Below are 72089 nucleotides of genomic sequence, written 5' to 3' on the forward strand. Positions count from 1 at the left end.
CACACACACACACACACACACACACACACACACACACACACACACACACACACACACACACACACACACACACACACACACACACACACACACACACACACACACACACGTCTTATATTATGGTTATATTCAATGGTACTATATTGTGCAAACAGATAATAACTACGATATATGGAGCTCACACACTAGTCGGATACTAAATGATTGTAGTAAGCATTTACATAAAATACATAGATTTTGGTTGATTCTTGTGAGTGCAACATAATGTTGATAATGTGCTAATTTTTTGGTTGCTTATATCTAAACGAAAAACAAGTTATTAAAGCTAGGATCATTCTTCATAAAATAAGATTTACAAAATACCACACCAATTGCACAATGAGTGAATCTCCATAACTCATTTCCTTGAAAATTATAGTGTGGACTAGAGCAAACAATATGTTTAGAATGGACACATGCATGGACTAGTCTTTAGATACTTCATATTGTATGTAGCATATGTTTATTAAAATAGACTTTCATACTTGAGAGAGAGAGAGAGAGAGAGAGAGAGAGAGAGAGAGAGAGAGAGAGAGAGAGAGAGAGAGAGAGAGAGAGAGAGAGAGAGAGAGAGAGAGAGAGAGAGAGAGAGGTTGCTCATCCTCGTTAGATAGGCAACTTAACACTAATACTTATACTAGTTTAGCACAAATATGTAATTATTGACAAGGATGATAGTATCACGAGATGACAATCTTATGTTAAATACTTAGAGGATATAGGATAACCATGTTTCTTTAAGTAGAAGTAAGTAATAATCAAGATGACAATGCCATAACAAGTGCATCTTAACTAAATAGTTACTTATTTTCAGCAAATGTAAACATTGTGTGTGTGTGTGTAAAAGGGTTATACATGCATGCATACACACATTAACCATGAGTGTCTACCTTAGAGAGAGAGAGAGAGAGAGAGAGAGAGAGAGAGAGAGAGAGAGAGAGAGAGAGAGAGAGAGAGAGAGAGAGAGAGAGAGAGAGAGAGAGAGAGAGAGAGAGAGATCTTTCAATATGAATGATTTGTTATTATAGTATGTAACATTAAATATTATAGATTAGCATTAGCTACTAAAGGATATATATAGGTGGGGTTGTATTTACGCATTTGACCCTATATGATGCATTGTTTGAAGGTTTTATGAAAATGAAGATATAGGAAGTATGATTTGTTTAATTGACATAAAATTTGCATCTAATATATGAGAATGTGCACCATAAATTCAAGTAGCTTTAAAAATGCATCATCATGTATAGAGTGCATCATTTCGTACACCTTAAGAATGCTATTTGTTTGTTTGTTTGCTTAATTTCTTTTGGCTCACAAAAAGGCACCTTGCAAACTTCACAATGATGCCAACTATATGGAACACGTTAGCAGGTCTAGTTGATAATGTGAGGCAAGCTAGCTAGTTAGTATTATAAACAAATCTTTTAAAAAAGAAGACGAGAAGGTTTCATGTATCCAACTTGGGGGGTGGGGGGTTTCACACTCATTCAAACAAGTGGAGCATCCAAGGGGCTTTACAATCTTCCATTCCTTACTCTCCTAGACTTGTAATCATCTAAAGCCTACTTTCAATTTTCTTAGTTCTATCAGTTCTCTAATATATACTGATGTTCTGTATTCACTGTCTCCTTGGAAGCATACTATGTGCATTGTTTTGTAGTTGTGTACACTTCATGCCGTGCACTTTGTGATTGGTATCAAAGTAGATTTAAACACTGACCAATGAGAGAAGAAAGGTTGTGAGTGACATTGTGAGGTTCTGCTCTTTCTAAGGCATTTTGGTTATGTGTTGCCGTGTTTTGCCATTTTGAGCATTTTCCTTAGTCATCCAGTAAATCCTCAATGGCTTCTCAAGTTTGGCCATAGTGTTTTCGATTCTACATTCAAGACACTGTCTAAGAGGTACAAGTCATTAGGCAATTCCACAATCATTGTTGATGAGGCTCATCCCAGTTCCAAATGGATTTTACCAAAGATAGGTGCGTCATAAGTCTATGGAGAACAATAGTTGTTCAAGTTCAAGGCTTCAACCTTATACATTGAGGATCAATGCATATTAACGGTAGGAGATACCATGTCTAAAGATCAACATGTAAATTTCCTTTCTGTAGTCTTACCCAAAATCCAAAAGCACCAAACTAAAGAAGACTATCCTTATTTGCATCTTGCCTATATAGCAATAGACATCATTCCTCTATTTAGATGTGGCTTAAATATTTATTGTATGGCTGCCATATTAGATACTCGTCATGGAGAACTTATGGATATGATTGTAGGAATTGCAGTTTCTCCCTTCTCTAATGGACCTATTTTCTTCGAGCTTAGACCAAACTATGTTATAGCTATGGATGACCCCTATTGGCATGAGTTACTCATGTTACACATCCACACAATGGGTTTGCAAATGAAAGCCTCCTCAACTCACCTTGCTATTCAATATCACATGGTGTTTTGCAGTATGTCTTTGGCTATTCCTAGGGTTGTCGAAGGAATGAATTCCTCCAAAGACAGAGGGCTGACTATTTTTAAAGATCTACAACATATCTACTATCCATCTCTTGCTTCGTGTGTTAAATGATGCAGGTCCCAGTACTAGCCAGTCACCAAACTTATTTCAGTCCCCCTCTACAGTCAGGTGACTCAGCCCTTGACCTTTCTGAATATTTAGAATTGATGTTTCCAGAGTGTTCAAAAAAATACTATCATATTGCTTTTGATTATGTTGATGAATGTATGTTGGATTAAATTAGGTGCCAAAAGGAAGCCAACTGATTTTGGATCAAATGCCTCTTTGTCTAGATCCATCCAATACGTCTAAGGATGAGAGAACATGATATGTAGAAAATCATGTCAATTCTAGAGCAATGGGTGAAAGTATTAAGCATACACCACTAAATGGTCCCTTTGATAGTCTACTTGCTTTGTACTTTCGGGATCAAGCTGCCTTTCAACATTTTGCATCTTACACCTTGGCCTCTTCTTATGAAGATGGAGATAATGTAGTAGATAATGATTTTGTTCCCGTTAATCCACATCTATTACTTATTGCTAATCAAGGTAATATTCTCCATGAAACACTAAATGCCCATACTACAGATCTTACTCCTCTTTCTTCTGCCACACATCATCATGATGCCGCTTAACCACAATGTAGTACTGTTAATGCTTCTGCTACTTCTTCCTCTTGAGCTACTCCCTCATACACCAATTTCTACAAAAAGATCGGAGTGTCTAAAAAGGTTGGTTCATTCCCCATTTGGTCTATTGATGGCAAGTCTCTAGAAGAAATTAAATTGTTGATATATATGATGTATGCATATGTTGGACAAAAGATGACAAAAGATGGTTGACAAACCCCAAACTAGTTGCATTGACATCCTCAATGCTATGACACATGGGTTTGTAGGAGGATTGAAACAATGCTGGATTTCCATTCACCCACATGTGAAACTAGCCATTGTTTAACATGTAGATCTAGTTCAGCTATTCTTTGAACTTCTTTTAGGAGAACTGGTTGGTAATAAATTAGATGATGTGTTAGAAGCTTGTGAAGCATTTTTCAAATCAAAGCTCTGTGATCCTAGACAATACAAAGAATACTTGATTTACATGAAAGATCTACTTATATGAAGGCCTTGGAGCCCAAAATAATAGCATGAAAGAACACTTACTCTATTCTTTCCTTGAATCCATTCCGTTTTATTGCAAGCAGAAAATGAAACAAGAAAACATAGATTTTTTAGATAGTGTTGGCCAAATAATCCAATCTATAGAACAAACCATCAAAGAAGTTTGCCACCAATAGAATATGACTGCTTTAAATCAAACATTTCCCACAATTGTTTGTAAAACTAGTGCTGCTAAGAACAAAGCTGACTTTGGATGTCAAGAGTGTTCATGTTCACCCTATCATGGATATCATAGAAGAATTTCCAAACATCGCTCCTCTAGGAGTCAACATGGGTACATACGTAACACTCCATACGGGGATGACAATCACATGCATAAATCTCATGGATATCATCACAAGCATTCTTCAAGAAAGATTTCATTCAGGTCAAAACATATAGATAAAGCTAAATCACAGAATTTGAAATGTTTTCTTTGTGGAAGTTCATCACACCTTGCCAACAAATGCCCTTCAAAAAAGAAAACTCCAACAAAAGAAGATGCCAAAGTAAATATGCATTATTTGAGTGATTCATCTAACAATGAGTATGATAGTGAATATACATCTGTGACTCTGATTCTTATGAGTTTGGCTTTACTTCAAAAAGTGATGATGAAGGGTCTTGGTATGAAACATCTACTTCAGATATAGCTATATGAGACATTTCTACAGAGGATGATATACCTATGACTTTGATTCTTATGAGTTTGGCTCTACTTCAAAAAGTGATGATGAAGGGTCTTGGTATGAAACATCTACTTTAGATATAGCTATATCAGACATTTCTACACAGGATGATACACCAACAGAGCATACTTCTTTTACTGATGATACTTTGTATACAAAATCTAGTATAGATACAATACATACTTTTGCTTCTTCTTCTCTTGATTCACCTATTGATCCAGAGAACTTTATATGAGTAAATGCACACTCAGCATAGTTTTTTGAAAGAAAGCATAAGGTATTTCTAGGAGCATCCACTTCTAGATAGAAACAAAAGGTAAACACCTTCTCTCAGAGTCTGACACTTCTCCCACCTCAACAACTAAAGAATCGTTTGATAAGAAGGCTAAGGATAAATTGAGGCAAGATTTCTTTCATAACCCATATGACTTACAAAAATGAGGTATGTTCAGTACTGACACAAAAACCAAAGCTAATATGTTTGTGCCTCATGTATTTGAGCAAATGCATCACCCTCGCACAACTACTCAAGTCTTACAATGTCTTGATCAAGTAAATATTTCAACTCAGCATGAAGGGAATGAGATGTTGCATGCTTTTACTTAGATACAACAAGCATTACACACTTTATGTAAAGTGTTCAAAATAATTCTGAAAGGACAAAAACTTATAGCTTAGAATACTATAAAAATCCTAGCAGAATTGCAAGCTCAAGCAATCCCTCCTAACAATCCCCTGAAACTTGTTAATCAAATTTGGCTATCTTCAAAATAGGTTACTCACAAAGTGAATGCTCTCAACTCTGGAGGACCAATCCCTATGATTTGTGTCTACTTAAAGAACATGCCATAGTTTTCTCTACATGTGGATACTCTTCTTGACATTGGCTCAAGCCTTATTATTGCACCATATGAACTTCCCCCCCCCCCCCCCCCCCCCCCATTGTAATAAAGTTACAAGCCCTATTATAGTAGAACTCTCCAGTAATAAGAAGGTTACTTTGATACATGTAACACAAGCATATCTCCACCTCAGTCATATCAAAGTCCCTATTGAAATTTAACTGATGAAGCAAATGAGATATGATCTTTTGCTTAGGATAGACATTCTTCAACATTTGGTACCTTACACTTTTTGGGTTGACCATTTCACTTCTACTTATCAAGGTTAATAGAGCTGCCCTCTTTATAAAAAATGCTTGCTATAGAACAATGGATTCAAGCTAAACTAAAGAAATATGACTTTGATATTGATCACGTCTTCGTACATTCATGCATGAAGACCCTATGATGTTTAGAGAAAAAAGAAGTACTTATGCTATACCACTGCCTCTCAAACCAAATGTTGATACCAACAAAGGCTGTTCATTTAGGTATGAAAGATGAAGATCTTGCATTATGCAAGCAAGAGATTCAAACCCTACTAGAAAGAGGTCTGATAGAACCTACCAATTCACCATGGGCATGCCAAGCATTCTATGTAAATCAACACTCAGAACAAAAAAGAGGACATAGAAGAATGGTGATCGATTACAAATATGTGAATGCTTACCTAATTGGCCATGGAGATTCTATCCCTCCGAAGGACATTTTGATTAAGAAATTAAAAGAGGCCAACATCTTTAGTAAATTTGACTTAAAATTAGGTTTCTGGCAACTTCTCTTGAAAGAAGAAGACTAATACAAAATTGGATTTTGTGTTCCACAATGACACTACCAGTGGATAGTTCTCCCTTTTGGGATTAAAACTGCCCCAACCTATTTTCAAGGATGGACATACTCGGTTTTTCTAAATTCCCTTTTGTATTGTGTATATAGATGATATCTTGGTCTTTTTAGAAACTATCAAGGATCACATCCACCATCTCTACTAGTTTGCTCAAGCAGTGGAGGATGAAGGAATGGTTCTCTCTTCCACCAAATCAATCTTGTTTACTACCTCGGCCGAATTCTTGGGGTTACAAGTTCATTATGGCACAATCAAACTTCAAGATCATGTGTTAGCAAAGGTACTTGAATTCCCTGTAGAAATAACTTCTATCAAATAGTCACAACAACTTTTGGGATGCCTTAATTGGCTAAATTTTGCCACTCCCAGTTTGGCCCTTTATACCAGAGACCTTTGTCCTCTACTTCACAAAGGTCATTTTGAATGGGAAACAATTCACACCCCTACTTTACAAAACATTAAAGATCTTATAAAGACTCTTCCTCCATTACATCTCCCAACAAGCCTCTCTTTAATCCTTTACATGGATGCATCTGATCATGGGACTGGGGAGCCATTCTCTGTGAAGAAGACAATATAACCTTACCACCATCATTACACATTTACCGCTACGCTTCAGGAATATTTAACAAAACCCAACAAAATTGTCCTTCCTATGAAAGAGAAATCCTAGCCATGATAAAAGCAATCAAGGCATTTCACGTCTTTGTTGAATTTTTCCCTTTCACCTGATAAGGACAAATCTTCAACATGTCCCTATCTACTTGACCAAAAGGCTCCAAAGGAAATTGGAAACAAAAGGCTTCTCCGGTGGTCACTTTTCTTTGATGCATTGGACATCCCTTTCCAACATATTCCAGTTGTGCAAAATACTTTAGCATACCTTTTATCACATTGACCACCTTAATCTTATCCTCCTCTACCTTTTGTAAAGTTATTCCATGCACACTCAACTCTCTTTTTGCACATGCGCTAGCTCACAGATGCCCATTTAATTTGTAATAATTTCTCCCATTATGTTGAGGCTATAAAACCAAGCCTTGTATACCCAGACCAACACAAGTTTTGGAGAGCTTTACAATCTTCCAGCCCTTACTCTCCTAGCCTTGTAATCATCTGAAGCTTGCTTTTAGTTCTCTCTACCATAAAGACGCGAAAGGCTTTGATTGCTTTTATCATGGCTAGGATTTCTCTTTGATAGAAAGGATAGTTTTGTTGGGTTTTGTTAAATATTCCTGAAGCATAGTGATAAATGTGTAATGATGCTGGTAATGTACTATTGTCTTCTTCACATAGAATAGCTCCCCAACCATAATCATATGCATCTGTGTAAAGGATTAAAGGGAGGCTTGTTGGGAGATGTAGTGGAGGAAGAGTCTTTATAGGATTTTTAATGTTGTGTAAAGTAAGGGTGTGAATTGTTTCCCATTTAAAATGACATTTGCGAAGCAGAGGATAAAGGTCTCTGGTATAAAAGGCCAAACTAGGAGTGGTAGAATTTAGCCAATTAAGGCATCCCAAAAGTTGTTGTAGCTATCTGACAGAAGTTAACTCTGTAGGGAATTCAAATATCTTTGCTAACGCATGATCTTGAAGTTTGATTGTGCCATAATGAATTTGTAACCCCAAGAATTCAGCCGAGGTAGTAAACAAGATTGATTTGGTGGGAGAGAGAACCATTCCTACATCCTCCACTGCTTGAGCAAACTGGTAGAGATGGTGGATGTGATCCTTGATAGTTTCTAAAAAGACAAAGATATCATCTATATACACAATACAAAAAGGGAATTTAGAAAAGACAGAGTCTGTCCGTCCTTGAAAATAAGTTGGGACAATTTTAATCCCAAAAGGGAGAAATGTCCACTGGTAGTGTCCTTGTGGAGCACATAAACCGGTTTTATATCGATCATCTTCTTTTAAGGGAAGTTGCCAGAAACCTAATTTTAAGTCAAATTTACTAATGGAGTCTTGGACCAAGTTTGGTGGTAGGAAGGCTAAAGTTAGCAACTCGTGGGTCATTTTTGGCCAATTTTGAAGGTATTTTCTTAAGAGATAGTGGTAAATGGAGTAGAAGAGGGGACAGTTCTGGTTACTTTTCAGGAACAACCTTTCTCTCTCTTTCTTTTAGCATTTCTCTCAAGCTTTCATGGAGGAGATCAGCCCATTCTCTCCATGTGCCACCATCTGCAATAGACAAACCTCCATTTGATAAGAAGAATCATCCTTCATCAATAGAAGAAGAGGAAGGAGAACACAAGGAGCTGTTGCCAGAAAGGTCTCTCTCCCTCTTTGTGCTTCTTCTGTTGCTGTTGTTGTGCCCGCAAGAAGCTCTCTCATCTCCCAGAAGACTCAAAAGAGCAATCCTTACAGGACTTAGTGTGGGTGAATGGAAATCCACCATTGTTTCAATCCTCCTACAAGCCCATATGTCATTGCATTGAGGATGTCGATGTGATTAGTTTAGGGTTTGTCGACCATCTTTTGTCCAACATATGCATACATCATATATATCAACAATTTAATTTATTGAGGAGACTTTCCATCAATAGACCAAATGGGGAATGAACCAACCTTTTCAGGCACTCTAATCTTTTTGTAGAAATTGGTGTATCAAGGAGTAGCTCATGTTGAGAATCAAGCTCACAATCAGTATCACCGACATGATTAATCTTATCTAGACAATTATAGTCTTAGTTGTCACTCTTAATGTGCGTTGTAATAACTGAGTTGATCAGACTGAACCACTATTAGTGGTACGATCAGTTAGTGACCTAGTGTGTTTTTAGTTATGTGTCATTAGGCTTTAGTAAGCATTATGGAATAATGAGAAGAAGAGATCAAGAGAGTACACTACTCTCTGTTACAACTCCATGTCTTTGTCTCTCTCTCCCTCTGAATTTTGAACATGGTATCAGAGCATAAAGCCTAAAGGCTTGTCGGTGGCATTAGTATCGGCATTGCAAGAGCTGGAACCTGAAGTTAGGAGCTGCACTATGACTTGCAAAATTTCATGTGTTGGCAGCCATTGGATCCATTTTGGAAGGTTTTTTTTCTTGTGGTTGATTAGTTCACAACCTGTTGAGGCTTCCTAAAGGGGTTCTTTGCCACTTGAATGAGCTATGTTGTATGAGCATCGAGGAAAAAAAAACTTTAGCAAGGTAAAAAACATGACACGTACAGATTGCACCAATTTGTTGGTCATCTTCTGCTGCTCCAACTCAAACATTGATAGCCATAAACACACTCTACTATTGATGAACAACTTGTCAGGGATTGAAGAAAGCTTCACAGCATTGGTATCTTGGTTCTTATCTCATTTGTGGGATGTTTGAATCAAACATTGGCTGGAAAACATAGTAGCTCTACTGTTAATTATACATGGATAGCATACATCTACTTCGTTGTAGTTCATTGGGAGCTATATTGACCGCTACTGATGTCTATTGACACTTGGCAATGTATATGCATTCACTCTCATGAATTGTGGCATGGCTTTGAAGAGTTCAACACTCAGATTTAAATGGTAATAGTAGGCTTAAATCTGTCCAGAATGCGGGTTGAAATCTATCTTGAACATATGACAGCTTACACATAAAGTTTTGGAGCATCTTGACACCTATTCGGTACTCGTAAATGCTTGGATGTTGGTTCATGAATATAAGATGTTTTGTGGATGTAAATGAGTAGTAAATGCTCAGATTTGGGCTGAAATGCTACTAGTTATAGCAGTGGACTGGCTGTAAACAACCTATGGGAAGAGTATTTGGCATCGCTACTTGCACATTGTACAAACATTGATGCTTATTTGGCCATGTACTGAATCCCCAGTGTACTAGGACATGTTTATGGTGGTTTAAGGATATTTTTGAGCTGAGAATACCTTGGTTATTATTGCAGAGTTTATGATACTAGTCATAACAGGCTGCTTGCTTGTCATAACTTGTGGGAAAGTCCAGTGAATGTCAACATCAGTTATATTCATCTATTGATGTTTGTATGGACATAGTTTGTTGCTGGGATGTTTTGCCACTACCATAGAATGTTTTGAATTGATTTGAGCTTAGTTTATGCTCAGTTGACTATGTTTTTTCACTGCTAAAATACAATTTACAACAAGCATGTTGTCAGAAAACTGTACCTGAATGGCAGGAAATTGGTCTCGAACTGCAAGAAGACTATTCCTAACTTGCAGGAAGTCATTGCAGGAATTTGTTCCTGAAGTGCAGAAAGGCTATTCCTGAATTGCAAGAAGTTTATTCTTGCACTGCAAGGAGTTTGACACTTACAGATTGCATAAAGCATTGAATACCTTAGTTTTAAATATGGCAAATGCTCAAGGCACTGACAATATCACTCAAATTGTGGGAGAGAAGATTGATAACAAAAACTTTGCTCTATGAAAGTTTAGGATGCAAAATTTCTTGATTGGGAGAGGCTACTAGGATTTACATATGGGAGCTAAAGCAGAACCCGAACTGCCTGAACAGAATCCGACTCATGATCATAGTGAAGAGCTCACCGACAGGTCAAAAAGAGCAAGCAAAGTGTTACATTGGTTCTCTTTATGCATTTCTAATGTGATGGCTATGCAAATTACCAGTTGTCAGTTCCCAAAGGATGCTTGGGATATTCTCATGAAAAATTATGGTAATGTTTCTCATGCCAGAAAGATGCAGTTGAAGCAACAATTTAATAATATGTCTAGAAATGGTAGGAGCATTCAAGCTTATACGACATAGATAAAAACCATAGCAGATCAGCTTGCTACTATTGGTTCTAAAGTCTCAGAGGATGACATGATTGCAGTTACATTGAATGGACTAGGCAAGGAGTATAAAGCTTTTGATACTTCGATTTTTGTGAGAGCAGATCTCCCTAGTTGGGATGAATTACTTGCATTGTTGCTACATGAGGAAGTCAAACTTGGTGTCAATATAGGTTCAAGTACCTCTCAGAGCAGCAAAGATACTGTCTTTTACTTTAGTCAACAAGCTAGAGGTGGTAGAGCTCGTGGAGACACTCGAAAAAAATACGTGTGCAGAGCAACAATGGAATGCATGGCAAAGCTCGAATGTGCAAGGACAACAATGGTTTGGAGCCTTTAGAGGTAGGGGGAGATCACCTAGAGGTAGAGATGGCTCTTGACAGTCGCATGAGCAGTCTAATAGAGATAAAGGCTATCATTATTGTGGAAGATATGGAGACATAGCAAAGGACTATCACAAAAATCAAGTAGATATGAAGGCAAAAGACAGACAACATGAAAATTATGCATCTTCCAGTGGTACATAGGATGATCAGGGAGATAGGTTGCTTGCTATGAAACATGTTCCTAAGAATACATCTAAGCAAGGCAAGGATGAAAAATGGTATATAGACTCAGGAGCATCCAATCATATGACTTTGAGAATAGATGAGAGATTCGATGGGAATGCACAACAGAAGGTGGTTGAGACATGGATATGGAAGCTCAAGATTTCTTCATACTCTTCTTCTTTTTCTTCTCGTCCTATCTTCTCTCCAATCTACTTTCCAACACTCCCCCTCAAGCTCAGAATGAGTTTGCAAAGGTAATACTCCAAGTGCACTCCTGAAATACTCAAACTTATCTTTACCTAATGCTTTGGTAAAGATATCAGCAACTTGGTCATTTGTTTTGACATGGACCAAGTCAACCTCTCCATCAATGAACTCTCTAATGAAGTGATAGTGCACTTCTATGTGTTTTGCCTTGGCATGGTAGACCAGGTTCTTTGCCAGCATAATGCTACTAATGTTGTCACAATATATGATGACTCCACCATCAATTTCAATCCCCATGTCACATAAAACCAATCTTAGCCATGTCTACTCACATGCTGCCAATGCAATACTTCGATACTCAGCTTCTGTACTTGATAAAGCAATTGTAGGTTGCTTTTTGCTACTGCAACTTACCATGGATGATCCAAATGAAAATGCATAAACACTGGTGAATCTCCTATCCATAAGATTACTTGCTAGTCTGCATTAGTATACCCAAACAAGGTAGGCTTTATTCCCTTCTCATAGAATAATCTAAATCCAATTGTCTTTTTCGTATACCTTAGAACTCTCCTCATTGCATCCAAATGTGATTTACATGGTCTTTGCATAAATTGGCTAATCAATCCAATAACATAGCTCAAAATTGGCCTTGTAATGGTTAAGTAGACAAGACTACCAACCATCTTTCTAAACATAGTCTGTTCTTCCACATATTGCCCATAATCAATCATTTTGATGTTCTGATCCAAGGGAGATCTTGTCATGCCATACTTTTCCAACATCTCCAAAGAATACTGTCTTTGTACCAACCAAATACCATGAGGTGTATCAATGACCTCAATGCCCAAAAAATATCTCAACAAACCAAGTTCATTTATGTCAAATTCTTTATGAAGACCATGCTTAACTTCAGCAATGTCTCTCTCAAATGTACTTGTAATAATGAGGTCATTAGCATAGATGACAACTACAACCATGCCATTCTCCGTATGTCTCACATAGAGTGAGTAATCAGCCATACTCTACTGAAATCCCATGCTACGCAAGAATTTGCTAATCCTCTCACACCAAGCTCTTGGTGCATGCTTCAGTCCATATAATGCCTTGTTCAACTTGCATACATAATGCATGTATTTAGGATTCGCATACCCTTTAGGATGATGATCCATGTACACTTCCTCTTCTAAACTCCCATTCAAGAATGCATTTTTCACATCCATTTGATACAATTTCGAGCCATATATAGAATTGATCTCACTGTAGTCATCTTTGCCACTAGATGGAATGTCTCCTCATAATCAGATCCATATGTTTATGCATGACTCTTTGCAACTAGCCTTGCTTTATACCTTTCTAAAGAACCATCCAATTTGCACTTGACTTTGTACACCTGTTTGTAATCGATTGACTTCTTTCCATGAAGTAACTGCGCTAAATCCCATGTATTATTTTTCTTCAATGCATCCATCTCCTCATCCATAGCTTGTCTCCATTCTTTGCTTTCCATTGCTTCCTCAAAGCAAGTAGGTTCCATGTGTTGTACATAAGAAACCATATAAGCATAATGCATCTTCATGAACCCATTATATGTCAATCTATCAACATGATATCTAACCCTTTCTGATCTCCTCAACTAAGGTGCACTACTTGGTGTCTCAGCTGCTCTTACCATGTGGTGCCAAATATTTTCTTGCACTTCTAGTACCTGAAATTTTTACAAGGAATACCATACTCATCATTGATAGATTCATCCTCTAAACTTTCAGCCATAGGCCTCTTGCCTTTTGCAATTTCCGCACTCTTTTTTGAACTTCTCAACCTGCCACATTGCTTTCTGCATTCTCTTGAGGTTTAGACATATCTTCTAAGTGCTGATTTCCAAGCTTACCATTTGCTGAAATTTTCTTCCCATGAGAATCATCATCACTACTCTCATAGGAATCTAAGTCCACTGCAATCTTGGGCTTGTAAGGTGATTCATACTCACTGAATCTGACATCCTTGCTAATGTAAACTTCCTTAGTCATTGGATCACAACATTTGTAACCCTTCTTCTCATTAGGGTATCCAAGAAAGATGCAATTTATAGTGTTTGGCTCCATCTTCTTCCTCAAATCATCAGGAACATGAACATAACAAACACATCAAAAAACCCTGAAGTAAGTAACAGTGGGTGTCCTGCCATTCATCTTTTCGTATGGTGATACATGATGAGCACAAGATAACACTACTTTGAAAAGAAGAAAGTGTTCAAGGCATGTAGAGAGACAGCGGACCAACCTGAGTGTGGGCTGTAGGTGTCATATTCATGATATGTACTACAATATGCACTGCCTCTGCCCAATATGTCAATGGCATATTCATTTGGTTCATCACTGCCCTAGCAATCTCTGCAATGATACGGTTCTTCCTTTCTACCACACCGTTCTGCTGAGGTGTGTACTTGCATGTCACATGTCTTTTGATTCCATGATCTCTCAAAAAATCTGAAAATTCATATGACATGTACTCTCCTCCATTATTAGACCTCAAGCATTTTATATAACAACAAAACTATTTTTCAACCATAGCTTTAAACTCCAAAAATCTTTCAAAGGCTTCACTTTTATGCTGTATGAAATACACGCAAGTCATTTTGCTAAAGTCATCAATAAAGGTGATATAGAACTTGCATCTTCCACTCGATGAAACATTTTGACATGGACCCCAAATATCAAAATGCACCATTTCCAAAGGATAATTGTGCTGATCCTCCCCCTCTTTGAAAATGGTAATCTAGCTTGCTTGCCAAAGTGACAAGCCTCACATACATTATCATAATTAACATAACTAAACTACCATGATGAGTAATTTTATGCAAAGTGTCATCCCCAATAGCCACATATTCGTTTTGTGTCAAACCATTCGACATGATGAGTCATGTGATTTGTAGCCTCTAAGTCCAAAAACCAATCATCCTCACTGGGAGGGTGTGTCATGCTCCCTCATACATGTTCCAGGGCAAATAAATGGCCTCTAGTAGAGCCACCTCTAGGTCCATAACTTGCACCTCCATAGCCACCTGCATAATGGTTATATTGTGTCCTTCTTCGACCCCTAGGCATAGCATTTTGCTTGTGATAACATTCCCTTTCAAAATGTCCATACTACCCACAATGATTACATGCACCATCTCTATGTGGAGGAGTAGATTGTCCTCTACCTCTAGAGTAAGCTCTCCCCTTGCCTCTAGGCATGAAACCACAGTGACCAAAGGTACCTTGACTACGTGCAAAGTTATCACCTCCATGGCCATAAGATGAGCCTCTAGTCTAGATGGGCTACCATGCCCTCTCTGATGATAAATGACACTATCTCCACTTGTATTCTTGTTGCTGCTAGATGCATTCAAACACAACTTTATTTCTTTTGTGAGTAGCAAAGCAATCAATTCTTAAAAGTCTAGCATAGAGCCTCCTCTAACTGAAATGGAGGTATCCAAAGATTTATATGCTAGGTCAAGTCCATTAAGAGTGACTGAAACCAAGTCATCATCTTCTGTAACCTATTTGATTTCTGTAAAATAGTCACTGATAGTGCTATTTCCTTTCCGTGCTCCATGCAATCTTTGCTTAAGTTGTGTCTTCCTTGCCTCTATACATGTCCCATACATTTTCTCAATGATCTCCCATGCCTCTTTACAAGTATTTGCCTTTTTAATATGATGAATCAAATTCTCTAATATGCATATAGAGATCCAATGCAAAACCTTCTTATTCTTTCCAGTCCAATCCTTGTATGCCTTCTTTTGCTCTTCCGTGGGCTCCTCAAGAAGCTCTAGACATGCATCATTATATGTAATGAGGTCCCAAAGACCTCTCCCCATCAGAAAGTTCTCCATCTTGTATGACCAAACACTATAGTTGTCCTTAGTCAGTTGATCTCCAACAATCTGAGTAAATTGAGCTGTGTCTGACATTTTTATAGCTGCAATTTCAGAAAAACTAGCAATATGTGTTGTCCCAACAATGAAGCATTCAGCAACATGAACCAATCCACTACCTCAAATGGTCAACCCAAGACAGAAAATGCACCAAAATACCCCTAAATTTTATGTGAATTCCCTTCCAAGAGAATGGCTACTATACATAAGCTCATACCTCATACATTGGCTATCCAACAAGAACCATCCAAACCGAAGCTCAAACAGTGCTCATATGACCCAAAAAGTATCAAAATACAAGCTTAAAAACATTCATTTTCCTTACTATTTTTCTACATTTTTTGTACCAGGAATGAAGTCCCAGTCAAGCTAAAGCTACATAAATTTTTATGCAAATTTTTGGCATCCAAAACAGTACCCATAAGTGACATAGAAACTCGCCTTTTTGACCTTCAAACATCCAGTTCAACTCTGCAACAGTGTGAAATCTCTATCTGTGAACCAGTTCAAAGAATAACCAGTTCATGGATACTCCAATGTGAAAGTAGCTCCTAAAGATAACCAGTTTTGAATGTCCAATGTGAACACAAGGCAATTGTTAATTGTAAACCTTAGTGTTTAAGGCTTAATAAGCCTCATCCAGAAGAAAAAAGAAATTAGCGTGAGCTAACGACGACCGTTTATGCTGTCGATTTTCTAACTCAATCCACGGCATGCACTCATGCTAATCGATTTGGGCAAACACGTTGCACGATGGAATCACAGTAGCACCATCCCAGCATAGTTGGACACCCTTTAACACCAACTGATTAGTGGAGCCCTTATCATCAGGCCAATCGGATACATTGTCACATCTCTTGATTCAAGCCCTAGGCTATGGCACCCCCCTTCTTCTACAATGCTCCTACTTGGATGGAGTTTGTCTCACAACACACTCATCACCCCCCTCCAATGACCCTCCCTTGAAGGAATATGGTCAAGCTGTGCTTCCTCCCTCCTTAGTTTCCAAAGTACTATAATGAAGGAGATCATAGTGTTGATAAACACGGATCTAGAGCTAGTTAACTATGGTGGGTGTAAATCGAACACACGATACATTATCAAGAATGAGAGATTGTAACTCAAGTGAATTAGGTTCCAAGATAGATTAGCTTGGACTCGTAAACACAATCTTGAGTGAATCAAATTGATAGTGCCATTACATTGAAATGATTGTCAAGTACATGCTTATATAGCCTTTTTGGATAGTACCACTCTTCCTCTCTGTGCTTATGGGATTTTGGACTTCTCTTCTGGAGCATACAACTTTTGTCATCTCTCTTATACAAAGCCTCTTCTAGGCATACATCATTTGATTTCTCAACACCCCCCCTCAAATGATGAGTCCCTACACTTGCTGGCTTTTGCCCCCCCTTCATGATGACATGGCCCGGAAGACTAGCTCATAGGCAGCCTAGTCAAGTTAAAGCTTGAGACTTTACATCTTGGCAAGGGTTATATAAATCAAATTCACTAACATATGAGAGATACAATGAAAGTTCTTCAAAACAATCTGTCAGAGTTGTTGATGGTAGTGGAAGCATATTCTTCTTCTTCTTTTTCCTCCATGTATTGGTTCTGGTGATGATCACTTTGCAATTGTTGGGCTCTCTTCTTGTGGAAACATTCACTGGCTACATGGCCAGTCTTACCACAATAGTGACATGTAATCCGATCCTTGTTATTGTTGTTGATGAATCCTCGACCTCTTCCTTTAGGTCCAGCAGCTCCTTTGGTGTACAAAAGATTTTCCCTAGATGATGAGACATTATCTTTTGCATTCTTGGTTTTTACTTTGCCTTCTTCGTCAAGTAGTGAGTGCTCAATATCTTTAAGTGTGAGGCTTGGAACATTACTCAAAGTGGACACAAGATTTTCATATGGATCCTTGTTTACACTTGCAAGCAGTATGGCTATTGCTTCATCTTCCTCAATATTATTTTTAAGAGATGCAAGTTGAGTTTTTAAACTCTTAAACTTATTAATGTGTATGGTCATAGAAGCACTGTCTTTGATATCCAGTTTATAAAACTGCATGAGAAGTTTTACCTTTGAATTCTTTGCTTGAGTACCAAACATTTTATCAAGTTCCTCCCAGGCGGTTTTAGCATTTCTAATGCCAGATATATGATGTAGCACGTCATCACTTAATCCCCAAGCAATGATGCCTAGTGCCTTATTATTCATCTTCTTCCATTCTTTGGATTTGAACTGGTCTTCTTCAACGAACCCGTCTTCATCATCTTCCTTCTTGTTATCTGCATCATCTTCAAACAAGTCCCATAAGTCTTTCCGCATAAGATGGTACATGGTCTTCTCCTTCCAGGCATGGAAGCCTTCACCATTAAATTTTGCTATATGTTCCACTTCAGTCATTTTTAGTAGGAGGTCTTACCACGAGAACTCTCGGGCAGTGTCTATCCTTTTTACAAGAAGATAAGGGATTCGATAATTGTGCAAGCAAATAATTTTATGCGGGAAGGTCTTACCAATTGGCAATCTTGCTCAATGGCAGTGTCTAATCCCGTACAAGTGCTTCGGATTTTGAAGAAATGGCACCAAATTCTAGTGTCTAAAAAAACTTGATGGAGTGGAAAATCGATATGATCACCGTGAATAGCTTCGAGTGTGAGAGTGTGAACAAGGGTATTTTAAAACAACTTATTGAGGCCTTAGAGATAAGGCTCTTTGAAGCCTTTAAGGATTTAATCGTGAGTTGCTGGAAGTCCACCCAGCATGGCTGCCTCTCAAATTTCGTGCGCTTGCTTCGCACACAGGAGGAGTATCAGGCTCAGCAGAGCCCTGCTCCACAGAGCCTCTCCCACAATAGCGGCCTTACTCAGAACCGTGTCCCTCCTCCCATTCAATACAGGAGTCCGCCTGGCACTTGTGCCTGTTGTCCAGCCCGTGCGTGCCTTCTGCGCAACAGACGCATCCTCCAGCCAGTCTTCGTCCTCCTCTGGCCTGCTCCCCTGGCGGCTGCCGCCCCTCTGTCCGACGAGCTCACGTGTTTCCACTAATCCATCCACACTTCATCCTCTTGCCTCATTGATCTCCCTCCAACCACGTTCGCGCGCTTCTTCAATTACTTGTAATTTCAGAGAAGCAAGGCTCAAATCATTGCCAAGCTTTAGAGCTTAAAGCTCTATCACTTCTTCTCTATCTCTTCCTGTTACAGCTTCTAGTTCCGCCTCATAACAAGGTCAACGTTTTGGAAAAAAACAGACCAAAAAACCACTTTAAACAGTAGCAGACAATCTTCTTCTTGAGGTGGGGGCGCACGCTAATGAGACAAAGAAGAGTGCTAAAGGGAAGGCCTCTAAGAATTTTTGAAGCTTGAGGTATTTGAGATGGGAAGTAGGCTTGTACAAGGAGAAGAATGAGCTGATTTAGAATATTCAAGAAAGAAGAAAATGTTAAGAAGTTATACCCACTAGCTATCTAGCTCAGCCATGGCTCTGATACCATGTTGATAAACACGGATCTAGAGCTAGTTAACTATGGTGGGTGTAAATCGAACACACGATACATTATCAAGAATGAGAGATTGTAACTCAAGTGAATTAGGTTCCAAGATAGATTAGCTTGGACTCGTAAACACAATCTTGAGTGAATCAAATTGATAGTGCCATTACATTGAAATGATTGTCAAGTACATGCTTATATAGCCTTTTTGGATAGTACCACTCTTCCTCTCTGTGCTTATGGGATTTTGGACATCTCTTCTGGAGCATACAACTTTTGTCGTCTCTCTTATACAAAGCCTCTTCTAGGCATACATCATTTGATTTCTCAACACATAGTTGCAGCATACAGTTAACAATAACTGCAAAGTAGTGTAATGAAGAAGACCATAGTTGCAGAGTAACAGTTAACAATGGTGACAGACTTAAGAGCATGTGCTTGAACTCATCTCAAAAGCTTCTAGCACGCTCTAGAGGCACCTAGAAGGTTCATCCTTCCCTCGCAATTTGTCAACACTCTCTCGAACACATAGTTATAGTGCACATTTGAATTGCCAATATCAGTTGTTGATGCTACTGCCAAACCTTGACTTCTGCAACTTCTTTTATCACCTTATCAATGTCTTGTTGTCATACCTCATTTTCAGCCTCATTTGACTTACCAAATGCATCCAACCTCATTTGACTTACCAATTGCATCCAATGTGGGCTTCACTTGCCCCCAAATCTGAGCTTTAGTAGCTCATCCAATCCATAGACATGTTGCGGGTAATTTAGATAAGGATTTGTACCTGATTTTAATGGTGGATAGCAAGCATTCAAGCCGATGTAGACCTTGATTCAACAAGCTTCTCACTCCAATCTTTTACTCCCATGCTTCTGCTCTAATACCAACTGAGAATACATGAGAGATTCAATGAGAATGCACAATGGAAGGTGGTTGAGACGTGGATATGGAAGCTTAAGCTTTCTTCATACTCTTCTTCTTTTTCTTCTCATTCTATCTTCTCTCTAGTCTACTTTTCCAAGTCTCTCACAAAGAGATAGACCCTTTGACCTTTAGGGTACTTTACACAGCCTCTCACACACTTACTTAATACAAGCATAGGATAAGGGCTTAGGCTATGCCTTATTTATCAATAGACACACAATATGATATTCAGCATACAAGTGTGGTTTTGTTAATCATGCCTGATGGTGGCAAAAAGAAGAGTCTATATGATGTACTACATGTGCCTTCCATTATTAAGAATTTATTGTCGGTTGGACAAATAGCATAACAAAATATGCAAGTTACATTCAACAGAGATGGTTGCTTTATTGAGGAATATGGAAATGGCTACAAATTGATTGCTAAAAGCAAGAGAGATGGCATAATGTTTACTTTGGATGCATCTATACCTGAGTTGAAAGAAACCATGTTTGCCCATGATAATGGAGTAGTTAGAAATGTAGAAATTTGGCACAAATGCATTGGTCATGTAAATATTTAGAGGCTAAAAAATATGCAGCAAAAGAGGTTGTACTTGGCTTGCCAAAGTTCAAGTATATTGTTCTTGGACATGTTTGCTCTGCTTGTCAGTTTGGGAAACAAGCAAGGTTTCCATTCATGAGACATGTTAGAAATAGTTCGAGACCTTTGCAATTGATACATTCGGATGTATGGGGTCTTGCCCATAATGCATCTTTTGGTGATGCCAGGTATTGTATGTCATTTATAGATGATTTTAGTAGGTATATATGGTTGTATAGTTTAAAGCAAAAGGATGAAGTACTTGATGTATTCAAGTATTTTAAGACAGATATACTGAAAATGAGTTTGAATGTTATATCTCATGTCTAAGATGTGATGGAGGTGGAGAATATGTCTCTAGAGAGTTTGACAAGTACTTTGCAAATTATGGCATAAAAAGGTAGCTAACATGCCATTACACACCACAACAAAATGGTGTGGCAATGAGAAAGAATCGTGTACTTAATGGAAGTTGCCAAAGCTCTAAATGAAAATAACTTGCCAAATGCTTATTGGACTGAAGCACTTATCAATGCTCAGTTTATGTATTGAACAGAACACCTACAACTAGAATTCATGATTTGATACCATATGAGAAGTTATATGGTTACAAGCCCAACATCAGTCACTTCAAAGTGTTTGGTTGTATTGCTTACATACATGTACATGATGAAAAGAGGAGGAAATTAGATCCAAAAGCTATAAAAAGTGTTTTTCTTGGCTATGCATAGGATAGAAAGGCCTACAAGTGTTATAATTCGTCTACTCGGAGACCTTGATTAATAGGGATGTAGTGTTTGATGAGCTGGCATCATGGTATGATGGTCCAAATGTAGTAGTTTCTGATGGACGAGCCAGTATTGCTCATGCTAAAAATTATCCTTCAGCTGGTATTACCATGAGTGGACCTACAAGTGATGGTACTTCTACTATGAGTCCTTTGATAGGACGACTACACAGTTGCATTTCTGCATCCACTAACACGGATATGTCAGTGAGGGGGAGATTAGATAAAGGTAAAGAGAAGGTGTTAAGATGATGTAATTGGCCTGCTTACAGCTGGATACGAGTCACATGGAACTGACAGTCTTGACAGTGAATTGGGCATATCGTCAATTATGATGCATATGTGCCGCCTCATGAGAGGAAATCACATAGTGAAACACAATTGAGAAGGTCTGAAAGGGTTAGGAAACTAGTTGATAGACTAATATACAGTAGGTATTCAGCCCGACATTATGCATACATGACAAAAGTGATGGGATACAAATAACCTACTAAGTTTAGTGAGGCAATTGCACATACAAATTGGTGTGCTGCCATGGATGAAGCATACACAACACTGGTTGAAAATGAAACATGGGATTTGGTTAGTTTGCCTGAAGGAAAAACACTGATTGGTTGTAAATGGGTTTATAAAGTGAAATACAAGGCAAATGGTTCATTGGAAAGGTATAAAGCTCGGCTAGTTGCAAATGAATATGCACAACAGTATGGCTTAGACTATGAGGAAACTTTCAGCCTGATTGCAAAGATGGCAACCCTAAGAACAATCATTGCATTAGCAACTTCTAAGGAATAAAAGTTACGGTAGATGGATGTCAAAAATGCATTCTTGAACGGTGACTTGATTGAGGAGGTATATATGGAACAACCTGAGGGCTATGTACACCTTGACTATCCAACACATGTATGTAGGTTGAAAAAGGCATTGCATGGGTTGAAACAGGCATTGAGAGCATGGAATGCTCATATTAGTACTTATTTACAGCAACTTGGTTTTCAAATGGGTCATGTAGACCATAGCTTGTTTACAAAGAAGATAGAGAATAGTTATGTTTTCTTGGTAATTTATGTTGATGATTTGATCATCACTGGAGATGATGATAATGGGATTGTTGAAATTAAGTCATGGTTACAGGTTGAATTCAAAGTGAAGGATCTTGGAGAGTTGAAATATTTCCTTGGGAATGAGGTTATGTCTACACCTCAAAGTATATGGCTGTTGCAAAAACAGACACTCATGATATGTTGTTGAAATATGACATGATGGAGTGTAAAGCCATGGAAACACCACTGGATTAGAATGTCAAACTTGCAGTTGATGTTGGGAATGAAATAAAGAATGTCACTGTGTATAGAAAATGGTGGGTAGCCTGATTTATCTCACTATCACTCGTCCTGACCTCAGTTATGCAGTGGGACTAATTAGTCAGTTTATGCAAAAGCCTTGTAAGCCACATCTAGATGCAATCAGGAGGATTATGTGGTATGTAAAGGGTACTGTTGATTATGGGATGTTTAATGAACATGGAAAGTCATTTGACTTGACAGGTTATACGGATGCTAATTGGGCCGATTGTGCCTATGACAGAAGGTCAATCGGTGGTTATGCCTTCAGCTTGGGTAGTAGTATGATCAATTGGAGTAGTAAGAAGCAACTGACTGTTGCTTTATCTAGTATAGAGACAGAATACAGGGGTGCAACCTTAGCGGCATATGCAAAGCAATTTGGCTTGTGAAATTACTACATGACTTGGGTATACAATTAAACAGGAAGGTCACCTTGCATTGTGATATACACATAGAAGTTCATTACCATGACATCAAGGAGATGGTACTTGCGGGAAAGATTGATCTACTCCATGTGAAGATAGAAGATTGGGTAGCATATATATTTACCAAATCACTTGGTAAAGAGAAGTTTGTGCATTTCAGGGAGTTACTTGGAGTACAATGGTGCTTGAGGGGGAGTGTTGAGAATCAAGCTCGTGATCAATATCACTCACATGTCCGATCTCATTTAGACAGCTGTAGTCTTAGCTGTCACTCTTCATGTGTGTTGTAATAATAATTGAGTCGGTGTTAGACTCAACCACAATTAGCGGTATGGTCAATTAGTGACCTAGTGTGTTTTTAATTGTGTGTGACTAGGCTTTAGTAAGCATTATGGAATAATGAGAAGAAGAGAACAAGAGAGTATACTACTTTTTGTTAAAGCTCCATGTCTTTGTCTCTCTCTCTTTCTCTCTCCCCCTTTGAATCTTGAATAGCTCAAGAGGAAGAATCAGCAGTAGCATTAACAATACCCAATTGTGGTTTAGCAGCATTATGATGATATGTGGCAAAAGAAGAGGAGTAAGATTTGTAGTATGGGCATTTAGTGTTTCATGGGAAATAATACCCCTAATTGTAGAGGGGGTTGAAATAAGTTTGGTGACTAGCTAGTACTGGGACCTACTTCATTTAACACAGAAGGAAGAGACGACAAACAATAGATTTGTTGTAGATCTTTAAAAATACCATAAGGATCTATAGGATCCTCTTCAAATTCTTCAGAAATTACTTGCTTTCCTTTGTCTCGTGAAATTTCCATATGCATATTTAAGGAACCAGGAGAGGGAGAAGAGAAATGAGAACTCCATCCCTTTTGCAATCTTTTTGTAGAAAAACTATTCCAGTCAATTGTAGGTGTAGCTACTACTATTGTGGAGAAGAGCCAGAGATGCTTGAGTTTTCACCATTTGTTGACAAAGCTGCAATGTAGATTCACAAACTGTCACAAGTTGATCCATCTTGTCCATAATTCCTAATAATGTTAAATGAGTCCAATTTGAAGCTTGAAGTTCTGCAGTCTAGGAAGAAGCATCTTGTGGATGAAGATAAGGGGCAGCCTTGTATGTATGATTCTCATATTCAAACTCTTGTAAAGCATTTACAACAGAGGAGGAAGAAGCCTGTTCTATCAAATTTTTACAATGCTGACATATACCATTGAGGATAATAGTGTGAGAGCATGGTTGAGTATGAAACTTTAACTGAGTACTTAGCGCTAAATGCTGGGAATAGTAGTGTTGAGAGCATGGTTGAGTATGAAAAAGACTATCATATTGCTTTTGATTATGTTGATGAATGTATGCTAGATAAAATTCGGCGCCAAAGAAGAACTATCAAAGTTGTTAGTGGAAAGAACATTTAGGTGGCCTGCCCACTCCCAAGTCTCGAAATTTGCCAAAATTGTGATCAAATGTATTTTAAACAATACCCTATGCTTTTTGACCCGCTTTGTCTTGTAATGAGCCAACCCCCTTATGACATTTGTAAAGGTTGTTCCACTTTTAATAAATAGTGTCCACCAGCATGTGCAAAACCAAAGATGACCATTGTCTCTTTTAAATTTACACTAGGCGCTCCGCGCCTAGACTCGTGCGGGCGCGATTTTCGCGGCGAGGGCGGGTGCTGGATGCGTGGCACCCGCCCCCGCGTTTCTTTGTGGGGAGGTGGCACCCACCCCCACCTCCCCTTAACTAATAGTAAAGATTCGTGCAGACTAGTATGAATCCAGCCTTATGTGGCTTACTGGCTTTGGGAGGGAAATAAAACTGAAATTATATTGGTATTAAAATTAATTAAAGAAAGTACACAATAATATTCGCGCGCAAAAAACAAAATTTCTTAAAAAATAGACATTTGTCGGGCGGCTAGCAACGTGGATAGTATAAAAGCGCGCGCTCTTGCCAGCGTGGAATATTGATCCACACACACTCTCTCTCTGTGTCTGTCTGTCTGTCTCTCTCTCTCACATTCATCATATTTATGCATCGAGCTTCCCTGCCATATCTCGCGTCTCTCTGTCCAGCCTCCATCGATATCACACAAGAAAAATCACAGGCACGATGCTCCTGAGGCGTCTCCACCGCAAACATGCGGTCCTGGCTTTGCTTCAGCAAAAAAAATCATCATCATCGTCGTCGTCGTCTTCGTCATCACCACCATTAGCAGCAGCAGTAGCATCATCGTCGTCGCCTTCGCGACAGCGGCTATTGCTGTGTCCATCGCGGTCACCTGCCCGCTGGAAGATCGGAATTTCCAACAAACAGAACGCAGATGGAATATATTCTCACAAGAACCGGACCGCTTGGCGCTTCTCGCATTCAGAGACATCTTCCTGCATCTCGCACCCGGAGAATGTGCCTAAGGCTCTCCTCAGCAAGATTCTTATTGCCAACAGGGGCGAAATTGCATGCCGCATCATCAGAACTGCACGGAGACTAGGGATTCAGAGTGTGGCTGTCTACAGTGAGGCTGACAAGGATTCCCTTCATGTACAAATGGCAGATGAGGCTGTGTGCATCGGACCTGCGCCTGTTACATCTAGCTACCTTAATGCTGCTGCTATCGTGGATGCTGCGAAGCGGGTTGGAGCCCATGTAATGTCCCTTTTATTTTATCCACATTCTTGTTATACTTGAATAGAGCGGAATGTTTTTGGGACAATTAAGTAGGGTAAATTATGCGGATTTATTTGTCATTGCAATCTAAGAAATACATTATAACTTCCACAAATATGTTAGATAAAAGAGATGCACTGTGACCAATCGGCCTAACCAATTTAATTGTTGGCTAGTATAGTTAAATTTTTGAGCAAGAATTAATAATTAAATACTCTGAAAATTAAATTAATTGGGTTGAAAATTGCTATTAGAAGTTGCCACTTGGTAAAACCTTCCCATGCAAGTGAGGGAAAGGGTATATGAGGCTGGTGGAGCTTCATTTCAATCATTGGTAGTCATTGGTGATCAGCCAGGAGTCCATTGGAGGTAGTTGCAGCCCTTGTAGGTAGTCTGCAGACAGAGAGCAATTTTGTAGTCTTCATTGAGCAGGCCGTCTTTGTTAAGGATTGAAACCAACCTTTCCTCTTAGATAGGGTGATAATAAATTTGATAACCAGTAATTACAGCAAGCAATACATTCACAAAATTGAAATTAACACTTTCTACTTAATTTGGAGACAATTGACACCCAAATGTCCCCCAAACTAGCGCCTTTTGCAGTATTTCTTTAACTTGTATTCCATGAAACTTGTAGTACACGGAGATATTGACCAATCTCTCTACAAGTTTGGGAACAATGAGTTGTCACAAATGACCAATAGCATCAAGACCCAAATCGTCCCTTGGTTTGATAAATAAGTCGTCATTGATCATGCCAAGAACACTTGTACACAAGCTTTCTAATTGAAGATGGGCAAAACCACTTCAAATCTGCTGTAAATTTTGGAAAGTACAACAACTTCAATATGGAGGCATGCTTCATGAGATGGCAGAGAGATCCTAAATTCAGCAAAAGTTAGGGTTTTTGAAAGCAAATTCAATGCTATCCGCTTTAGATCTGCTAAGATAAGATGTGAACTTGATAGAGGACAGAGAGAGAATGACACCAAAGGCTAGAGAAGTGCCCCAAGTTGCTGTTGCTCGCAAATTGGAGTCCATACCAGTTGTCATCTGTTGTATTCAGCCTCTAGATTAGGTCACTTGCTGCCCCAAATCTTGCTGATGCTGTTTCCTATTGCTTGGGGGTCTCTTGGTGTGATCAACTAGAGGTTGGAGGAGTATCCCAAGCTGTTGTTGCTTGCAAATTCGAGTCCATACTAGTTGTCTGTCGTCAAAAGATGACGTACTAACGAGACAGTAGGGTTTGCAAGGAGGAACATGAAGAGAAGAGAGAAGAAACTTTGATGAATGGAATGATGAAGTTTTGAATCATGGAGTGAATGTGATACAAGGTAACAAGGGTGCCATAGCACAAGGAAGATGATGAAGATAGCCACGAACCACGAACCATAGTGTCCCCTTAAAAGGGGTGTGAGGGTACTGGAGAGGTTGGAGAGAAGAGGTGACGGATTGAATGAATTAGCCGTAAAACATAAGTGAGAGAGTGGCCTATAAATAGGCATAGTTAGTCTAGGGTGGCGCTCCTTTTGGGGCTGCAAACCTTGAACGCAAACCACAAATGCAAAACAGAGAAATGCAAAAAACGCAAACTGTGGGTGAAGGGTTTCTTAACACCCCCTCTTAGGCCCAAAAAAGGGGAACACGAGGAGTGTGAGGTAGAGATGTAATACTACATGTTGAAAAATGCTCATGCAGCAGGTGCCACTTGGATAGTGTCCCTCGTGGGAAAATTATTCACTTGCCCAAGCGCCCTATTACAAAGATGATGAAAACATGCAATGCATAGGAGGAATGTCGGACTTTGTGTGGTGTTGAGAACCATAAGGATATGCTTGTACTCGGTCTCGGGAGTTGGCTCCATGCTGACCAAGTGACCAAGGCAAGAAGAAGAGGAGGAAGATGTAGAGGATCCCTAAGATCCAAGGTTTCCACTTGAAAGGTAACCTGCAATAAAGAATAATAGATAGAGTGAACTAGAGAATCCGAAACTCAACCTTGGGAGAGAATGTGAGTGTGTGCAACGGAAGAAGAAACACGAACACAGAGGAAGAGAGAGAGAGAGAAAGCAAAAAAACGAAGGAAGAAAATCTGCATTGATTGAAATGAATGCTAAATATAAAACTGTGGCTGATCAGTCCCTGCACACAACCCGGAGCCCTCAGTGAGGGCACCAGATTAGGCTGGAAACAATGGCAGCACCAATGCCGGAGTGGGAAGGGAGGGAGAGTGTGCTGAAATTTGCAAGATAAAATGTATGGGACTAATGGGGGGGCTACTATATATAGGGGGGGCTACTATATATAGCCCCCCAGCCTCAAAATTGGCCGACTGGCCTAAAATTGGCCAACCTGTCCATAAAATGGGCTGACTACCTACATTAGGAGAGCTGACCAACTGGCCAAGACAAGCTAACTGTAACCGGCCTGTTCACTGGGAAGGGCAGTAGTGTACAACCAAAATAAATAAATGCTTTCACCCAATTTAACAGTCGCCCACTTTACCTGAACTTAAAGACATAGTATCAAGAAGAAAAACAGGAAGCTAAAATGCTCCCGTTGCAACACAGACACCCTGTTGGTCCCTAAGTTAGGTGCCCCTTGCGGTGTTTCTTTATTTTTAAAAAGAGAGAGAGTACAATGGGCTGTCTTTCACCTATTCTGGGTGAAATTTGGCAGCATAACAGTACAATTACTGACCCAAAACAAGTTGACCAGGAGGGGAAACTCTGCCCAAGTCTGAAACTTCTGGTTGGAGTGTAGATTTGACCATTTCAGTCTGCTGTAATTACTGGTTCAGACCTGTTTTGAGACCTGTTTACAACACATATTGTTCCCTGCATTGTTCTGCCCACTGTAATTACTGGTTCAGACCTGTTCTGACACCTGTTTTCAGCTCATATTGTTCCCTGCACTGTCCTGCATCATTTGGGCCAAGTACCCCTTGATTCTGACATCAATTGGGCTCTGAATTAACCTCTGGACAGTCCAAAAACAGTACTGATTCAGTGCTGTTTCAGACACTTGCTTGGTGAGGTTACCACCCTCACCTTTCCCTGCTGGGACAACATACAACTGCTCCTGTTCCTGGAGAAAGGAGGCTCTTGCCTCATGCAAAAACAGCATATTCCCACACAGCTGTACTTGAATCAGAAGAAAGGCCCTTGATTCTGCAGTATAACTATACTGTCAGGGAGAGAGAGAGAGAATAGGAAGCAAGCCCAGTCCTCTGTGCATCATAGACAAGGTAGGCCAGCTCTCAAGAGCCCTCCATCTGCAGCAATCCATCTCCCTTTCACAAAATGAGCCCCCCATGCATTGAAACTCGTTTTTGTGCTGCCCTCTCTCTCTCTTTTGGGAATTTATGCCCAAATTGTGACACATGGCATACATGTAACAATTTTCCTGTTTAAACATTTCGGTCTAAAATTCTCCATCCTCGGTTCAAAATTTAACCTGGGCACAAACTAGAGGATTAATCCTCATACAAAAACGAAGATAATGACGCGAACAGATTCTGGGGTCCAAAAATAGTAACTCCCTAAAATTTAGGAGTTGCTTCCATTGCATCCCCACTAGTCTTCTGACCATCTTTGCAGACTATGGCTACATCCAAATCTATAATGTAGCTCAACTGAAAGTGAATTTCCACTGATGACCCCACATGGACTAATCTCTTGAAGATTTGTCCATCTTCACTTTGAACTAGTCTCTTCCAGGCTAGTTCTTCAACACACTTGTCCATATACACTTTCACAAGTCTCTTCCAGGCTTGTCAATCTACAGTCCCATCAGTCTCTTCCAGACTTATACTGGACCTTAACTGTCCAGTCTTGACTTACTAGACATTCCTGTCCGTTTCACAAACTGGCCATGCAACTTAGGCGTTTAGATTTCAAGAGGGATCCTTCCAAAAAGAAAAACCAAATAAAATATGTAATAAAGAAATCAGTAAAAAGGTAATAGTTGTCACAGTCTTGTGAACTAACACCCCCTCTCAGATCTTGGGAGAGTTTGAAGGTCTAACATCCGCATGCGATGAAGCAAAGAAGCCCGAGGCAAAGGCTTCGTGAAGAGATCAGCCGCATTGTCCGCCGTGGGACAGTAGGTCACCGCCAGCTCCGAAGCCACGATCTGCTCTCGAACATAGTGGTACTGAACCTCAACGTGCTTCGTGCGAGCATGAAACACTGGGTTCTTCGCCAGAGCAAGAGTACTCTGGTAGTCCACACGCAGCTCCGTAGGTCCTGTTTGTGAGAAGCCAATCTCCGCCATCATACGACGGAGCCAAACTGCATCCATAGCGGTCGAACATAAGGCCTGATACTAAGCCTCTGTAGAAGAAAGTGCCGCAGTAGGCTGCTTCTTGCTGCTCCAAGAGATAGCACTGGATCCAAGGGTGAAAGCATAATCTGTAGTGGATCGTCTCAAATCCACATCACCTGCCTAATTAGAATCACTCCATCCAGAAAGAGTGGTCCCATCTCCATATATGATTTTGAAGAATCGAGTTCCGTGTAAATACCAAAGGACACATAAAGCTGCTTGCCGATGATCTTGTGCAAAACCCTTGGCAACAAGCCCAGCTTTATGCTTGTCCAAGGAACCATCAGTAAGATACTTGGTCTTAAAAACCCATTTCATGTCTACCACCTTCCGTTTCATGGGACGCGGTACAAGCTCCCAAGTTTGATTTTACTCGAGGGAATTGAGCTCTGCTTGCATAGCTTGTCTTCAAACATCCTGTGCAAGAGCCTTCTCAATTGTGGAAGGCTCAGAAGCCTGAAGAATCTGACATAAGAGCATAGGTCACACAAAGTGAACTATCCCACTGCGCCTGTAATCGGGCTGATCTGCGTGGACTTGTAGAAGAAGCAAGAAAGTGAGTAACATTTGAATCTTGCATAAGCCGGCAATACCACAAAGGAATCCTAAGAGACTCCCCCTACTACGAGGGAGACCGAGTAGCCTCTGGAACTTGCAAAGCACTTGTCTAAGAAAGGGACTCCCCCTCACCAGGGGAAGGTAGATTCTCCTCATTTGAAGAAGGCTCCCTTTCGGACGGTGGTGGATCCCTTGAAGACTCTTGAAGGGAGGCGGAAGGGTTAGAAGTACTCGATGAAGGAGTAATATCCGCCATAGGGGGAGGCAAAGCCGAAGTAGGAGGGGTGCGAAGAGGCATCTTGGAAGGAAGAGAAGGGAGAGAAGGTGGGGGAGGGTCCGTTGATGACGAAGAAGCACCTGTAAGAGAACCATCAATCGGATCCTTGGAGGTTGAATCCTCATCGAAGATCACCTCCCTGCTCACCTCAATCTTTTGTGTCGTCAGGTTGTAGAGCCGATATCCCTTCGTGGTCGTGCTATAGTATACGAAGATAAGCTGTCTCAACTTAGAGTCAAGCTTTGTCTTCCTCTTCTTCTTGTCCACATGGATAAAAGCATCACATCCAAAGATGCGAAAGTGAGACACGGAAGGCTTCCTCCCAAAGAAAGCCTTAAAGGGAGTCATGTCGTGCAATGCCGAAGTCGGAGAGCGGTTGTGAATATGCACCGCTGTAGCCATTGCCTCACCCCAAAGGGAATGAGGAAGACTCCTATGCTCTAGCATGGATCGGGCCATCTCCATGGTCCGATTCACACGCTTCACCACACCATTCTCTGATGGTGTGTTCGGATGGGAATACTCCACCCAAATGCTGTGATCCTTGCAAAACTGAGAGAAAAGGTGAGAAGTGAACTCACCACCATGATCAGCTCGAATGCCATGAACATTGAAAGGAGTCTGTGTCTCCACAAACACCTTTCAGTCGTAAAAATGGGAGTACGCCTTACTCTTGTACTCCAAGAAATAAGGCCACACATAACGACTAAAGTTGTCCACAATCAGCATCAGATACTTGGCCTTCCCAAGGAAGGCCATGCCCATAGGTCCGCAAACGTCAGTGTGAACCAACTCGAGCGGGGAAGAAGCCCTCCAGGAAGCAACCTGTGGATGAGGCTGCCTATGTTGCTTGCCCCTCAAGCAGCTGGGGCATAAAGTGTGAAGAGGAGGGAAATCTGGAAGTCCCTCCACCATCTTCCTTCTGGAAGCCCTCCAAATCGCATCAATGTTCAGATGCCCGTAACGAGCATGCCAAAGCAGCCCAAGCTCGTGGGAAGACCTTGCAGTCAAGGTTGTGAGCTTGTAGAGCCCACCCTCCTATGGACCTGTCCAAAGAGCATCATCGGTAGAAGCATCCTCCACTGTGACTACATCTTGGGTAAAAATGACTCGGGTACCTAGCTGAGTAAGACGATGCACAGACAATAGGTTAAAACCCAAATTAGGTATATAAAGAACTTTGGCAGAAGAAGACTGCTTGTCTGAAAACAGAGGTAAAGTCCCCATGCCTCAAACAGGAGCTGTAGAGTTGTCACCAATGGTGATAGTGCCCCCTCTCGAACGAATGTCCTAAGGCCAATCCTTCCTGAATGTCATATGAGAAGAGGCTTCGCTGTCCACGAGCCAAGGCTTCTCCTCAGTGGTAGAAGCTAGGGTTGTATCCTTCTCAACAAAGACATGCACAAAAGCAGACTTTGTCGTGGTTGGGGCTGGCTTTGAGTCTTTCTCCTTGGGCTTCAGATGGGGGTACTTTTGCCAACACTTCTCCTCGGGATGAGTGCCCTTTCCACAATGTGGGCACTTGGGCTGCTTCTCCTTCGCATCCTTCGTGTCCTCTTTCTTGTCCTTGGCCTTCTCCTTCTGTTGCTTCTTCTTCTTACCTCTGCTGGTACCTACAATAAAAGCCTTGGTGGAGCCAGTGGCACCCACCTCTTTGAGACGCTCGTCATGCTCCAAGACAAGCGGGAAAGTTTCTCCCATAGGAGTTTCTTGCGGGCCCTCCAGGTGATGAGGGTGGTATAGAAAACATCAAAACGAGGTGATGGTAGTTGAGCCAAGAGACTCATTGCCATATCCTTGGAAGAGATCATCCGACCAAGAGAGGCTAGCTTGCCTCACATATCCTCCATCTTCGTGATGTGCTCCTTCATGGAAGAAGAATCATCAAGACTGAGCATTCACAATTTCTTCTCCAAAGAGATCTTGTGGGCGAACATCTTATGCTGGTACAAAGACACAAGCTTCTTCCACATTTTTGCCGCGATCATGGAAGAAGAATCATCAAGAGAGGCTAGCTCGCCTCACATATCCTCCATCTTCGTGATGTGCTCCTTCATGGAAGAAGAATCGTCAAGACTGAGCATTCACAATTTCTTCTCCAGAGAGATCTTGTGGGCGAACATCTTATGCTGGTACAAAGACACAAGCTTCTTCCATACTTCTGCCGCGATCTTCAACCTGTGAACATGAATAAGAACAGAGTCATGAAGACTCATAAAGAGAAAGGAACGGGCTCGAGATTTGAGCCGATCCCACAAGGCTGCACGGTCTATAGAGACCCTATTAGAAGAATCCACTGGGGGACGATCGATGGGTGAAGAAACAAGCTCCCATAGGTCAAATGTGTCGAGGATGCACTCCACTTTGCATGACCAGAGGGAGAAGTTGGAACCATCCAACTTATCTTCTTTCAAAAAGGAAGGGAGTATGGGCACCTAAATCGAGGGAATCAAGGAAGACACATGGACATCTGAAGCAGTCTTCGCCGATGGAACCTTCACGGTAGATGGGAACCTTTGAGATGCATGGACTGAAGAAGGATGGGTATGAGGAGACACCTCTCGTCGTCGATCATGAAACTCCTGATAATCTTGTCTCTGCTCAGAGGAATGAATCCTCTAAGTCATCAAAGCCTGAAAACTGGTAAGACATCTTCCAAATTTGCAAACACCAAACAAAGGTTGCTAATGATGAGATATAACCACCAAAAGGGATCACCAGTTACCGGTCAAACCGCCAAACACAAAAAACAGAGGTCGCCCAGCACCAGAAGTTGTAAACGCAACTGTTGATGATGCAAACACTTGAGGAGCAGTTGCCAGACACCAAAACGTAGGATGATATGCAGGCGCCAGCAAGAAAAGGGTCGTCAGTGGTTGAGAACACCGCCAGAATAGCAAAACCCCAATAGGAGTGTTGCCCAGCTGTAGAGTCTCCTCTTTGCTAGAAACGCAAATAGGAAGGAGAGGATGGTGATGTGGCAGTCACAGAAGGGGTCGCATGCAGCAAACACAATGTGGGAGACCTTCAGGGATGGCTACCTTGCTGATGGTGAGGGTATGGCAGCAGCAGAAGAAGGGGATGGTGTCTCTCTATGGAAGCTCTCCTCTGTGCTCTTAGTTAGGTGATGATACCATGTGAGAGTGCGCAAAGGAAGAAAAAACATGAACACACAGAGAGAGAAAGAAAGAAAGAAAGAAAGAAAGTTATATTAACGTCTACAACAGGCCAAGTTGGCCTATGAGACCAAAATGTTGCATACAAATGTTTGGGAGATTTCAAAAGTCCCAGTGAAGCTAACATTTATGCTATGTTGAACTAAATTGAGTAGGTACAAAATGATATCTGGACTAGATACAATCTAGAGGTACTCCTGGTGCGGTGTGGAATTGCTCCTGGGGTGTTCATCCTAAGATGTCCCGCATGGGTCGGTCTAGCATGGAGAGGCTAAAGCGGCGGGGCAGGGCCCTCCGATGGCGGCGTAGTATCCCTTGTATCTTCGACCAGTGTCTTTTGCGGGGACGGGGGCCGGCGGGTCGTTGTTGCCGGGCTTTACCTCTCGCTGTGGCTATTTCTAAGGTGGTCCCCGGGGGCCGGGAGGCCGGTTGGGTTGGTGGGGCCTCGGTGGTGGGGAGGGTAGCTGGTATTTGGTAGAAGTCGTTGAGTGTGCGTTGGTTGGTGGCTCCTTGTCTTTGCTCCGTGGTTCGTAGGAGGTGGTCTCTGTGGTGTCGTATTTCCAGTAGAAAGAGCCCCAGGCATCTCTGGTCTTCGAATTCCATCACCTTGGAGAGTGGTCCGAATCCTTCGCTGAATAGGTAGTGGAAGCGTCCCTGGATTTCATAGTACACTGGGCATCTACAGATATAGTGTTCCTCGGTCTCTGGCTCGAGATGGCAGAGTTGACAGATTCGGTCTTCAGGGGGGAGGGGGTTGGCCCCGTATCTGCCCGTTTCGACCGTAGTTGGTGTGAGGACGTGCGGATCTGTCCGATGGCACTTCTGACCCCGTGAGACAGGTATGTGTCCATGTAGCTTGGGCGGGTGATGAAGCCATCCGGGGAGATATGCAGGAAGTGTTCTCGGTAGAAAGCCTTCTTGGTTCCTAGTTCCGATGTGGGGGTCACCCATGTCCTGGCGGTGTCTGTTTGGATGATATCCATTCTGGTGATGCGATTTACCTCCTCTCGGCTGAGCTCCAGGTGTGGGCAGTCTAGGCTGTATTATAGTGGGGGAGGTGGTCCATGTGCAGGCCATGGAGCCGTAGCCAGGTCTCTGTTCGGGCATACCAGCACTCAGTGTCCCCTTGTGTTGCTAGCTGTTTGGATGACTCCAGGGCGAGTCTAGGGTACCGGTGCCGGGGCAGGTCCCATATTCGGCGCAAGAAGGTCACGGTCTGGAAGAGGGCCTCAGCCACGAGGGGCGGTGCCCCCAGCTCTGCGCGGATGATCTCTTGTGGTACGGAGGGCTTGCTTCGAATCATCCGTGAGATCATAAGTATTAGGGGTCTCTCCATCTGGTCCCATCCCTCATAGGTGGCCTCCTCCTTAGGCAGTGGCTGATCTTGTGGGGCCCTCCGCGTGTGGTAGAGATTGGACCCCCATATGGGAGCCCCGTACAGGAGGGCTGGTGTGACCAAGGTGTCAAAAAGCTAGAGCTTTGTCCGGGGTTCCTGGAACTGTATGCGGGCACATTGGTTCTCCATTGACCCGAGGGTTGCATAGCCTCGGGTTAGTCTATCTTCCGCGGCTTTTCTCAGGGTAAATCTCGGTCCAGAGAATGTAATCCCCAGATAGACGTATCTTTGGACCACGTCCACGGTTTCTCCACCGTATGTGAAGGGGGGTACCGACCGTCGGAGCCATTGGGTTGACGTGTTGAACACCATGACCTTGGTTTTCCCTAGGTTCACAGTTAGGTCTTTGCCTTCTTGGTAGAAGGCCTGTAGTGCGTCCAGTTGGCGCTGCAGCCCTTCGGGTGTGCTGGAGATGAGGACTATGTCGTCCGCATATAGTAAGATAGGTATCAGTGTCCCTCCCAGGCTCCATCCCTCCTCGCCCAATCTATCTATGTACTCTGAGATCTCATCAATGTAGAGAGAGAGAGAGAGAGAGAGAGAGAGAGAGAGAGAGAGAGAGAGAGAGAGAGAGAGAGAGAGAATGGAGGAAGAAAATCTGCACTGATTGAAATGAATGCTAAATAAAAACTGTGGACTGATCAGTTCCTGCACGCAGCCCGGAGTGTCAGTGAGGGCACCAGATCAGGCTGGAAATAGTGGCAGCACCAATGTCGGAGCGGGAACGGAGGGAGAGTGTGCTGAAATCTGCAAGACAGAACGTGTGGGACTAATGGGGGGCTTGCTATATATAGCCCCCTAGCCTCAAAACTGGCCGATCTGGCCTAAAACTGACCGATCGGCCTAAAACTGGCCGACCTGCCTACACCCAGGAGCTGACCGATTGGCCAAGACAGGCTAATAGAGAAGCCACTAGCTCCGTGCATCCATGTAAGAAGGAATACGAAGGTCTCGTCACCAAGTTGCAGTTGAACCTCCAAGGTCCCGATCTAGGTAGATTCTTGAGATCCTGGGTATCAATAGGTGAGATGATAGCTGGAAGGAAGCCATCCCATCCAAGGGTAGAAGAAGAAGGTAAAAGGCCTCTTCCAAGGTGTGCGGAGGATTGAATGGTGGGTGGGAATCCCCTTTGTAACTGGAGGAATAGGAGCCCCCTCTAAAGTCGCAATAGATGTAGATGTCCCCTCGGAGGGCAAAGAAAGATCATCCCCCTATGAATCACATTTTAGCTGGAGATCCTTTCTTGCATTTGTCACTTGGCAGCTTGTTTCCTTCGTTTTTGGTTAGGCATTTATTGATAGGGGCGGGACAGATTTTATGAGGCAGACGGGCAGCATGTAATCCAATGCATTTCGTTTTTCTAGGCATTTATACTGGTTTGACCTGCATGCATAAATGCAGGTTGGCCAATTCCAACATTTTCATCTATTTATAGCTGCTTGCCCTCCATTGTCAATCATTGAGATGAATTAATGCAGTTCATGACAGCCCTCCTCACTTTCACGTCTTCTCCTGCTTCTGTTTGGTGCCCTCACTAACGCTTTGAGCTACATGTAGGGGCTGACTAAGACAGCCTTGTATCATTCAGATTTCTATGAGTTTGTTCCCTTAGTTCATTGTGTTTCTTTTGTCTCCTTCTCTTTCACTCTGTGTTCATTGTTCCTTTCTGCTGTGCACTCACTCACCTAGGGTTGGGAATTTCTTTCTTCCTTTGAGATCTCAAGTCAAATGCTCTTTAGGGACACTTTTGTTCGAGACAATGTGTGTTTCCCATAGTTCTGTTATGGAAAAGTCATCACTTGTAAGTGTAGTTATGCATGGAAATTGTGCACAATAGGTTCAGTTGAAGATTTCTCCATGAATTAGAGCCAAATTGCTGGCTTTGTTTTTTAGGTTTTGCAAACTGAAGTTTGCACGTGGACATAAAATAGTCTAAACTTGGTAGGAGTCTACTGATGAAGGCAACAGTCTTGTGGATTAGTTGTAGTTGAGAAACCATTGAAAAACTAGCCTGTTGTAACTAATTCAGAACTTTCTTTTATAATCTAAACAAATACCGAAAGGGGCACCAGGCATTGGGATCAACATGTGTCGTGTGGTGCAAGAGCACTCTACCTCCAGTTGAGTGTGTTTTTAAGTTCCTGAATTTACCATTTTGCTGAACTAAGTGTTTGCATTATTGTGGTATACTGCCCTTTGCGTGTCGGAAGACTGGTTTTATGTCTAGGTAAATGGCAATTGTGATGATCGGCTAGGGGTCACCATGAGCCAAAGCAGTTAGTTTGTCAGTCCTTGTAACCCAATTGGAGGATCTAGAATTAATCCTCATTTAATTCCAGTGTAAGTGGGGTTCAAAGCCTTGTTGAGCTGTCTCATTTGCTTTCATGTAGCTTGCTGGCTGTTTGCTTGTGCATTTGCTGTCCAGTTTGTGGGCATAAGTTCACAGCAGTTTCATCCTGATTGTGAGTAATGCATTCTATGATCAAATAGCAATCCTTCTGATCAGCTAGCAGTGTACTGCTGTTTTTGTCAATATGGGTGCTGGTAAGGTTGTGTATGGCTGTTGAATAGTCTTCCTGTGTGGATCAGCCTTTGTGTGGTTTTTTGTTGCCGAATTCTGTGCCAAACTACTGCGTTTTGACATTTGCTGGCCACTCTTTGGTGTGATGCTACCCACTTCTCTTGCCTGCTTATGACTTGGCATTTGTTGTCTCTCGAGTCACCTCACCTGGACAGGCTGTTTTAGTTGTACAAATTCAAAAAGTCAAGAAAATCACTTACTCCTGCAAGGGATGCGAAGGCGTCTTTAATGCCTTTGGGACTCTCTGCAATGCTTGAGTACTCTCTTTCAACCCTACACAACCAGTAGATTATTGTAAAATAATTTGAAAGTATAAAGTTTAACAGCTAACCAGAGAGGTCCACATTGCCATCTGAGCTTCCATGTGTGACAGGATCTGCCATTCAAGAAAAAAAAATTGAAAATAGAATAGCTTGTCCGAAAATAGCAAATCTATCCTATAAAAGATAACAAAGGAAGCAAAACTTGCAAAACGAAATCCCTGTAATATGCCAGACCCTTTCAGGATGGCACGTGGTCCTCCACTCCTTACTTCCTCATCTCTAGTTTTGCCTTAATCCAATCTTGGATGCATTGTTATTGCTTCCTCCCACCTTACTATTTAACCTCCCACCTCAATATATAGATGAACTTGCCCACATCCACATCATGGGACCTGCCACTTGCCCTTGCCAACTACATGTCTTCAACAACCTCTCTAGACCCACACCTCGTGGATTGGAAGCTGCATTGTGTTGCTTGCTTGTAAGAGGACATGGCTATGGTGCAGGACTCATACAGGGTTTCCAATGGGGTTCTACCCATCCCATGCTCAATTGGTAGGGGATCATTGGCAACACAAGGTGACACATTTGGAAGCTTGGTGCCATTTTGTGTTTGGAACAAGAAATGGTGACTGTTGTTTTGGTTGAGCTTCAGAGATTCAGTGTACACCACTTATGAGGACATCGAGATCATTGGCAGGGGGGACTTGGCCACTTGCAAGAGATCAGATGCCTCGTCCTTCACATAGGTGGAGGCACACCTGTTCTTCATGTGGTGTGATGACAGCACCCCCTGGATTTACATCCCCCAACACCTCCCTACCCCCCTTTTCATGGTTCCTTGCCCTGGATGGCCTTTAGAAGCCTTGTATTTTATTTTTCCTTCAGCACTGCTGGAGAGCCTTTTTCTTTAGGTTAGCTGCAACTTTAAGCAGTGCCTTGATACACATCGCATTGCTGTTGTGATATTATATGACAGTGGGAGGCAGGGGGGGAGATCACTTGTATGTGTTATGTGTTTTCGATGCATCTTCATGATTCAGCTGTGAAAGTATTTAACAAAATCCCTCTTAATTCTGGTGTTGCCATTGCATATGCAGGCTGTGCATCCTGGGTATGGATTTTTGTCTGAAAATGCACAATTTGCTGAGCTATGCAAAGAAGCAGGCATCACATTCATTGGACCACCTACAAATGCTATCCAGGTGATGGGTGACAAAAGGTACACTGTACGCTGCTTTTTCTGCGAAACTGGTCTTTACTACTGTGATCTCAAGTGTATACTCTTTCAGTCTTATAGTGGCATGTCCTATTCTGGAAAGGTGATGCAGTGAGTCGAAGAGCCTTATGAGTGCAGCAGGTGTACCAGTGGTTCCAGGTTATCATGGAGAAACACAAGATGCTGAGTTCCTTAAGTCAGAAGCAGATAAAATTGGTTATCCTGTAATCATTAAGGCCACTCAGGGTGGTGGAGGGAAGGTAAAGCTACAATAACTTCACCTGCTTGATTGCTTTGAATGACATGGGTAATGGTAACATGATGGTTGTGTATGTGTAGATGAAGTGTACGGTGACTGATGCGCTGTGTGGGCATGTGCTTTTTCTAACTAATTGGTTCATGTTCCCTCAAACTTGTGTGCAGGGTATGAAGATTGTCTCGCACTCAGATGACTTTTTGGAGAGCCTTTATTCTGCTCAGCGTGAAGCTCTGGCATCATTTGGGAATAAACGTGTTCTTATTGAGAAGTATATTGCAGAACCGCGTCACATTGAAGTCCAGGTTTAGCTCTTTATGGTTCTTTATTCTGTTAAATGCACCAATTATGGTCAAAGGTCACTTTTAACTTAATAGACTCAATAATGCTAAACTGTAATGTAGCTTATTGCCTTGTGCATTATTATTTACTTCACCTGCATCTAACGTTATCTGTGATATACTGTTCTCACCATGCATTACTATTGTAAGCCATAAACAACTATTAAAAAAGGCATCAGGCACTTCAAGTAGAAAATGGTTAGTAGTTATGAGAAATTGTGCTTAGAGTTGAGTTGCGATTAAATGAAATGGACTTTTGCAGGTTTTTGGAGACCAGCACGGCAATGTTGTGCACCTTTTTGAAAGAGATTGTAGTGTGCAGAGGCGACATCAAAAAATTATAGAGGAAGCTCCTGCAGTATGTGGTTATTTGTTTGCAAATGATTATGTGTTACAAAAAGCTTTGGCTATGAATTGCAGAAAACTTGTGTGATATACGTTTTTCACAATTGTAATTGGTGCTTGTCATACAGCCTAGGATAACAGAGAGTTTTCGCCGCCATATTGGACAGGCAGCAGTAAATGCAGCTAAGGTGTGTTTCCTACCATACCATACTTGAATGTGCTTACATAAATTCAGGAATTTTCATTTTATTGGAGGATTATTTTTGAGAGTAGAAGTAGGGGTCTTGTCTTAAGAGTTGAGTATAGCCTTTTTATTCTGTAAATATATATTGTGAATAAAGCCTTATGTGGTTTTTTTCATTCTTAATGGATGGATGTAGACAGTGCTCATAATGAGTAGGCATCTTCATAACTTGCCATCATGATTAGAGTGTGAAGCTGAGGCCATTAAAATGAGGGTCTATAATGTGATGGTGGGATTTCATGATTGACTTAGATTCCTTTCCTTTGAAATGTCACACTCAATGGATGTTTTACCCTCTATGTAACTATACTCATATGACGACATTGATTATTTAGATGTCCATCTCACCCTTCTACTGTCTGTATTAAAAAAGGCTGTTGGCTACTACAATGCTGGAACTGTGGAGTTTATTGTTGATTCTTTGTCAGAGGAGTTCTTTTTTATGGAAATGAATACTCGCCTTCAGGTATATTCTGATATTTTTTGTGTACCCTGAGGGATAGTGTTTTGTTCGTCTTACAGAAAGTACCCAGGATCCTTACTTCCTCTGCATTGGATTGTAGGTTGAACATCCTGTGACTGAAATGGTTACAAACCAAGATCTGGTAGAATGGCAGATCCGTATTGCCAGTGGAGAACCGCTACCCTATGATCAAAATTCATTATCTGTCTCAGGTGAGGTTTGTTTGCTGACCTCAAATATTGTAAGAAAGCTTTAACTTACGAAGTTTCAGTCATCATATCAATGATATATTTCTAAGCTTTTAAAATTGTTCATTCTGAAAAGTCCGGAAGACTTTTTCTTGATATAGGGCATGCATTTGAGGCACGAATATATGCAGAGAATATTGACAGTGGTTTTTTGCCTGCGGCTGGGGTATTGCATCATTATCATCCACCTGACTGCTCTCCCACAGGTGTTTTACTCAACCATGTTTGAATGCCCTAAGTTATTCTCAACAGTTCTCAGTTTAACTTGGCAGAAGTTTGGACAGTGAGAGTAGAGACTGGGGTTCAGCAAGGAGACGAGGTAACAATACACTATGATCCTATGATTGCTAAGCTGGTTGTTTGGGGTCATAATCGTTCTTCAGCATTACTCAAACTTCAAGATTGTCTATCAAAGTTCCAGGTATGCTTTTAATCTTACCAATATAATCAATGCGTAAATTTTTTTCCTGACCCATGAATACACCATTGACTGAGACTAACACTTACATTTCTGGTAAGGTTTCTGGAATACCTACAAACATCAGTTTCTTGAAGACACTTGCACAGCATCCTGCATTTTCAGCAGGACAAGTCGGGACACATTTCATTGAACATTACAGAGAGTCTCTCTTGGCTCCATTTACACCTGAACAGAGATCAAGAAACATAAAAACTGGTGCAGCTATCGCTGCTGCTTGTGTTTGCATAAAGGATACATGGAGAGCATCTCAAGGGTCTTTTGGTAAGAATTGCACAATTTCTGTACTTATTGTGCCAAGATGAAGCTAGTGTTTACTCTAAATCTTTGTGTTCGCAGATCCTAGAAATACTGCGGACTGGTCTTCATTGTCAGGGTTTCGCTTGAATCATGAATTTAAGCGTCAGATAGTATTTGAATTGAGACAGGAAGGAACCATAGAGTTAGTTGTAACATATTGCAGAGACGGCAGTTACATGGTAGAGGTAAGTACAAGGGAAACAAATTCTTAGGTTGTCTGCTTGTATTTTTCTGTCAAGTTAGAGTGCATGTTGATGATGGAAAAATGTGTTTCAGATGCAAGATAGTGAGCATTCAACATTTCTGGTGAAGTCAGATTGTCAACCAAGGAATTTCAATGGAGTCAAGCTAGTGGTTAATGGAATTTCACGTTCTGTTTCTGCTTCATTCTACAGAAAGGTGAGGTCTTCAGTGCACACTTCCATGCTGTGACTCACTTCCATTTTTCACTCTAGTTTGTCCTCTTGAATTTTATGTGAGTATTTTCTGTCTGTTTAATAATGTCAGGCCAGGTGAATTTGTCACCTGTTATGACATTTGTGATTTTTTGAGGCTTTATCGCAGCATGTGTGATTCTTGATCGGTAGTTTCTAAGTCGGACAGAGGCAGGCAATCCGCTGTTTCTTGCACTTGCTCATGTCTCAGGTCACGAGTGTGACATACAGATATTGCATGAGTAGTGTGGCTTGCAGAGTCACAGGACTTACCAGTGACTTGTGTGGTTTACCTGGCTCGCAAGAATTTCAGATTGCCTCACCATTCCTGCTAGGCCTGCACAGCCCCAGGACCGCTACCTGCTTTTGTCAATTTGGAGTTGCTCAGTTAGTTTGCCTACCATTAAGGGATAGTGGCAAACGGCTTTAGCTTTTAGTTCTATATATTGAGCTAAGTATGGTGGCTACATTGTAGTTACTGGAAATGCCCCAAAACACCACATTTTTACCATTTCACTGTTTCTGTTTTCTTTTCCGTTCCCATATCCGTTTCTGCCTTTCTCATCCCTTTAGTTACTGGAAACTCTCTGAAACTCCAAATTTTCGCTGTTCCTGTTTCTGTTTCTCCTTCTGTTTCCCCATTTCCCATAACTAAGGGCTACATGACTAGAGTCATGGAAATAGAAGACTGGTGAGTATCATGTTGATTTGAAAGGGTTGAAAAACTGTCATAACACTCAGAACTATCTAATCAATGTGATCAATCTGATTGCTCTGCATATGGGCGTCCTTGCTGGCAGTAGTCTGTTTTGGAAAAGTAACTCTGCAGCCATTTGGAATGGGAGTGACTTGATTGGACTGGACTTGAGGGCAGCTGCCTCATCCATGTCATCAGGCTCCACTTTGGTTCCCCTGTAAAGGCCAGTTGTCTCAGTTTGAGTGCTTGGTGATAGAGTGGGAGCCATAGCAGGCCAGGGCTTCCTCTGGTTTGTAGACCTGCCCTCTAATTTAGAGAGATGGTAAGATAGATGATGACTGCTACAGGTTGGCCAAACTGATACTTCTGCTGGCTTAGCATGCACATGATTTGGATATGCTAGCAGAGGATGAGGCAGGCAATATTCCCTAACAGTATGCACAGGATGATGGTAGGATAGAGCTTCACAGCAAGGGCAAAGGGTCATGCTGTCAAGTCTCAAAGGAGGAAAAAGAAAGGCAAAAAAAGGAGATTGACAGGAATGGCAGCAAGGGCAGAAAAATAAACAAACAGAGCTTTTGAAGGGGGGCGATTGACCAGCCTTCTGCTTAGTAGTAGCACAAAGTAATGCTTTTGGAGTGTGAGTCAAAGAATGATGAGATATAGATATAATCCCCACTGCAGGAACCCGTGCTCAAGGGGCCAGCTCAGTCTTCTAGCTGTGTGGCATTGACTCCAGTAGCCACTGCTACTCCTTCTGGATGCCCGGTGCTCATACAGACCTGTGATTTTTAATTGTTGTAGAATTTGGTATTAGCTTTGAAAACCAATTGTTTTGCCTGTTGTTCTATGCTCTCTTTCCAGGGCAAGAAGTGGGACATTGACGGCATGAATTAGAAAATGTTTATGCAGAGCACTACTTAACGAATAAAAGGCATCGGAAGTGGTCAATGCCAAACTGTATTAGGAAAGGAGATCTGGTTGTCTGTAGTTTGTTGATTTATTTCTAATATCCCTTGCTTTTGCAACTTATACCATCTCTTCCTCTATCTCATTCCTTGCAGATACTTAAGAGTAGTCAACATGTGTCCTTATTTCTGTGCTAGCACAAGGCAACCAAAGTGTCAAATGAGAGGCTTCTGGTGACTAAATTTGTTGGGAAATTCATTTTTCAAGAGACATGTAATCTTATTCAATGCTTGCAAGGAGACCTGACAGGAAAACAAAGTTATTGCATGACAACAAGACTTAAAAATCACTAAGAATTCTGTGGGTGGTGTTATCGAAGTTTATCTTTACATGAGTTGAGCATCATCCATCTATATCAAAGGCCTTATCTTCACTTGCATGGTTTTACAGGATGCTGTTGATCATGTTGATATTTGGTGTGATGGCAAACATCACGAGTTCTCTGTTTTTAAACATTTCTCTGCGACCCAAGGCCTAAGTGATGATCTATTGGGAACTCAAGTAGAGCAACGAAGACCAGCCAGCATTCCTGCTGGCAGTATTGTTGCTCCAATGGCTGGACGCTTGACAAAGGTACTTGTGAGCAATGGAGCAAAGGTGAAGAAAGGCGATCCTCTAGTTATCCTAGAAGCAATGAAAATGGAGGTACTTTCTAGCTCAGCTTCATGAACAATTCAGTTTAAAGTAGACTATTGGACTATCAACACCATCTTTGTTAAAAGTCTCTCATTTCATCAGCTGATGCACTCAGAGACCAGTATTTTTGTATGTGAAGAGATTAAATAGTCAGAGAACAGAAATTTTAAGTGCAAACCTTTACCAGCTATACCATTCAATAATCAAACATATTTCCTCTTGGAATTGGACCTGGAGAAAGTTATTTTCTGGTCTGTAGGTTCAATAAGTCTTTGTGCAAAATCTCAGTCAGATATCTCCAACTGGTTATACTCTTTTATCTGTTAGGTTGCAACCAGTTTTTGCAGGCCTTTCGTGTTACTTGCAACTTTTCAGTTAAAAAGCAAGTTTCAGTACAATCTGTGGCATTGCTTTCCTAACGTTCATAGAGAGTGGTGGTGAAAAGGGAAAATTGGGTATCTGAATTAAAGCTAGATCGGACCAGTAATTAGATTATTTATTATATAATATAATGTTAAACTAGGTCGGACCATCATTATGCTAGTGCTTGGCATTTTGCTGGTTCATGTTGTTTACGAGTTTGGGATAGCAAAGGGGCAAGTAGCCATATGGTTGTGTCAACCATGCACCTGAACAGGTTGAATTTACTACTTGAAGGCTTTGGAATATGCATGACAAAGCAATTTCAATCATGCTGTGTATAGAAGTCCCTTTCTTGCATAAACCTATTTAAACCATAGCATAATTGCTTAAAAAAGTCGGTCTACTATCAGGGTTTTTCTTTGACATCTCAACAATGTCCATAGATTTATGTTCACGTTCAAAAGACACACACTTCTTAATGCTGCTGAAGTTGTTTTGTTTGTCATGCAGCATGTTGTTCGGGCACCACAAGATGGGTGCATTGAAGGGCTGACATTGGAAGCTGGGCAGCACGTGAGGGACAACACAGTGCTAATGCTGGTTGGAGTCTCTGACATGTAAAAGTCTCCATTGTAAAGTAAGTACTTGTTCTTTGTGTATTTGGTAACCATGTGTTTCCTTTCCTTGATTACTTCTTAAACATGCCTTTTTGCTACAGGTGTATTGCAACTTTACCTGTGTATCATATACTCAACAACCAATTAACAATGATGACTTTTTGCTACAGGCGTATTGCAACTTTACCTGTGTATCATATACTCAACAATCAATTAACAATGATGACTTCCATCACTGTGACCCTTATGGACAGTGGAGGTCCAATGGTTTATGTGCAGCTCAACATGTCCAATTGTTTATATTGCAGCTGCCTCCATCATTAGAAGTTGGTATCATACCCTGTGTCTTTGATGCCTACAATTGTTTGCATCATGTAAATCGCCTTAATGCCGGCAATTGGTCACATTGTGTGAATATTCATTGCAGATGTTTATATCAAAATTTCCCAGATTGGGTTGTATAATCAATGCCATTTATTTAAGAACTCAAATATTCTGAAATTGCTGACTGTAGATTGTAGTTTGAAGTAATTGATAGTGGTTTTAGTTGTTTTGTTAAATGTGCTTTGCACCACTTTTGGTGAGAGGTAGCTAAAACGATCGAGAGGAGAAACCATTGAAAAATAAGAGTTTGTCAAAGTCCCATCAGTTGTGGAAAGCCAACATTTTTTGGTTTTCTTGCTGAGACTGATGGAATCCTCTCTCGTGTGGTTGTACATACTCTCACCATGTATAGAAATAGAAGGATGTGTGCTTGAAGGGATTGAGCCTTCTTACTCCCCGATTAGAGAAGGCATGACTTATCTAAAATATAAATGGCTAGTTTAGGACAACTCTTTTTGGCAGAATAAGAGTTTGAGATCCTTGTAAGGATTGAGCCATTTGCTCTCCGAATGGAAGAAGCTCTTCGTCTCAGAAATATACATGATAGAAAATGCCAAATTGGAACAAATTGGCTTGATGGATCAATGAGTGGATAGTATAATAATAATCTCTCTTCTTTTTTGCTTCATCTAAAACCCTATTAGAAAAAACATAAAAAGACTCATCTCAATCTTGAGTTGAGCTAAGTATGTTGAATACACCGAATGTTTGCTTGCTTGTGTGGAATAAAACACTTCATGTCATATTTTGCTTCTTGAAGTATTCAAAATTTGAGCATCATTCCACACCATAGTTAATTCCTCTTTTGAGCATAATTCGAGGTAGAAAAGTGGCTCGAAATCATGTATGCATGCAACAAGCTTTTTGGAACATCATGTTCATCCACATTTGGAAGCATTGTGATGACATTTTTAAGTGGGAGTGTGTTTTGCATTACCTAGATTGCATCAGCCCATCACCTTGACCACTGGTTTTTGCGCTAAAATTTCTATTACATTTTGTTTTTAATCATGGGGACACATTGCATGACATCTAGGGAGTAAGATCCATTAGTAGATTAGTATTGGGGTTGACGGACATGGTTGGTCTTAATTTTGATTGCCATCATCACATTACCTCAACTACAAGTTACCATCAATAAAGTGCTCATTTTCATGGTTAAAAATTTGCTTTATTCATGCTCTTGTAGTGAGAAACATCATGCTTAGCATTTAGGCAATGAGGGCTACACAAAATAGTTTCGTCGAGTCAGACATAGTTTAAGAGTTTCATTTGAGCATCAAAATGGTCACCTTGATTGCATGTATACATCACCTCGACTACTATTGAAGCCATAAATCGTATCCAAACGGAAATATTGGGAGTTTCAAAAAATCAAGGTGCTTGATAACCAATCTTTTTGTTCTAAAAACCACCTCAGCACACATTTGATGTGAAAAAACAATGGGGTGTGTCTCAGAAACGATCTAACAATTGTATGTCCATTGGAAGCATTGCCTTGGTGAGATCAAATAGAAAACCAAAGGTCATAACCTTGACTACATGAATCACCTTGATTGTTGGCTTTGAGGTTCGAATTCTTGCAAAATATAGTCTTTGTCATTACAAACAAGAAGAGCCACACATAGGGGTCACATACTAAGCACTACCGTCATATGGGGGCATTCAAAATCAAATAGGCTACTCTAGACATGTATCAAGATAATCGCTCACCTCTACTCAAGGTGATCATCATCTTGATAGGCTTCACCTTGATGAATCACCTTGATTTGCTACATTGTTGCTCACCTCCACACAGGGTGTCACCTTGCTTGCATCCCTTCAGCTCCACTTGCATTACATTATCTTGATTAGATTGCTTCCACAAAATGTCATCACTATGTATCACCTCCATTCACCTCACCTTGATTAACCTCCATCACCTTGACTAGATGACCTTCACTCCAGAAAATCATACACTTCCAGTCATCGTGATCATCACCTTGATTGCATTCCACCACCTAGAAGGTGAACATTTGTCTGCAAATCCTTACCTCAATTGGATGCACAATCATTCCTATAGACTACAATTAGAGAATTCCTTAATTTAAAGTTTGTTGGTGTGCTGCAACGATTATCGACATCATATATTTTCAATTTTGAATATTGCTATAGATCAATTGAACTGCCCGCTAGGAGGCAAAACATCACCTTGGTTGCCTTTTAAGAAGCAAGTTATTACCTCGACAAGCTTACTTGATGGTCCAGAGGCCATTTGTAGATTAGACTAGCACTAGAAACCCTCTTTCAATTAATTACAAGCAAAGTTGATTCGGGAAGTAAAAGCCATCCATCATCTAGGTGATAGTCCTTTATCTTAGCCTGCTTGTTATGCATACTCTCTTTTTGAAGAACCTTTTCCATGAGTGCATTATATTCCTTATCATGGTTGGCAACTTGACAAACAACCTCTAGGATAGGTTAGTAGGAGTGGATATGGCCTTAGGCTTTATACCCTTGCAATACTATTTAGGAACCATTCCCTACTCAAGGCATTAGTGTTCTTTCTTGCAATATTTTTTAATCTCAAAATCAAAATCTTGTGAAGATTTTTTTCACCTTTTTACCCCATATTTAAGTCTACCTTGGTGAAGATCTACTTGAGACTTTTGTGGTTTATACTAAGGTATTGTTTCCATAGTGTTAAGGCATGTGTTATTGCAAGTAGTTCTAGGTCATCCATGGCATAGTTAGCTTAGTTGTTGAAATTTCAAACTTAGGAAATCAAAGCAGCTAATCTATCCCTCTTTTGTATAATATCCCTTATATGGCTCGATATTCTTTGTTTCTTAAAGTTAGCTTTCTTCTTTGATCTCGAGATAAATAATTAGGCATTACATGCTCATTTAAACACTATGATCTGATCATAATAGGAATTTAGATCTATTACTTGGGTCTCAAACAAACCAACATATGCAAACTAGTCATTAATACCTTTAGATGCCTCACTCTCCAACCTACTCAAGAAATTCACTATTGCATGCTCCTTGCCAAGTGTGTGAATTTTTAGATATGCTCAATACCCCACCCTCATAAGGTGCCATCAATGAACCATGGTATTTGAGATGTAAGACCCCCATTATAACGAGAAGCTATGTGTTGCGAGCCTAGATGGGTCCAAAATTTAATGTTAGATGAGTCTATATGGCTGGATGGAAACAAGGTAACCTATGTGGGTCTAATCTTTGGGCTAGATAGAGTAGTTAAGTTGGTAACAGCTCGACGCACATTACATCTAGGGTGTGGGAGTTAATAAGGACCCCTATTTTAAAGTCTGAGGGTAGTGGAAGTGGCTATGCCAGTTGGGGGATCTCAAGAAGGGCTAGTAGCCCCCTTGATGGGGATTTGAGGGCAGCACCCCTGGCTCGATACTAAAGGAAAACTGATTAGGGAAGGTTCATAATATGCTCTGACAAGTTGACTAGACTACCTTCTTGGGCTATAAAGGAAGACCCCTCTTAATCCATCATTAATCTATCCTTTACTTAGTCAAAGTCTTTATAGGTAGCCTTAATCTCTTAGCCTATCATTTGTTTGGATCATTATCTAAACTTCACAGCAAAAGCACATGGGTGGAAATCTTTGTATCGATTTGTTTGGATTTAAATAAGTTTTTGTTCTCATATTTGTTGTGTATACTCTATTCCTTGCTTAGATTTTTTTTGCTGCATAGTGTGATTTTTACATAGTATCAGAGCTTGGGGGACTCTAAGGAGTGAGGACTATGCAAGAGACAAGGGCTTTCATGGCAAAGAGGAGCAATGTTGTCTAGCATATCAAGTAGTGGTGCTGTTGCCTCAACAATTCAAACACTTAGGATTTGTCCACTAACCTTTAGCGAAGGCAAGTTAGATGGTACAAACTACACTTTGTGGAAGTTTAAGATTGTAACCATCCTTGATTCTTATGAGCTTTTGGAGACAATACTAAGAAGTAACTCATAACACAATCCATCCCCAACCCATAAAATTTAAGTGTTATGACTCCTCCAAACGTAGATATTCTATGGGCTTAGAAAGAAGGAATGAAGACGCATTGTGTACCTTGCTTTCAGCTGTTCCAATAGTGTTTTGTTCTCAATTCAATATATAACCAAGGCATTAGAGGCTTGAAACATACTGGGGAATTCAATATGAAATGTGAAACCAAACAAGGATTCAATACCTGTAGAATCAACTAGTAGTAAAGAATTTTGCCGAAGGAGAGATAGTTGAAGTATTCATCGCTTGGATCAAGAATTTGTGTGACTAGATGGTTGGCGCTAGGACACAAAAGACTAGTGGAGGAGTAGCATGCTTGGAGGTGTCTTTGGATTTATCTAGCGAAGTTTGATGGACCATTGTTAGCTGCCCTAAACACTTAGGTGAGACCCCAAGCTTTGATGTTTGAGAAATTATGTTCACTACTAATGAAGGAGGATTTGCACGTTAAAGCCCCATAAGATAGTACTAATGGAGATGTTGCAGTCTCTACTAATGTGAAAGGAAAATGTGGTTCCTCTATTAATGGTCACAAAAAAAAGAAGGATTGTAATAAAAAAATTCAAGAAGGATGCTTCTATTGCAAGAAGAAAGGACACACAATTGGAGATTGTCGCATCACAAAGGAAGATGAAAGAAATGGCACCCTCAAAAGTAAAGGGAAGGAGACAAGCAATACATCTAAAACGAAGTTGAAGTTATTCATGGTGACCATTGAGAAAGCATGTTCCTCAATGCATGGTATCTACCATTGACTCATGGGTATTGGATAGTAGCACCTCCCATCACATGAGCAATAAGAAAGATCTATACAGTTCTATGTAGCATTTGTAAGAATTCATCACTATAACGATTGGGAATGATACAAAATGTAATATTGAGGGTACATGTACTATTTTTTTTAAATTTCTACAAATGATGAAGTTAAAAAGCTTTCAAATGTGTCGTATATTCCAGAGATTAAGAGTAGTTTGTTGTTAGTTGCTTCCATAACTAGTCTTGGTCATGAAGTGAGATTCACTAAGATAGGTATAGAAATTCTCGTGACAATGCTATGGGCACAACTAAATGTTGGCATGAAATATTTTTTCACATTGGATTTGTAGTATTAGGGAGATGGATAAGCAAGGTATGGTTTCTCACTTACCTATAGTAAATTGAAAATGAAGGAACCATGTAAAGTTTGTATGAATGATGAGTAAGCAATAGAGAGAGGTATTTCCACAAGAAAGCAATAATAGAGTGAATACTCCTCTAGAGTTAATGCATGCTGACCTGTGGAGTAAAATGATGACACAATTATTGGGGAGTATTGTTATTTTATGTTGATTGTCGATGGCTTTAGTAGGAAGATATGCATTCATGAGAAGGCTCAAGCTTCTAATAAGTTTAAAGAAGGGCTAAAACTTGTTGAGAATGAAACATGGCAAAGTGTAAAGAAATTTAGAACAGATGGTAGTGGTGAGTTTTCAACTTAAAGGAGTTCAAAGTCTTTTGCAAGTTGAAAGGGATTAAATGTCAATTGACAATACCTCATACACCCAAGCAAAGTGATGTTGTTGAACACCAAAATTACACCATTATGAAAATGTCAAGGTGCATGCTTGAGGGCAAGGGATTCTGTAACCAGTTTTGGGCCAAAGTTGTTAATAATGCAGTCTACATTCTCAATTGGAGTTAGACAAAGGCTCTCAAGGAAAAAAATCCTCATGAGGCCTATATTGGCAAGAAACCATTTGTCTTGCACTTTAGATCTTTTGGATGTAAATATTATGCATACACTCCAAAGAATGAGAGGAATAAGTTAAAACCAAAAAGCACCAAATGCATCTTATTAAGTTATAGTGATGAGCAAAAGGCTTACAAATTGTATGCCCAAGAGGCAAAAAAGATCATAAAAAGCCATGATGTGGTGGTCAAGGAGAAGCCTCATACAATGGAGGAGAAAAATACAAGTTCTTTCACTTTATCATCAAGTGAAGAAGTAGTTCACTTTGAGCTGATTCCAAGAGCCATCCCTATCCTCAAGGAGGAGGAAGCATCGTCTTTGGATGATGAGGAGAGAGTTTACCAACCTATAAATCATGCCATAGAAAAAGCCTACGAAGCAACTCTATGATTAGTTGGTAATGAGGAGAGAGTTCACCAATCTGTGAAGCAACTCTATGATTGCAATAATACTATGCTTACAACCATTGACAAAAATGTAGATGGACCAAGGAGATCTCACATAATAGAGGAGGAAATAAAGGCTTCTACTCACATAGTTAATATGGCTTTGATGGTTGAGATTATGAGAGAAGTAAATGAGTTAATAGACTCGAAAGAAGCATTTTCACATCCAACATGAAGAACAGCTATGCAAGCTAAGTATGATAGCACAATGAAGAATGACACTTGGGAGCTAGTGGGTTAGCTAGAAAAGGGGAAGATTCTTGGCACCAAGTGGATCTAGAAGGTAAAATACAAGGCTGATGGCAGGTTAGAAAAGTACACGTTGAAGGATTTAATTTTCAAGAATCATTTGCTTCAACTTTTAAATGACCAATATTTACATAGTACTTGTAGTGGTCGCTCTCATAATAAGGATTGGCTAGTTTACTAAATGGATGTTAAATAAATGTTCTTGAATGGTGACCTTAAGGAGGAGGTGTACTTGGCTAAGCCACCAAGGTTTGAGGCCCCCCATTCTGAGAATAAAGTTTATCAGCCCAAAATAGATATTATATGCATTGAAATAAGCCCCTAGAGCATGGTACTAATAGATAGATAATTTCTTTTTAAGCTTAAACTTCAATAGATGTGCCTTGTATGCTAACTTGTATGTTTATGGGGATTATGAAGAGCCTATAGTGATTGTCCTATATGTGGACAACTTGACTATGAATATATCATCCATTAGGCTTGAAAAGATTTGACATTGGAGTTTGAAATGGCCAGGCTTGCTCAAAAAAGTTATATTGTGGGGAATTGTGATTCAAACAAGGTAAGTGACAATGATTCCAAGAAATCATTTTTTGAATATTGTTTCTCTTTGGATTTAGGAATCTTCTCTTGGATTAGTAAGAAGCAATGAACCATGGCATTGTCTTCTATTGAAGTAGAGTACAAGGAAGCTTGTTTTATTGCATGTGAAGTAATATGGTTAAGGAGGATCCTATGGCATATGGAGCGTAGGATGAAGATCCAAAAGTGCTGAGATATGAAAATCAAAGTTGCATTGTCATTGCCAAAAATCTAGTGTTTCATGGGTGCACCAAACACATTGAAATCCAGTATCACTACGCACATGATTTGATGGAGGATGGGATATTAGAGCTTGTCTAGTGTCCAATGGAGAAGAATGGAGCATATATCTTCACCAAAGATCTGATGAAGGATATGCTCCAAGTTCATTTTTAGAGACTTGGAATTGGGCCAAGGATGTAATTCATGGGGGGGGGGGGGGGGGGGGGGTGTTAGATGTGCTCAATGCCCCACCCTCGTAAGATGCCACCAATGATCCATGTTGCTCTAAGTTGTAAGTCATCCATTATGAGGAGAAGCTATGTGTGAGCGCATATATTGGTTGGGTCTAGGCTTGTATGCCAGATGAGGTCTATGAGACCCGATGGCAAAAAGGCGACCTCTTTGAGTCTAGTCTTAGTCTTCAAGTTAGATAGAGTTGTTAAGCTAGCAGTAACTCAAGGCACACTACATCAAATTGTGAGATGTGGGAGTTATCAAGGATACACGTTTTAGAGTTCAAGGGCCACAAAAGTAGCCCCTAAGGAGGGTTCATAATATGGCTAGATAGGCAAACCAAACTACCATCCATGGTTATAAAAGGAAGATCTTGCCATTCTATTATTTGTTTGGATCACCATGTAAGTTTCACAGCAGGAAGCACACAAGTGGGGAGATCCATCTTTGTATCGATTTTTTTGGATTTAAAGAAGTTTCTATTATTCTCATATTTGATGTGTGTTCTCTACTCCTTGCCTCTACTCCTTGCTCAGATTTTATTCATTTCATTGCGTCATTTTTACATGAACAACTTTATAATCAAATTCTTATAAAAGCAACCACTGTGCTAACCTTGAAGTGAGATGAGGTTTCTTTACCAAATATACCATAGCCTAGTGATTCACATAAAAAATCACTAGATTTTTCAAGAAGTAGTACTTGAATTTTTGTATAGTATCAATCCCAAGGGTTCCCTTTTAGTAACCATATGTAATTCTATTTAGTTCTAGGCAATCTCGTATGAGAATAATATATTGGTCTAAGCCTTCCTTTCACTCTCTCTTGCATTATCTTTACTCCCACAACAACATAAAGCATCAAACAATAGAATCAAGGTAGGTGGTTGAAGTATTGGAGCCACTACTAGCATTTTCTTCAACTTAGTGAAAGCTCTATCTTGCATATCCTTTTATGTGAAATGCATACCTTTCTTTGTCAATGTTGTTAGAGGTGCACATATGATAAGTACATGAGGGACCTACCATGCCACTTAACATGTTTAACAAACCTCATCACCTCTTGGACATTTTTTGGAACTTTCCTTTTTTGAAAGATAGTTATCTTTCTTGGGTCAATAGCCATTCCTTCCTCTTTGGTCCTTAGTATTCTCATATTTTGCATGTAACTCCACCAAAATTGATGAAAGTAGGGAAAGTTTTTGTTGTTATTGAGGTCCTCTAGTAGGCTAACCCTCATTTTACTTCCTTAATATTGGCGTACATTCCTCAACTCTATGCTTCAACCATAGCTCACAATTAGGTCCAATATAAGGTCCTTGAATCCCATAATAATTTTATTAGGCTCAACTTGCATGTCTTGCTATCCTTGTGTCATGGTCCATGGCTATTTGTGTGAGAATCTCCTTGGTCCCTTAGATAATCATTACTATCTATTTTTAGGTCCAACTTAATTTATTGCACATGCTCTTTTGTCTCATTCTTGGATATATCCTAAGTGATGGCTAACTTCCCCTAATATTTGGATTGTATGAACATGCTGTGGTTTCATGTCCACTTTTTAACGTATATGACAAAACTTTTCTTTCTTCATTGGGCTTGTAAATCCTAGATCCTTTAGCTTCTTTTTAATTTTTGCATTCAAAAACCCTTATGTTAGTTGTTGTGTTCAATACAACATAGTGATTGTCTTTACATAAGCAACAAAATATAACTTTTGAATCTTTCTTTGAAGTTTTGGGCTTCTTTTTGTTCTTAGATCCCTCATTACCTTTCGTATTGACTTTCTTATTTTTAGCTCTTTTCTTTCTACTATATTCAATATCTAAATCATGTGACTCTTGCTTAGTTTTTGATTCTAAGCTTGAGCTCTCATCCTCTTTCTCACCTTTTTAATTAAAATCTATCTTAGAGTATGAGATATCATCCTTAGAATTCCTCTTTGGGTAGCTTAGTCCTATTCTTTTCTCAACCCTCATGTTACCTCACTATTTATCAAAGTCAATATGTGCATCGAGCTCTAGGTTGGATGTAGGACCTCTTTAAATTTTCATTTCAATCGCTTCATGAAATGTGATATAGTCATATCCTAAGAAGGCTCATCCACATTATTTAGCCTCTTCATTGCTTTAAGAAACTTTTGGGTATAATCTTATCCTTCTTCAATCTCTCCAAAAATGACATTTTCAATTCATTATAGACATTAAAATGTGCAAATATATAATACTAAACAATCCATTGCCTTACCTTTTGAAGTGTAGCAATGAGCTGTTATTTCTTCATGTGATCTTTGTACATGGTGTTTAACCTTGATACCCTTGTGTCTCAAATTGTGTGACATGGCAATCACATTCTTATTTTTCTTCCTTGAGAACTTTGATGGTTGGACCTTTTTCAAGATTGTGGCTAGTGATGTTTACTTCCTCCTCTTCAAAGGTGGCATTGGATTAGAATTTGACCTTTGGTTAGAAATACCAAGAGCACACAATAATGTTGTATCCTAACAAAATAGTACACTTTGAAGCCTTGTTTGTAATTCAAGAGGTGGGTAGTCATAGACAAATAGGATTGTAAATGGCTATCAATGCCTTTATTATCATTGGCATCTTTTACAACGAAACAACCCAAACTAGAACTTTGATGCCCACCAAAAGCATCCTAAAAATCATCAATACTTTCAAGATCCAAACAGACATAGTCCTCCTTTATTGTGTGCATTTCCCTATAATTCTTAAAATTCCCTTGCTCTTACTTTGGTGAAGACTCCAACAATAAACAAGTTCCATTGTAACATATAGTCAACCGATCTACTAGAACAAAGAGTTGAATGCCACAATATCTTACACCTAAAAAAAAAAAGGTCACCTTTGCCACCAAAAGATCACAATAATTTCTTTTATCCCATGGTCAACCCATGGTGAAACCTAGGGATCATTAAGTGTATTTTCACTTCATAACAATAACATCTCTTTTAGTTGTTTCAGTGTGACAACAAAATAACGTCATAATATCCTATAGAAATACAAAAAAATAGCAAGAGTAATGATTTTTGCTTCTTTTTTGTTCTTTATGTTTTCCAATAGAATCAACATATAATGCCACATCCTACTATTGAAAAGTACACTTTTAACTTACATGCCATGTGAACATAAAGAAACTTATGCCCATAATGCTAGATTAATGTTACTAGTGTAGTATGTTTAGGCCTCAAAATGTGAAATTGAGTACATTGACAAATATATTTTCTAAAAAGATTAAAATTTATGGTTCCTTTATAGGCTTTCCTCCCTACATGTAGGCACACACACACACACACACACACACACACACACACACACACACACACACACACACACACACACACACACACACACACACACACACACACACACACACACACACACACACACACACACACACACACACACACACACACACACACACACACACACACACACACACACACACACACACACACACACACACACACAGTGTGTGTGTGTGTGTGTGTGTGTGTGTGTTTATGCCTGTGCTATGCTTATGCATAGGAATCAAGATGCTTTATGCCCATGGCCCCCTAATATGGTGCTTGCCATGAATTGCAAGGCTACATGTTAGGCAACAACTTACAAACACAGTTTTGAAATAGACATATCGTTTCACCTTTTGGTGTAAGGTAGTTGTAAATGTACAAAGAACAGAGGAGTTGAAGAGCATTGCTACATATATATTAGTCGTTGCAACATGGTGTAAGGGAGGAGAGCAACACAACAACCTTGTGAAGCCTATAGATGGTGAAGGGAGTAAGCCCTAAAGTGGAAGCATGGAGCGGAAGCAAGAGCTATGGTGGAAGGAGAGAGAGAGAGAGAGAGAGAGAGAGAGAGAGAGAGAGAGAGAGAGAGAGAGAGAGAGAGAGAGAGAGAGAGAGAGAGAGAGAGAGAGAGAGAGAGAGAGAGAGAGAGGGAACTCCAAGAGTCACAACATGTGATTGGCCTTCCCTTTATTCAAATGTCACTGAAAGAATAAAGAATAAAGAATAAAGTGATAGTGATGGGTGCTCACCACCTGCACTATACAAGTGTATAGGTAACTAAATACACGGTGCGAGTATTATCAGTGTAATTAATACACGGGTGGCTAGGCACATGTGCCTTTATCTCCAACAACCTCCCACTTAAAGGTAAATGTGCCCTAGTAAGGAGAGAATAAGAAAAAAAGAGTGACAAAGTACAAATATATATAAGTACAACATGATAAGGAAAGAAATCACCTTATCCAATGCCCATCGACTTCCTAAGGAAGGCAAAGTACTCCATTGAGAGACTTTTAGTGAGCAGATCTGCGAGATTTTGATCAGTTGAGATCTTGACAAGCTCAATGGACTTGTCATCAAAGGCCTCTCGAATAAAGTGGTAATGCACGTAAATGTGCTTCGTCTTCGCATGGAAGATTAGATTCTTAGCCAACTGAATAACACTCATAGAATAATCCAAATACAGTGTAGGGACTACATCAGGAATGTTAGGGTCAGAGACAGCCTAACCAAAGAGTCTCCTTGCAAGCATCAGTGGTGGCTACAACATTCTCTGCCTTTGTAGTAGTAGAGAGAGCCATGTATTTCTGCATCGGTCATCCAAGAAACATCATCTCCAGCAAAGGTGAAGACATAGCCAAAGGTGGACCTCCTACTGTCTACATGTCCTACATAATTAGAGTCAGTGTATATCCCACAACTCCTATATCTTGGCCACCATAATAGATTCACATAGCTACTATTTCCTTTTGGTATTGCATGATACCTTTGATAGCATCCCAATGTTATCGGCTAGGTGTAGCCATATAGCATGCCACAACCCCCATTACAAATGCTATGTTAGGGCAAGTGGCTATCATGGCATATATCATACTTTCCATTGCGAATGCATAAGGGATCTTGGCCATCTGCTCATCAGACTGTGGACAATCAACTTGACTAACCTTCACATGAGAATGTAAAGGATAGCCAATATACTTGACATCTTGTAGATGAAACTGCTCAAGGACCTTCTAGATGTACTCCTTCTATGACAAGTAAAGGAGCCCCTTAGAGCGATCACACATAATGTGCATCCCAAGAATATGTGAGGCCTATCCCATGTCCTTTATCTCAAAGCTCTTCTTGAGTTGACCTTTCAAGGCATACAACTCATCATGAGAGCACTCTTAACAATTAACATATCATCCACATAGAGGATCAAAATCATAAGGCTGCCATCATGGGCCTTCTTCATGTATAAACATGGATCCATATCATTGCAGAAATATCCCTGTGAATGCATTAAAGCATCAAACTTGTGGCGCCATTTCCTAGGTGCCTGCTTAAGCCCATAAAGGCTCTTTTTCAATCTACACACTAGGTGGTCCCTGCCAAATTTCTGCAAAGCCATTAGGCTACTCCATGTAAATCTCATCATGCAAGTCCCCATGAAGAAAAGCCATCTTGACATCCATTCGATAAAGATCCAATTCAAGATGAGCAACCAAAGTCAATAGCAAATGTAGGGTAGTCATCTTTACAACAATAGAAAAGACTTCATCAAAGTCTACACTATGCTCTTGCTTAAAACCTTTCACAACCAATTTGGCTTGTATGCTGGCTTGGGCATCTAGGGTACTTTTCAACTTGTACATCCACTTGCATGGAAAATCACACTTTTCACTAGGCAAGGGAACCAAATCCCACATATGATTTTTCTATAGTGAGTCATACTTTGATTGCATGGCCCTCTCGCAAGAGTGACTATCACCTCTGCACATGGCCTCTTTATAAGTAAGAGGCTCACCAGTATCTATCACCATAACATAATCCATAGAGGGCTCAAACCATGTGGACTCTCATCTATCTCTAGTAGACTACCTCAAAATAGTTTGGGAGGCATGGACATCCTATGGAGAATCAGGGACCTACACCATTAGAGCATAAGCCGAGGCTACTTATGCATTTTCTCCTCATGGAGAACAACATCATGGTTGCGCAAAATAACCTTCCGAGATTGAAAATCCCATAGACAATAGCCCATCTCACATGCATCTCCATAACCAAGAAAGATGCATTTCCTAGACTTAGGATCCAACTTATTGCGCTTGTCCTTGGGAACACGACAAAAAGCCTCACAATCAAAGACATACAAATGAGCATATGAGGGAGGCTTCCCAAATCAGACCACCTAATGAATTGTAGAGCATGGGGTCACATACATCCTAATAAACAAGAGCCAATGGCTCACCCAATCATGTCATACCAAAATTTTTATGCATATTACATGTTTGCTTGCCATATAAACAATGATCACAAGACTCAAAGAGCTTATAGTCAAGGGGAGAAAGATACTGCAAACATGTAAGCATTTTCATTCCTTTCAAGGACATATGCCCAAGGCAATGATCCCAAAGAGATACATGTGGAACTGCATCCACTGCCAAAACATGGTCAACTGACCTAGATACAAGTAAGGGGTAGATAGTATTGGAATCAACACCACATGCAATGACAAGATTCCCATGGGTAATCTTCCATGGGGAATCACCAAAAGAAACTACATAACCTGCATTATCCAAAGTACCGGTATGTTGCAAATCAGAGTTGGAAGCTCAAGAGTGTGCACAAGAGGGAGAGAGAGAGTTCAAGTATAAGAAGAAGATATTGTTTAGTAAGTTGATCAAGGTACAACTAGTACACTCCTCAACAGTGAGGGTGTACTTTAGGCAGTTTATATAGACTCTGGAGAAGTTAGCGTTAGGGTTTCCCCTTGCTCCCTTGTCCTCCAGTCCATTTACACCTAGCTACCCTTATCCTCTCTAGTATAAGGAGAGTTCACATGCTTACTTCTCAACACCCCCCCTCAATGACAGGTGGCATTGGATAAAGCATGATAGGATGGCCCCCCTTAATCCACAATGAGATGCCTTTATAAATCAGGGTACAAAAGAAGGTTATAGGTAGAGAGTGTTACAAGACTCAAAAGAGTCGATCCTTTGTGGATTGGGAGGCAAAGTTGGCCTCCAATTCCTTAGGTACTTTGGAAACACTGGGACACTTACTAATGATATGCCCAGTCTTTTTGCATTTATTACATTTCATTTTGTCAGGATATTTCTTCTAGCAATTACTTATAATATGCCCTTTTTTATGATAGAAGGAGCACTTTGTAGAAATTGTATGGACTAACACTTGCTCAAGGGAAGTAAATGCTGAAGTCCCTTCATTATGGTTCCTCTTCTCTTCATCCATGCATGATTGGATGGTACTTGCCAAGGTTGGGCTCGGGATATTAGTTAGGGTAGTCACAAGGGTTGGAAAGATCTTCTTCACAGACTTCAGAAGGATGGAAATGGCATCTTCATCATGAATTGGTGCTTGAATAGAGGCCAGCTGTGTCATGAGCCCCTTCATATGTGAAATAAACTTGCTTAGATCTTCTCCCTATTTATATTCCAAGCTAAAAAACTCAATCTTTAGAAAGATCTTGGAGTTCTTCCATGTAGCACCATAGAGCCTTTCAAGCTCATCCCACTTCTCCTTGCGACAGTGGAGAGTTGGTCAATGTGATGAATTAAAGATTCATTCAAATGAAGCATGATGATGGCCTGAGCTCTTTCATCATCTTCTACATCAAGAGGATTGGATGGGCCAATAACTTTGGTTCCTTTTATGAAGGGCGAGTAGCCTCACCCCATCATTTTATATTTTACGAGAACTTGCCAGGGATGGAAATCTTTTCCATTGAACTTGTGAATTTGAGGCCTTACATCTGCATAGGCTATGGCCATTATAGGAAGGTCTTACCTATTGCCTTAAGCAATGGCAGTGTCTAGTCCTTTATAGGTGGCCAAGCACGAACCAAATAGCAAAATTGATAGCCCTACAAATGATAACCAACTTTTAAATTATAAGGATGAAAAAGGTTGGAAATCATACATATGTAATTTCTTAATATAAGATTTTGGTGGTCCTATTCTTCGAGCAACCCTTGATTTAAGTTTTACTATTTTCCTAGGTTTCGATGAGGTGAAATTTGACTGGACTTCTGGCTCTTCCCCTCCTTGCAGTTTAGTGTACGATCATTTGGTTGAGCAAGGTCAATTAATGACCTCGACACTTGATGAAGAGTCCGAGGAGATTTCAATCACATCAGTATTCATAGGGCAGTAGTACTGATGTTACTAAATGCCTTTTCAGTGCTTAGAAGCACTCATCTCAAGATTGAGATATTTAGGTATTACCTTGTCAAGCTTGGTGAGAAACTTGACTTATTACTGATATTGAAGTCACGCTTCTCGGTAAACTTATGTTGTCCCCCGAGTGTTGGAGCTACTCATAGACCAGGAACACACTTCAGAGCATATGCTTTAGTGATTAGAATCACTATTAATGATTACAGATTGAAAAAATTGAAAAATGGAAAAGCTTGAAGCTTTCTGGCTATGGTTGCCAGAAACCCACAGTTAGAGTTTTGCTCATGGCAACTAGCACAAGAAGAATTTCTCCAAATTCATCCGTGGCTAAGGCCCAATTGTATGTTAAGTTTAAGTTGTGCACTTTGGTCCATCACCACTTAGGTTCACCACTTAGCTTGCTTGTCAGACATTCTAGGATCTCTAGGATTTCTCACTTGTTACTTGGGACATGGAGTTTGATGGGGTTGAATCATCCATTTGAGCTTTTGGCCATCATGTAGATTGGCACTGAGGGTGCGCTTTTGGGCTTATTAGCTATCCTAATAGTTGGTTTGTACTCCTCATCGCTATCTAAGAATGACAGATCTATTGTGGCGAGCATGTGCATCCAATCTCACTCATCTTCGGGGCAGGGGATATATTTGGTCAGTGGCTCGTAAGGTTTTCTAATTTGCGCATCACCCTTCAGCACGGTGGAGATGGCATCTAGGTTGATTGGTGTGGACTTCCATGTATCCATCTTTACTTTTACTGCCTTCGTTTGATTGCCTAAGCAGATCAAACAGTTGCCTCAATCTTCTATGACTCATGTATTGCGCATCTAGGTTCGGCCTAACAGGATGTCATAGTCCACTCCCTTCATGACTATAATGGCAAACAAAGAATTGGATTCCTACGATCTTCAAGGACCAGTTCTTTAATACTCCAAATGGCTGCACTTTTGTTCCATTGGCTAGGGTGACATTGAACCTAGCATTCTAAACAAGCGGGTTACCCTAGTCCTAGAGTACTGTGTGGCTCAACACACTAACTCATACTCCCGTATCCACAATTCCCTCGGTAAGACTACATGCATTTTGATGCCTTCCCAAAAAGCATTAACGTGTAAGGACTTTGGCACTGAGTGCAGCGTTAGGTTGTTGGGTATCTGAGTTACCGCATCATGATCATGTAGGTTCCCCTTGCTCCATTGGTCCTTCAACCCACTACTTTAGTTCTTTCCATGCATCGGATGCTACCTAAGCAAATTGCCTAGGCTTAAAGTCACCGGGGTGGTCACTAGCGCAGTGAGGAGGTCGTTGACTGCTTGTCTCTCTCCTAACTCTGTGTTTCTTGGCAAATGGCATTGACTGGTTTGTTGGCCCATAGCGTGTAGGCTCTATTTAAGCAGCATTGTCTATGGCACAATCGTGTCTCTTGACTTTGGTCGTGGAGGCGAGGCTGGTGTGCTTATACTTGAGAGATTATCGATCTCATCTTCCAATATGGGCTCAACATCCTTTAGGTGCTCTTGGGCATCTTTTACCCACTCCATGACCTCTTCGATGGCCTTGAGTTGGCGCTTCTAGTTGGATTACTCCCCGACATTTGCACTTCTCTTCTCAACTGTCTTTGGAGCTGATGTTTTTGCTTCTGCTTCTGTCACTTTTTTACTAGCAGGCAGTGTCGTGGCACTCTTAGGTTTTAGTATGACCTTTGTGTCAGCTTTCTTACTCCTTCTCCTATGACCTTTCTTTCCAATTGAGTCTCCTCTCGAGTTGAGCTCTTGGAGCCTCTCTCTTTGAGCTGGTCGTCGACTCTGATTGCCTTTTCAAAGACCCTAGCTAGCACGGTCTCGCTACAAGCTTGAATTGCTTGCCAAGGCCTTAGTAGAGTTCCTCACTTCGTATCCCATTGATGAAGATTGTGGAGACCGCTCTCTCAATAGGCCGCTCACCAATTGGGATCCTCTTGAAGAGACTCTACATGTAGGTGTCGTAGTCTCTTATGTCCTTGTCTTTCTTCTTGATGTTCATCAGCTGCACTAGAAGGTTATCGAAGTATCGAGGCTCAGAGAATCTCTTAATGAAGAGACTCTTGAGGTTGTTGAATTTAGTCAGCTCAACAGCGTCCAGACTCGTGTACCAGGTCGTCCTACCCTTATCTCCTAAGCATAGACCAAAAGCTTGCGAGCGCTGAGTAAGATCACTGAGGATGTTGGCCTCGGAGACTTGCTGGAAGTGCTCTATGAATCTATATGGTTGGCTGGTACTTGTCTAGTTGCTTAGCCACGATAGGGATTCTTGATTGGCTCTTAGAGCCCTAGTTAACCCCTAATCCTACAAGCAACGAGATTGCCATTGCAATGGCACTTTGCTCTGTTGATGAATTGTCTAGCAGTTGCTTTGTAATAAGAAGCTCACTCAACGAGAGATTTCCTTCCAACGCTCTTTCTCTTTTTGCATCAGGTCCTATCCTATTTCTCCTTGCTAGGGCTTTAATACTTGTTGAATCTCGCACATTTCTATATTTTGTCGCAAGATTCTGGCTTGCTGTTCCGTATTGTAGGCCACTATGCCCTACAAAGCTTCTTGCACTAGTCTCCTCTCCTTGTCGAGGTTCACTATGATATCCTCAAACGTCCTCCTGTGGTGGTCTATCCAGGTCTATAGATCGTAATTAGTGACTAGCCGTTGGATTTCTGTCGGGAAACCATCTAGGTCAAGCTCTTCATTATGTTCATTGGTTAGTGCCTGGCTTTGCCATGTTTGTGGTCTCGTGCTCCACTAGGTTGTCGATGAGATTGATCAAGTCGAGCAGATCCACTACTCCAGTAGTGTTGGTCCTTGCTTGGTCCTATGCTTGTTGGGGTTCTCGATCACCCGACTACGATTTAGGGTTTTCTCTTACTAGCGGGTTTGTTCAAATTGTTAGGTTTGAGTGAGTTCCTTATTATTTACAAACTGTCCTCAATTTACATTCACTCGGTGTGTCGGTGCATGTGTGTGCGCATGCTCTTTTCTGTGCACCGTGCAAAATCAGGCTTTTAATTTTTCTTAGGTGCACTTCAAGTGTTGGAAAACAATGTGAGTATGAATACAAAGTGATACTTGTAGTTTTCGCACTCTCATCTACATACTCGATTGAATAGGGCTTTACACTCAGTTACTTGCCGCTTCTCTGGTCTCTAGGGTCTATGCTACACCGTTCAGCTTGCTCAAGGTCAAATGGGGTCTATTGGTTAGTCTACGACTCTAAGTGTGTCGAATATGCTGATATGAGTGTTAGCATTGTGCCTAGCCATTCGACTACAATTTCTAGGGTCAAATTTTCTTGTAAGGATTTTGGTGAATTCTCCTGTTGTGGGTGGTACTCTCTATCACCCCAAACATGCTACATTTGTCAATTTTGATGTGTCAAGTTCTGCTCCAATTTTGCAGTATCTGATTTTAGGAATTGGATGTCCGATTTGACAGGTGTCTGATTTGCTTTGTCCAATTCTGGGATTGTCCGATTATGGGATGTTCAATTCTAAGAATCAGACAGGGTGTGTCCGATCGGACAGGTAAGGTTGGTCCGATTTGAGTATGTTCAATTTGAGTGTGTCTGATTCCCAGAATAGGATAGGGTGGTCTGAGAATCCAATTTTCAAAATTGGACAAGGTCAGGTCTGAGAATCCAATCCTCAGGATCAGGCGCGTGATAGTGGTCCAATTATTAGGGTGTCCAAGTATGATCCTCAGAATCAAATGGATGTAGGGCGTTTGAGCATCCAATTTTGGAAATTGGACACCTGTGGATCGCATCCGATTTTGTCGGCAGGTAAACGACGGGGAAGGAAATCTATTTGTGCCAACGATTTTTGGAAACACACACTAGCAAGGTTCACCGGAATCAAAGGTTTTAGATGGACATGAAGGTTTCTACACACCTAATCCAAGCAATAAACTCCTATGGCTTTCAATCGATTTGTTGGAAGCACCAAGTCCTGCACAAGCTCTCAAGCTCTCTCTCTCTCTCTCTCTCTCTCTCTCTCTCTCTCTCTCTCTCTCTCTCTCTCTCTCTCTCTCTCTCTCTCTCTCTCTCTCTACTGTTGAAAATAAGTTCTCCCTTTGCCTCCCAAGGTCTTAAGCCCTTGTTGGGCTCATTCTTAATCTACCTGATCACTCCCCATGTGATTCTAACACCTCCAAGCACTCTTTTTTTTCCATTTTTCTACTTATTTGTGCCTTGTTTGGGCTTGTTTAATAGTAGAAACCCTAAAACTTTTTTCCTTTGATTTCTTGGTCCTAACCTACTTTAAATGCAACAAAAATCAAAAGCAAAATACTGAAATGATTCCTCCTACTTGGCTAATCATCGAAAAACCAAAATACTTGTTGTAGAGATTAAAACCCAAAATCTTCTACCTATCTCAAGCTCCAATTTGAGGATGAAACCCTTACTTCGTTGCTCAATTTGAGATGCACAAGTGCTCAAGCTTGAATATGTTAGTCCCAGCAACAAACAGAACCAAAATGTAGAGGCGAGCTCAACCGCCAAGACCCACAGATTGCTTATTGTTTCAAGCATTTCAAGCAAACACCTATTGCTATCTCTCACCTAGCCGATGCACCTTCGATCCTATCGGGGTGTAGTGAGCTTATCTTGATGCCCAAACAAGTTGCCTCCTCCCTCAAGCACTCTGATAGCTCCACGATTTGTGATGCAAGCTCAAACAACCTCAAGCCTCCAGCTTCAAGCTCCATCCTCCATAGCCATGTGCGAGACAAGAGAAGGGAAGAGAAGAGAAGAGAAGAGAAGAGAAGAAGAGAGGAGATGATGGAGAGCTTCTTCTCCTTGATCCCTCACCCTCACACTCTCACACTTCCTCTCTCAAGCACACATAAGAAAGTAATAAGGAGAGAAGAAGATGAATCCACTTTGACACACGGCAAAGAATGAGCTCCTCATTCACTTTTCAACCTTTTTCCCATTGTTCTCCTATTGTCCTAGCTTCCTTCCTACTACCCATCTATCTTTTTTAGTTTGCACAAGAGGGAGCCCAGTGGTGCTCTTTTACAAAAAGTTTGGGGGCACCTTGCATTTAAAAGTGCACTTTTGCCTTTGCCTTAGCTTTTGAGACCGCCCTTGCGCTTTCGGCCGTTTCCCTTCCTGCTTCTTCCATTGTGTCTGATTTCCTTTTGTCCCACCTCTTTTAGGTCTCGACTTGCACTTTTTCACTTTTTCTGCTTTTCTTGTGCTGTGGTTAACAATCTTTCTATTGTAGTTATTGATAATCAATATAAAATAAGAAGATCCTCCTAATGCTTGTGTAGGCATTTTACCCCATAAGTCAACATACGCCAACTCTAGAGGAGCCTTCGCTCTATTCTTGCTCTCTTGTTGAAATGCCTTTCTCTTTAGGCTTACCCATCATATGGGCTTTACATAAGTTCTTCATTTTAGTTACTGCAGGTAAGGTGAGCAACCATACCTTGCTTATGCATCTCCTTCAATATTGTAAATCTAATTTAACCGAATCTTTCATGCCATAGTTTACTTATGCCCACATAATAATGGCTATAAGAGCACTTAGCTCATACAAGTTGTTCCTTCTGTCTCTGTTGCCAACAACTTTGCTAGCACTATCAAGAATTTTTGCACCTATCTTTGGTGAATGTCACTTCATGACTAAGATTAGTTATGGAAGCAATTGATAATAGATTTCTCATAATCTTTCAAATACAGAACTCATTTAAGAACTTTTTTCTTCACCATTTGCAGCAACAAAGAAAATAGTACATGTGCCCTTAGCAAGGCATTTTGTATCATTTCCAACTATCACAATGATGTATTTTTGAAGAGGCTAATAGAATTGTATAAACCTTTCTTGTTGGTCATGTGATGATAGGTACCACTATCCAATATCCATGGGTTAGTGCTAGGCACTTATTGCACTAAGGAACACATTTCCTTAATGGTTGCCATGAATAACTCTAACTCTACTTCAATCATATTGGCTTGTAGTAGAAGCACTATCTTGAAACTTTTTCTTACCATCCTTCTTGTTTTTATTACTATTGGTAGAGGAACCACCTTTGCATTTCACATTGCTAAATCATGCAATATCTCCATTGCTGCTACCTTCTCCATCTTTAACTTTCATTTTTCATCCATTAATAGTGCACAAAATTTCACAAACATTAAAATTTGGGGTCTCACTTGAGTATTTAAAGCAATTAAAGTCCATAAAAAGTTGGTGGATAAATCTGAAGACACCTAAAATTTAACTCCTTATTACTCTTTTGTATCCCATCACTAGCTATCTGGTCATGCATTGATCTGAGTAATGAATGCTTTAATTCTCTCTCCTTCAGCAAACTTCTCCACCACTCCTTGTTGATTCTCAAGATTCTGATGATTTCATGTTTGTACTCACTCTTAAGTACATTCCAAGTCTCTGATGCCTGAGTTATATATTCAATCAAGGTCAAAATATTATTAGAACAACTTATAACTAAGGCACACAACACATTTGCGTACCTTTGTTTGCAAGCCTATAGAAGATCTACATTTGGAGGGATCATAACACTTGAATTTAATGGGTCAAGGGTCGGCTATGGTTATAGATCAGTCCCTAGCATTGTCTCTAGAAGCTCATAAGAATCAAGGATAGTTGTGAACCTTCCACAAAGTGTAGTTATACTATTTAACTTGTCTTTTTAGGCTAAAGGCTAGTGGATGAATCCTTAACGGTTTTTCATAATTAATATTTTTTGACTTAAATTAATTTTTTAATATTTATTTTAAATTTTTATAATTATGATAATTATTATAAATTTTTCTTAATTTATTATTAATTTCTTAAAGTTATTTCAATTTTTTATTAATTTTGTAAATTACTTAGAATTATTTTGTAAATTTTTGATACATTTTATTTAAAAATTCAATACATATAAATCATAAATATATTGCAAAATTTATCCTAATTTATATTGCAAATTTAATACATGTAAATCATAAATATATTGCAAATTTAATACACAAGGTGGTGCCCCCTTCTTTTCTTTTTCATAAAGAAAGAATAAAGTTAAAAAATTTGCACAAAATGAATTGAATTTTTCCTTTTGTTCTAAAACTAACTCAAAATTTGAAAACCCCTCCTTAGGTAATAAAACAAAAAGAGTCCCCAGTTGTTACTAAAGCTTTATATAAAGATGAACCTCTATTTGCTCCCCTCCTCCCCTCTAGAAACTATTTAAAGAAGGGTCCCCTCTTCACAATTTGAACATAGAATAATGAGGAGGCTATGAGAGAGAGAGAGAGAGAGAGAGAGAGAGAGAGAGAGAGAGAGAGAGAGAGAGAGTAAGAGTACAAGATATAGGCCTTATACCGACGTTTAAAGAGATAAAAATGCAAATAAAAAAATTTGCTCCTGTCGTTGCAAAAAGCGTCGTTATTGGCGATGCCATAGAACAGTCGGTATCACCGTCGCTATCAGTGTCGGTATTGACGTCGGTATCAGCGTCGCACGATACCGACGCTGATAGTGACGGTTTGTGACGTAAACGGTATTGGCGTCGGTATTTGCGACACTGATACCGATGTCAAATTTGCAACGCTGATACCGACGCTAATACCAATGCTGATAGTGACAGTTTGCGACGTAAATGGTATTGGCATCGGTATCAGCGTCGCATTTGCGACATAAACGGTATTGGCGTCGCATTTGTGATGCTGATACCGATGCCAATACTGACGGTTTGCGACGTAAATAACAACGCGAGCAGTAAAATTTGCGACGCTAATAGCGACGGTAACAGGGATTTTTTTTTTGTGGCAGAGCAGCCATACAAAATAGTTTCTGCACTGTGTACAATGCGTTTGCAAACAAAAACAATATATACTGAAATCATAACACTGATACATGAAATAAATACATGATTGCATAATAAGCGATTGGTACAATCATGACAAGATATCACTAATACATAGAAAATGTCTACATAGATCAGGCAACTAAAAAATAAAGGTGTGTGAGCTCCAGGGATCGAAGGGTAAGCTACATATCCTCGTCCCCCGAAAGCTTGTCCCGCCGCAAAGGAGCATCGAACGGACTCTGCAGAAAAAGAAACAACACATCAGCCCACCATACAATAATGCATTCTAATTAAACATGGTAACTACGGACAAGAAAGATGAGTGACTTACAGGGCCGCCGCGTCTATACAATCGGTCGATCAATGAAGTGAGACCGTGCCTCTCTGTATATGGAGTCTCAAGGCCAGTCGGATCGCGATTTGTAATGGAGTGCTGCAAAGAAAACAAAATGCTAACTGTTAGAAACATGACTCTTAGTACAAAGAATATTGCAAAAAAATAAACAAGCAAAACAAAAGAAAACTTACAAAGTCCTCTAAATATGTCCTGTGGCCGCTACTCCCAAGATGATGGACCACTCCGGCCTCGAGTCATGTTCTCGCCACCTCGCGCTGTTGACTCCAACGTCTTGGAGAATCTGTAGCCTCCTCCCTTAGTCGATGCCACTCGTCTGCATCTAACCACTCGGGCTTTGCAGGCCCACTCTTGATTGCCTTGCGTGTGTCGGATCGTCTATGTGACATGTATGCACGCATGCAATCCATCATCCAACCCGTAGAGAATCTATCTACTGAGGCTGGCACCGGAAACTCCTCGTGCAAGGATGCTACTATGTAGTCCTTGCTCCCCTCCGGTATGTTCTTCCAATGATTCAAGATATTGTGCTGAAAAACTTGTTGGCACAACTCTCTCATGCGAGCCATCACCCTCCTCCCCTCATCATTCATGATGATGGCTCCTGTCCTACCATCGACTAGATATCCATATCCCCCTGGAGCCTGCCTAAGATGGGTCCTCTCCCATCTACGTCCACGCTCCTGGGCATATCCAGGAGACCCCTGTGCATCCGATGTACCGACCGGGGTAATATCTCTCGGAGTGGCACCCACAAGGGTGCCACCCACAAGGGTGCCACCTGCTGAGGACTGAGCAAAAGCCAAAGTAACTGGAGTAGATATCCCCACAGGTGTGACAAATCCCTGAGGTGATGCAGCTCTAGTTGAACGATGAGACGGAGACACCGCGTCCGTGCCTTCACAGCATCCACCTGAGCCTGAGCCACGCTCCCTAGAAGGGCCACGAGAGCGAGGAGTGACCGCGGGCTCACTGCCTCTGTATCTCTACAGCATCCCCCTGACCCCGAAGCACTCCCTCCCTCTGGCCCAAGTCTGGAGCGTCGAGCTCGTTTGCTTGAAGTCGAAGCATCCGATCACGCTGAAGTAGATTTAGCAGAGCGCCCTGACGAAGAATGAGACAACTCCTGGTCTGCTATATCTCTGAATCTCGTGATCTGGTCTGGAGACATGCATGTGAAGATGTCATGTAACTCCTCATCGCTCATCCCTCGACTTATCCTGAAAATGTCACTTGCACAGATAAAAAAAAAGTTAGAATAATCAATTTAAATAATACAAAGCACAGTAATATAAATCATTTAAAAAAAAATCTCACTTAAAATGTATATCTTATGTACCCTTATAAGCGATTGGTCAACGAATTGAGTAAGTGGATGCTCAAAGTATGAAGTATCCTATGGTCCCATGTTAATCTCTTGACACAACTCTGCATACACTGGAAGGTCGATAGACATGTCACCACAAAAGAATGAGTCCACCTCGTTCTCAAAGAATTCTTGGACTCCTGTATTTCCATCATTGTTACCGATGCTGGCTTCAAGCTTTCGACGGCCTCCACCCCTTGCAATATCGACCCCTGTATTTGCATATTATCTTCATCTATGCTCGGAACATCACTTTGATCATATACTCTTGCACTTCGGGGAGTTGAAGGTATAACATACCACCATTGAGGTTGTCGGGGGTTTGGATAGAAGATTACCTATTCACAGACACGTACAAGAGAGTTCAAACCATTGTGACATAAACCATGTCGTAATACAATTAGCAAACAAATGAGTCCATGCACTTGTTCACAATGG

The 72089-nt window shown here is 40.6% G+C and overlaps 1 protein-coding gene across 2 annotated transcripts; it reads left to right on the forward strand.

The window, feature by feature from the left end:
- The first annotated feature begins 25137 nt into the window (after positions 1-25137).
- MCCA (methylcrotonyl-CoA carboxylase alpha chain) lies at positions 25138-46499 on the forward strand. Of its 2 annotated transcripts, none has more exons than XM_087698613.1 (16): positions 25138-25801; positions 39499-39620; positions 39730-39877; positions 40041-40178; positions 40477-40572; positions 40688-40747; positions 41177-41269; positions 41367-41478; positions 41616-41720; positions 41799-41935; positions 42034-42256; positions 42332-42477; positions 42569-42691; positions 44783-45037; positions 45902-46028; positions 46110-46499. In XM_087698613.1, exons 1-15 carry the CDS (start codon positions 25268-25270, stop codon positions 46010-46012), a joined length of 2403 nt encoding a protein of 800 aa, XP_087554739.1. In that variant the 5' UTR covers positions 25138-25267; the 3' UTR covers positions 46013-46028; positions 46110-46499. The 2 variants fall into 2 exon arrangements, with proteins under 2 accessions (XP_087554739.1, XP_087554740.1); XM_087698614.1 differs by having other exon boundaries at positions 46179-46499.
- Positions 46500-72089: the final 25590 nt, after the last annotated feature.

Source organism: Lygodium microphyllum, chromosome 18 (assembly GCF_053477565.2).
Source record: "Lygodium microphyllum isolate KBCC chromosome 18, Lygodium_microphyllum_v1.1.10, whole genome shotgun sequence".
In the NCBI taxonomy this organism is placed as follows: Eukaryota; Viridiplantae; Streptophyta; class Polypodiopsida; order Schizaeales; family Lygodiaceae; genus Lygodium; species Lygodium microphyllum.

Coding starts and splice junctions, on each gene's coding strand:
- MCCA (XM_087698613.1), top strand. CDS start 25,268: ATGCTCCTGAGGCGTCTCCACCGCAAACATGCGGTCCTGGCTTTGCTT. Junction 39,621..39,729: donor CAGGTGATGGGTGACAAAAG/GTACACTGTACG, acceptor AAGGTGATGCAG/TGAGTCGAAGAGCCTTATGA. Junction 45,038..45,901: donor TAGAAGCAATGAAAATGGAG/GTACTTTCTAGC, acceptor TTTGTCATGCAG/CATGTTGTTCGGGCACCACA.